The 72,089-nt window shown below is 45.8% G+C and overlaps 6 non-coding genes and 2 pseudogenes across 6 annotated transcripts; 4 read left to right on the top strand and 4 right to left on the bottom strand.

Annotated features, from left to right (window-relative positions):
• The first annotated feature begins 19,165 nt into the window (after nucleotides 1-19,165).
• Nucleotides 19,166-19,373, top strand: LOC125982840 (U2 spliceosomal RNA; annotated as a pseudogene).
• Nucleotides 19,374-25,762: 6,389 nt separating this feature from the next.
• On the bottom strand, nucleotides 25,763-25,847 carry LOC125982848 (U5 spliceosomal RNA; annotated as a pseudogene).
• A 1,289-nt stretch (nucleotides 25,848-27,136) lies between these two features.
• On the bottom strand, nucleotides 27,137-27,302 carry LOC125982838 (U1 spliceosomal RNA). Its single transcript, XR_007486503.1, has one exon. It is a non-coding gene; the product is annotated as a U1 spliceosomal RNA (small nuclear RNA).
• Nucleotides 27,303-30,936: 3,634 nt separating this feature from the next.
• Nucleotides 30,937-31,009, bottom strand: trnat-agu (transfer RNA threonine (anticodon AGU)). The gene has a single exon. It is a non-coding gene; the product is annotated as a tRNA-Thr (tRNA).
• Nucleotides 31,010-31,760: 751 nt separating this feature from the next.
• Nucleotides 31,761-31,833, top strand: trnak-cuu (transfer RNA lysine (anticodon CUU)). The gene has a single exon. It is a non-coding gene; the product is annotated as a tRNA-Lys (tRNA).
• A 7,284-nt stretch (nucleotides 31,834-39,117) lies between these two features.
• Nucleotides 39,118-39,229, top strand: LOC125982856 (U5 spliceosomal RNA). Its single transcript, XR_007486511.1, has one exon. It is a non-coding gene; the product is annotated as a U5 spliceosomal RNA (small nuclear RNA).
• Nucleotides 39,230-43,437: 4,208 nt separating this feature from the next.
• trnas-gcu (transfer RNA serine (anticodon GCU)) lies at nucleotides 43,438-43,519 on the bottom strand. Its single transcript has one exon. It is a non-coding gene; the product is annotated as a tRNA-Ser (tRNA).
• A 2,764-nt stretch (nucleotides 43,520-46,283) lies between these two features.
• LOC125982850 (U5 spliceosomal RNA) lies at nucleotides 46,284-46,395 on the top strand. Its single transcript, XR_007486506.1, has one exon. It is a non-coding gene; the product is annotated as a U5 spliceosomal RNA (small nuclear RNA).
• The last annotated feature ends 25,694 nt before the right edge of the window (nucleotides 46,396-72,089 follow it).

Raw genomic sequence — 72,089 nt, 5'->3', positions numbered from 1 at the left:
TAGCAACCGCTGTTTTGTTTTCAAAGTCAAAGTCAAAGTCAGCTTTATTGTCAATTTCTCCACATGCCAAAGACACATAAAGAAACCGAAATTTCGTTCCCCCCTATCCCACGGTGACAAGACATGGCTCACAACAGACAAACAAGTAAACAAGTATAACAAAAGCGTGCTGAATAAATAATGAATAAATAACACAACAATAAATAAATAAGTAAGAGGAGCAGAAAAAAAAGGAGCAAGTGCGCGTACAGCAGACATCCCATTTAGTAGATTTACAGTTGTTATGCATTGGCATAATGGTGTGCACTCAAAATAGATTTAAATAAATTAAATATTTCTTCTGCCCATTCCCTTTTAAACAAGTTAACTCTGCCCACGGATTCTAATTTCGGAGGAAGGTCCGTCCATTGATGTCTTGTCTGCGTCACTTGACCACGACGTAGCGACGTCATATAGTAACCGCTGTTTTGATCAGTAGACTTAGTTATTATGCGTTGACATAATGGCGCACTAGTTAGCATGTCCACCTCTTAAGCATGATGTTGCGGGTTCGACGCCTGATCAATGTTAGCCATGGAGTGAGCTGAAGTGCATGGCGCTGAAGATTTGACGTGTGTTCCGCCCACGCTGGATTTATTTGCACCTTTGAAAAGACACCGTATTGCCGCAGATGTGGCAAAGAGTACTTTTGGGCATCTGAGACGGAAGGATGTCCAAAGCATCACGTCACCTGCTCTGGTCGGCATTGTGGTGGGACGTTGAGGTCAACCGCTTTGGGGTTGGCTGAATCTTTGGTCGCAGGATGCCACACACTTGAAGACAGAAGCAGAAAAGCAGAGCTAAATGCAAAATGTACTCACCGGTGACTCCAATTTTTTCCCCCCCTGAAGAAATGGATGGACGGGTGGCCCCGGCTGGCCGGTGGGACTCTTTTTATTCTGACCCTTTTTAGTGCGCGTTTGGGGCAACAACCGTTTTTTGTGGCGCTCCCTTCTGGTTCAAGAGTGCCCTGCATGTGAATTTGCCTTTCCTGCCTTCTGATTGGATGAGTGCCGGTGTGACGCGGTGCCTCTGTCACTGTGGCGGGGGGTATACGTCGGCATCGGAGCGTCTGCCAACGTCTGAGACCGGCTGGCAGTGTATCGGAAGTGTCGAGTGTGGTGCCGCTGGAGCTCACTCACCAGCTGGTGTTAGGGCCACAGAATGAAGGCCAAGGAGAAGAATAGAAAGAGAAACAGAAACTTCCCCTCCAATTGTTTGATTTGTCTCTTCTGAGCTTCGATGAATTCTTTCAGCTCTTTGTTCCTCTAGGACGGAGAAATGGAAAGTGGCCTTCAAAAGCCAGTAAGCGTGCAAGTAAGTGCCGGGCTGGCTTTGGGCCCTTACCTGTTGCGCGCTGTGCAGCAGATCCATTCTCTCTTGGAGGATGCAAGCGTCGCGGTCCCTCAACTCGCACATCAGGGCTCGCTTCCATTGGTCCACGGCGCTCCTAAGCTCTTCTCTCTGATCCGCCGTCAGCACGTCATTCACGCCAGCGTGGCTGGCTTTTTCGCCGTCCGTGGCGGGCCAGTCCCGCTGCGGTAGCGCCTCGTACAATATGGCCTCCAGCTCCAGGATCCTCTGGGCCGCAATCCTCGTCCATCAGTGGTCCGGCGGGAGATTTGAGGGCAGCTTACCTTATGAGCCTGGTCCATGGAACGCTTCCTGAAGTCCAACTCTTCATCCAGGTAGCCCTTCTGCTTACAGAACATATCCTAGCACAGCTCAAGGTCAGAATTGTTGGGGCACATTGCCGGAGTTCCCCTTGGCTGATGTCGCGTGTCTGTCTACCTTCTCACTTTCAATGTCCAACATCTACTGTTGAAGTGCTGACTTGGTCACTTTGATGTATTCTAACCACTGAGGAAAGGCTGCTGTCACATAAGCAGAATGCGAGAGCGTGCGTGGACGTGCCCGTTCCCTTCTCGGCTAGGGTGAGAAGGGTCCTGGCGTGAATCACGACCACCTGCTCCTCGTTGGTGAGATTCTGCAAGAGCCCAAAGGCACAGCGTCAACAAGCTTCTTTCAGCGCAAAGCCTTCCAAAAGTCACATTTGAGCCGCCGAGTCTCGTGGAGTGCGAACATAAGGAGTTCGACATACACTTACGGCGTTATCGCCCAGGATGTCCAGCTTCTTCATCAGATCACTGATGACGATGTCCGGGGTAAAGGCGCAAGGAGCAATGTAAGGTGTTCTGGGACCTCGGGTTAAGGTTAGGGTTGCGAGGGACGCCTTACGTACGCTCACGCCCTCGGCCTCGCAGTAGATCTGCAAAGGGCTGAGGCCGTCTGGGAAACGGACTTGCAGAAACTTCAAGACGGGGGAGCGCCATTCCCTCTCCTGAAAGGCAGAGGCATGCATCCGTCCGTCCGTCCGTCCGTTTGTCACATCTCTGGCCTCAACACGCTTGTGCGAGTCTTCCCACCTCCAGCTCCAGGATGCGGAAATCAAGCAGTTCGTTTTGGTCTCGGATATCCTGGATGTGCTCTTTCAGACGCGCTTCTTCCACCTCCATCCGCCTGACCTGAAAAGACAGTCAGACCTCATCTGCGGGGCTTCCCGACGGGTGTGACGCCAAGCGACTCCGCCCAGCGCCTTTCTTTCCGTCACCTTTTCGGCCAACTGCTGATTGCCCTGACGCAGCAGCTGCTTCTCCTCCACCCACTTGACATTCTAGAAGAGACAAACGCGTGGACAGCTTTGGAATGTTGTGTCATTTTCATCCACAAATTCTTTGGTTGACTGGAAAATGACATTTGCTTTTCTCTGCATTTTCCCAGCCACGTTCAGGGGGGGGGGGTTGGTCCAGTAATGCCAGACGAATGAGTGACTGAAGAATGTAGCTATTTTGTCTGAGAAAAAGGTGTGCTCATTGATGAGCTTACCTGTCCTTGTTGCTTCAGCGCTGACTCCAGATCTGCTACTCTGCTTTGATAGTGACCCATTTCTACCATCAGCTTTTCTCTGGTCTGAAAGGAGGAGGAGGGAGGCTACACACAAAGTTTTAAAACACCCCTTGCTATGTTTTGACTAGAGGTCAAGGGCTTTCTCTATTCAATCCACGCTTACACCCACCCTGTTTCTCTTAATAAAAATGCTCGTGCAGGAGCCGAGAGTCAGACTTCATTCGTACAACGGATGGACTCTCCACCTGCAGGTGTCCAAAAGAACTTACTTGTCTCCCGTGTGGTTCTTCCAAAATAAGTTGGAGCGAGCGCAACTCTAACAGGGTACATTTTGCCACTAGCTGCCTACGGACAATGACGTCGCGCTCGCGGCTAATGGTTGACGGGCTGAGCAGCCGGGCGAGTCCGTCGTTTTCAGCGCACAGCGAGTGGCAAAGGCGCTGACAAAACGGGAGCTTTGAGCTGCTGAAAACGGCAAAACAAGTCTAAAGCGTGTTCAAACGCGTGCGCACAATGCTCCTGCTTGAAAGTTCGGAATTTAAGGGGCCAATTTTTTGGATGGCGGCCGCCGGCCAAGCTTTGGACGGAAAAGGTTTCCTGGCGACAGCGAGCGAGCGCAGCGCTGCCGTACGTGCACCGAGTCGCCTGCCTGAAGACCTTGGACAAGTCGTCGATGATGTGCCGCTGCTCCACAACTTGAAGGAACTCCATTTCACCGTCCTGCTGGCCGCAACCGCGGTCCAGGTCATTGAGCGAACTAGGCCTTCTCTGTGGAACACAAATGCAGTGGACTCTGTTGGCACGCCGCCGTTGTCCACGTCGACTTACCAAGCTTGCCATCTCCTCGTTCTCCTGGGTGACAAAGCGCACTTTGTTTTCAAGGCGACACAGCACCAGCGAGAGTTCTTCATTCTTCCTGCTCAGGCGTTTGTTTTTGTACAGGAGTGGCAGAAACTGGCTTTTTGTTTCTCTCAGTCGCTTTAGCTGCAAGCATGAAGTGCGGGATGTGAAAGACGCACAACACGCGGGCCAGAACGTATCCATTCCTTTTGCATCGGTTTGAACGGAATTGTGGCATTGGCTCCCAATAAAAGACATCTACCAGGCAACCGACTCGCCGCGCCGCTCAACTAATAAGCAAGCGCAATGGGTGCCTCGCTGGATGGCGCGCAAACCTTCAAGCGTGCCGTCAATAAATTACCAGTTCATGCGCTCTTCAGAAAGCAGGGCGTTTCGATCCTCCAGTTTCCTGATGACTGCGCTGAGCTCAGCGATTTTCAGATGAAACCGTCGCGTGTCCCGATCCTCCTGAGACTGAAAACGCCCCGCAACACACACACACAACCACTCGTTCAAAGTTCAAAATTGTTTTTGTGCTACCTTCCTCCAGCAACGAACTAAGTCATGCGTACTGCAAGTGTGTGATGAGGTGGCTTACGCTATGAAGAGGATTGCTAGTAGCGGCGTTGACCCCACTTCCAGGGTAGTTTAGGCCCGCCCTTTGGGAATCCCTCAGGGCAGCGATCTGCTGCTCGGCAGCCTGAGTCTGCAGCTGAAGGCGGTGGACGTGGCCGGCCCCAGGGCTTTATCCAAAACACTAACCGCTCTGTCTTTCAGCTTGATCTCATCCATCTGGATGTACAAACGGGGAGCGCTCAGGCAGGCGGGCAAACTCATTTGCCAGAATTGTGACAAAAACAAAGAGAGCAACCGGCCAATTTTTTTTCTTGAATCGACTAGAACACCTTTGCTGTGACAAAAGCGAAGCGAGCAACTGGACATTTTCTTCTTGTGAAATAGAATAGAATGCCTTAGGTGTCATTGCACTGCAGGTATACGACGAAATTGGGAACATAGCCACACACCGCGCATCTGATCAGTCCTACCAGTCAGCGGATCTCCCTCTCGCAGTCTCTCTTGGTTCGGCTCAGCTCCTCCCGATGCTGGTGATGAGCCGATCGGAGCTCGTCCGCTCGGGACTGCCAGGCCTGCTGGGCCGCTGCCAGGGCTTCTTCCGCGCTCCTGGTGGAGGCGACACCGCTCGGTCTCCCAACACCGCCGCGTCTCCTCCACCTCCGCCAGCAAAGCGCCCCCGCTCCTCACCTGAGCAGACATTGCGCCACACCGGGCCGTTGAGACCGCAACGGAGCGCCGCGACGCTTACTGGGGACAAGCTACACAATATGGTAGCGGCCGCATCGGAGCCCGACGTGGCGTGCGGATAGTCAGACACGGATTGAGCGGATCACCTTGTCCATGGAGTCGTCCCTCAGGCTGAGGACCAAGGCATTCAGTCGCTGGATCTCTCCATCTTTGATTTTGATCACTCTCATCAGCTCCATTTCATACTGCCGCAGTAATGTCTCGCTGGTAACGGCTAACTCTTTCTGCTTCTCCTCATGGAGTTTGCTTTTGAGTTCCGTCATGGCGGCGGTGGCACGGTGGTGCTCCGCCCGCAGGTCCTGACTTCTCTCTCTCTCCAGACAGCTGACCTGACATGACTTAGACTTAGACAAACTTTATTGTCATCTTGTCTGCACATGGTGCATACAAAACGAAATTTCGTTGCATACGTCTTACAACAAAGTAGTGATATTGCAGTTGAATAGAAGTAACATATCCTATGAAAAAAATATATACACATATACTATATATATATATATATATTAAAAATAAGTATAAAGTGCAGCAGTGATAATTATGCAATAGTGCAAGTAGGCAAAACAGTATTCAAGAGTGTGCAGAGGAATGCTAAACCATGTATTAAACTTCTATTTAAAGGGTTTATACAAGTTCAGTAAAGTTGGTAGTGCGAGATAGTGCAAGATAGAGGTCCGTAGTGTCATAAAGTACAGTTCTGTGAATGTGTGATGCAGAGTTCAGTTCAGAGCTCAACAGCTCTAGTGTTCAAGTCAAGTCAACTCAAGTTTATCTGTATAGCCCTAAATCACAAACAGTCTCAAAGGGCTTCACATAGCCAAAATTGACAATTATTCTCAAAGCATCCCCTGATCATAAGCTCCCAAAAGGGCAAGGAAAAACTCAAAAAACCCCTACCAGGGGAAAATGAGAAACCTTGAGAAGGGACCACAGATGGAAGGATCCCCCTTTCAGGATCACCAGGTTATAATGGATGCAGAGAGTACACAAGTAATACATAATATGAAAATCAATGAGAAAAATGGATGTCGGAGGTGTCCTCGATTGTCCTGGCAGTGTCCTCAAGGGGGCCGAGCCGCAGTTCCCCCATCCCGAACTGGTCCCCGAGAATCCAGCCAGCCGCTATCCGCTTTCGAGCCACCTAACCCCCTCCCCAGCCGGGGAGGAGGTGGGCAGAGAGAACAGAACAAACTCCGGCCAAATCGGCCATCACAAGTTAGTTAAAGGCCATCTCATAGAAATGTGTCTTTAAACGTGTCTTAAATGTTTCTACTGAGGTAGTAGTTCTAATATCCATTGGTAGGGCATTCCAAAGCTCTGGAGCCCGAATAGAGAATGCTCTAGACCCTGCAGACATTTTCTTGGCCCTCGGTATAACTAAAAGACTAGCGTTTTGCGAACGAAGGTTACGAGACGGAACATAAGGAACGACTAGGTCGACGAGATATGAAGGCGCTAAGCCATGTAGTGCTTTATAGGTTAGTAGAAGAACCTTGAAGTTACATCTTAAATGGACCGGGAGCCAATGTAATTCGGCTAATATTGGGGTAATGTGATCAAATTTTCTTGACCGTGAGAGCAGCCTCGCAGCGGCATTTTGGACTAACTGTAGACTTTTAATACTGGATTTAGGAAGACCAGAGAACAATACATTACAGTAGTCCAGGCGCGACGTGACGAACGCATGTATAATAGTTTCCGCATCCCCAGTCGAGAGGATAGGATGAATCTTAGCAATATTACGAAGGTGAAAAAAAGCAATCCTGGTTATATTCTTAATGTGTTTTTGAAAGGAGAGCGTTTGGTCAAATATTACCCCGAGATTAGTTACCGTATCACTCTGAGTGATAGTACGGTTATCTATAGTTATAGTGGTTTGCTTAAATAAATGTTGATAACGAGTAGGACCAATTATCAACATCTCAGTTTTATCCGGGTTAAGACGAAGGAAATTGAGAGACATCCATTGCTTAATCTCCGCAAGGCACGCCTCGAGATTACAGCAGTCCTGTGGATCTGTCATCGATAACGGCATATATAATTGGGTGTCATCCGCGTAGCATTGAAAACTAATATTATATTTACGTATTATGCCCCCAAGCGGAATCATATAAATATTAAATAAAATCGGTCCGAGTACCGATCCCTGTGGGACACCACAAGTAACATTATAAAGCTCAGAGGACGTATTACCATGGACCACTCGGTGCGTCCTGCCTGATAGATAGGAATTGAACCAGCTTAGTGCTGACCCTGAGATACCAACACAACTTTTAAGACGCCCTAATAAAATATTGAAGTCTACAGTGTCAAAGGCAGCACTAAGATCAAGTAGTAACAATACAGACGACGTATTTGAATCCATAGCTATGAGGAGATCATTAGTCACTTTAGCAAGTGCTGTCTCTGTAGAATGATTGGCTCTAAAACCAGACTGAAAAGAGTCATATCGATTATTATCGACCATGTAATCAATAAGCTGCTGTGCTACTAGTTTTTCGAGAAGTTTTGCTATGAATGGGAGGTTTGAAACTGGCCTATAATTACTGAGACAGTCCGGGTCAAGATTTGCTCGCTTAAGTAGTGGTTTAATAATAGCGGTTTTAAAGGCCATTGGCACTATCCCAGAGGAAACAGACAGATTGATTATATTTAAGATGGACGGTCCTAAAATTGGAAATAATTCTTTAAGTAGTTTGGCTGGAAGCGGGTCGAGTAAACATGTTGTTTGTTTAGCCGTACTAACCAATTTTGTAAGCATTTCAAGGGACACGCTTTTAAAATTTGAGAGGGTTATTGCATGATCCCCAGCGCTAGTAACCGGCGGAGCGATTGGCATGGTATTCTTGATCTCGTCCCTAATGGACTCAATCTTTTGAGCAAAACATTTCATAAACTCGTCAGCTGAGTGGAAGGAGCTATCGGGGGTCGGCTGGCGCAGAGTTAGCTTTGCCACTGTATCAAATAAGTATTTAGGATTATTTTTATTAAGATTAATGACTTGCGAAAAATAACGAGTTTTTGCTAAAATAAGCGCATCTTTATATTTCAGGAGGCTGTCCTTCCATGCCTGATGGAAAACCTCAAGTTTGGTTAAACGCCATCTGCGCTCATGCTTTCTACATAATTGTTTAAACGTACGTGTTTCATCTGTGAACCACGGAGTTGGCCATCTACGGCGAGTTTTCAGACGTAGCGGTGCCACAGAGTCGATGGCTTTTAATAATGTCGCATTGAATTCATTTGTAAGATTATCGATAGAGCCACTGTACGCGGGAAACATGGCGGTTGCCGGCGACAGTAACTCAGATAGCGCAGTTGCAGTCATGGAGTTAAAATTACGGCTGCTATAATTCTGATTGCTCTCTTGTCTTTGACAAGGAACTAAAATTTCAAATTTTATTAAAAAATGATCAGACAGAACAGTAGTGTATGGCAGTACTGTTATATTTGAGGTTGCTAGTCCTCGGGATAATACCAGATCTAAGGTATTTCCATTCTTATGCGTTGCTGCCTGTACAGATTGCGTAAAACCAAACGTATCGATTAAAGTTTGAAATGCCGAAGTCAGTGGTTCCGACGGTGAATTCATGTGGATGTTGAAATCACCCATGATAACTATATTATCTGCATTTGTCACTAGATCAGCCACAACTTCTGAAAATTCATCCAGGAAGCCAGAGTAAGCCCCGGGCGGGCGGTAAATAACAACAAGATAGAATGACGGTAACGCAGTGGATCGCACAATGAGAACTTCAAATGTTTTAAATACGTGAATTGAGCGAGGCCTAAATCTAAGCTCAGAATTTGAGATGAGGGCGACACCCCCACCCTTTTTTCGAGGACGAGCCACATGCGAGCTCACAAAATTTGGAGGCGAGGCCTCGTTAAGTGGCAGCAGTTCATTAGGTTTTAACCAGGTCTCGCAAAGACCAAAAACGTTTAGATTATGTTCCGTGATAAGGTCATTAACGAGAACTGCTTTCGTATGAAGTGATCTAATATTCATAAAACCGAATTTAAGTGTAATTGGTTGATCAGGGTGCGTATCTATCGAAGGATTTTTAAACGGGATGCGAGTAAAATTGTGTTCTCTAGGCCTAATATCACCTCTCAAAAGTTTATTAGGGCGGTGGGATGAAACGACCGTCAACAGTCTGATGACAGCAGGGAAAAAGCTGTTGCAGAACCTGGTGGACCTGGAGCGGATGCTGTGAAACCTCTTCCCAGAGGGCAGCAGGGAGGACAGTCCATGGTGGGGGTGTGATGGGTCATTGATGATGTTACGGGCACGGGACATGCAGCGCTGAGATGAAATGTCCTGAATGGAGGGAAGAGGAACCCCTATGATCCTCTCTGCTGTCCTCACCACTCTCCTCACGTTCTTCCAATCGGAGGCGGTGCAGCCTCCACACCACACAGAGAGACAGATTGTCAGAATGCTCTCTATGGTGCTCCTGTAGAACGTCCTCATGATGGGTGGGGGCAGGTGGGCTCTCCTCATCCTCCACAGGAAGTACAAGCGCTTCTGTGCCCTCTTGACCAGTGCCGTAGTGTTCATAGTTCAGGTGAGGTCTTCTGTGATGTGGACCCACAGGAATTTGGTGCTGCTGACCACCTCCACAGCTGAGCTGTTGATGATCAGTGGAGCGTGGTGAGGCTGTTTTTTCCTGAAGTCGACGATCTCCTTCATCTTCTCCACATTCAGGATCAGGCTGTTGTCTCTGCACCAGCCCACCAGCTGCTCCACCTCCTCTCTGTAGTCCAGGTCGTTGTTGTCTCTGATGAGCCCCACCACCGTTGTGTCGTCTGCGAACTTCACGATGTGATTGGTGGTGAACCTGGGGACGCAGTCCTGTGTCATCAGGGTGAACAGCAGGGGGCTCAGGACGCAGCCCTGAGGGGAGCCTGTGCTGAGGGTGATGACATCAGAGGTGTTCTGTCCGACCCGGACTGACTGAGGTCTGTTGGTGAGGAAGTCTAGCAGCCAGTTGCGAAGGGGGGTGTTGAAGCCCAGGTGTTCCAATTTTCCTACCAGATGCTGTGGGATGATGGTGTTAAACGCTGAGCTGAAGTCCAGGAACAGCATCCGCACATGGGTGTTCTTCTCCTCCAGGTGAGCCAGGCTCAGGTGAAGAACGGAGGAGATGGCGTCATGAGCGGAGCGGTTTTGCCGGTCGGCAAACTGGAACGGGTCAAATAATGGGGGGAGTCTGGAAACGATGTGACCTTTAAGCAGTACTGTTAGACATGAAATAGGAAGTGTTTCACATAAATGGACGACGAAAGGGGTACTCACCATTGTAGCTCCTGCTGGTCAATGATACGAGCCTCTTCTTGCAGTGGAAAACATACAGCCAACAAACACCATGGAACCTAAAGGAATGAATATTCACACGTACAACGCAACGCGGCTACACTTCTGCTAGGGTTAGCGCCTCAGCTACACGTTGCTATTAGCGTGAACGCTAGCTACATCAACAACTTTAGTCAAACTACACAAATGTAAATCTCCTTAAACACAATGAGTGTTACTTACCGTGTACGCTCTAGACGTTCCAGTTGCAAGCAGAAAATAAAGATATTTCTGTTGATAATCGTCGTTGCTCAGTGGCTCACGGCCATCGCGCCAACAGATTTGAATTTTGGCGGAAGTTCCGCCAATTACGTCATATCCGCGGCACATGACTGCGACGTAATACCCGCTTATCTGAAACGGCAGTTAAAAGTAGAGTTACATCAAGTTTTCTTGGAACCTAAACGAATGAAAGAAAACTATCATTTGGCCACAACCAACATTCACAGATACAACACAATGTGACGTGCGGGGTTGAGGTTAAAGGTTGAGTGAAGGGCCCTCGTTTTAAACTACTTTTTTGAAAAGGAGTGGGAACAAGTAAGACGTATTTAATTTATTTAATGGGAAGTAGTAAGACTTTAAATTAAATTTATTTAATCTACTTTTCTTCCCAGGCAAAATTTGATGTGCTGCAATTCCAAATTTCCAAAGTGAATGAAGGAATGAAGTCCTTTAAATTATGATTTTGTATAAATACTAGGCATAAACACCTACGGCACAAAATGGGCAGACTTTACTTGTTTAAAAAGGACTGGTTACAAGACATACTTTTTTTAGTTTATTTAATGGGAAGAAGACTTATTTAGTTTAATTGATCTATTTTTGTTCCCTGGCAAAATTCGATTTGCTGCAATTCCAAATTTCCAAAGTGAATGAAGGAAAGAAGTCGTTTAAATTATGATTTTGTATAAATACTAGGCATAGACACAAAATCTACGGCACAAAATGGGCAGACTTTACTTGTTTGAAGAGGACTGGTTACAAGACAGACTTTTCTGATTTATTTAATCGGAAGAAGACTTATTTAGTTTATTTAATCTATTTTTGTTCCCTGGCAAAATTGGATTTGCTGAAATTGTATTTTGCCAAATCTTGACTTGAGACCTGATAGGAAGTATTAAACGCTTAGTTAAAACGAAACAAGTTGGTAATAAGAGCGAGTAATGTTGGTTGGACCGATGAATGAAGGTTGAAAGCAATTTAAATTATGACTTTGTATAAATACTAGATATTAACAGAACATCTACTGCGCAAAATGGGCAGAGTTTACTTGTTTGAGAAGGAGTGGCTTATTCAAAACTAAGATTTATTTAATCTGTTTGTTCCCAGGCAAAATTGGATGTGATGCAATTCCAAATTTCACCACATGATGGTGCCCAATTTTGACTTCATAGGACATGTTAGGGTTTTCCAGGTTATCTTGATCCTATGATTATGTTGGAATGTAACCTGTAATAATTAAACTCGCCTGTCCTGTCTTAACAAAAGTAGTAGAACAAAGTGCTAAGATCTTTTGAACTGATTGACTAGCTGCAGAGGAAGCAATCAAAGTTGTTTTGTTCACACAACATCGTGAAGGACCCCCTGCTGTGCTTTGATCAGCCAGGGGCTTCGGCCATTTGTCTACTCTGACCCCCACTCTCAACCCCCACTCTGTTTCTCTCAATAAAAATGCTCCTGCACGAGGCCTGAGTCAGACCTCCATTTCGATCATCGCTGCACGCACAGCGACGAATGGACTCTCCACCTGCAGGTGTCCAAAAGGACTTACTTGTCTCCCGTGTGGTTCTTGCAAAATAAGTTGGAGTGAGCAAATCTCTAACAGGACATATTAAACACTTAGCTTATTATTATGTTCAAGGTAATCAGATTTGTTTATTATTCTAATGGCCTTTTCAAAACTATTCTGGATTACTACTTTGGATCTATTCTACATTACTTGGCAACAACATACTCTGTAACAGATTAGGCAGTATAATCACATATGTTAACTTGAGAGTGCCCACACTCAATCTACTTATCGTGATGTGTTAAATCAAATAAATAAATATTCATTTGTCAAGATATTTTATATTTTCGGTGTCGACCCCTTGCATTTTAATTCATGTCGGGGTAGCGGCTTTTGTTTGCTATTTGATTTTCCCATGGTTTATTTCTCTAAATTTCGGAGTTGGCAATTCGAATGGCACCTACAGTGTCCTAAAGCCAATCTAATTCACAGGACAGTGGTAAAATATTCAGTGGTAAGTCTCCTTTCCTCTGCTTCCACACAAAGCCACTGTCTACAATCCTGTTTTATATAAAGGAGAGCTCACATGAGATCACTCTCAGTCAAACCATACACACACACACACAATGCACACTCTTATCATCTCACAGGCAAGCAGGGGAGCCCGCCCTCCCGTGGATTTTAACAAACTCTTTAACCTTCCTATTGTGTAATAAAAAACTTATTTTTGCCTTATTCTTAAAGTAGATATAAAACCTATCTGTCATGGATAAAGAAGCCAAACCAGCTAAACAAGAGTTAAGAAAAACAGCACAGATGGCAGCAGAAAGCTAACACATTAGGAAGGCTAAGTTAGGAGGCCCCACGACACCTCAGCGGAATTTAACTGCTCAAAATTACCTGTACTTCTTTAGAAAACAGATGGGTCCGCTCTCCCATGGAATTTAACTGACTTATCAGTCAGGGGACTCCATCATCCCAGCGGAATTTACTGTTTCTAATTGCACTTGATAGGGTCTAGAATTGTCAAGGTTTTAAGTGACCTCTTGTCACTGCACTTTCATTACTTTCAACAGAATCAATATTCGTACTCACAGTCTGCTGGGCCTTCTCCTCGGATGATCTCGTCAACCACTCCGGCGTCCAGCTAACTGATCGAGTCAGCCCCGTGAAAAGGGTTTCCTCTATATGCCTTGGCCAAGGACTTGTCCTGGGTCGAAAAGTCAGCTGGAATCCCGAAATAGGTCTATTGAGACCCCGGAACGAGCCCCCAAAAATCAGTTAGGTTCAAAATAAGCAAAAGGATCAGCAGACAAAACCAGTGAGGCAGAATATTGAGTCTTTTCTCGCGAGGAGTGCATTCAGACTTACAGCAATCCGACTACACTAAAAATCTGTTTTACACTCCTCGCTCTTTTTATTTGGAATGCCCTACCCACAGTGTGAGACGATTAGCCCTTAAGGGGGGGGGGGAGAGATTGTGGCTTCGTCTCGTAAGAAAATAAACAAAAAGTAACGCACAAAGTGTTGCGTGCAGATATGGCTATATCAGCAAAACAGTTTAAGCGATATTCCGAGAGATAAAAGGAGAAAGTGACGTTCTTTAAGGAAGATCAGAGGGTTCATGACGCATTGTTTGACATGTTGTTTTCACGATCTGTTCTGGTGGACGCTGAGCTGTCAGCAGCATCTTGTTTGACACAACCGTCATCTCGCCCCTGACCCAGCCGTAATCCTTCTGTTCTGTTGTACAAGATAAGAATAAGCAAGGCAAAGCAGCAAGCATACTGAACAGTAATATTGTGAATAAGTACTCATTAGAGAACGCATGATAACATATATATACAATTTTTCTAACAATTACTGTTAGACATTATTTGTCTGATAATCTACCAAATCTTTGAATTGAAGAATTTGTGATTTAATTAATAGCTTGCTATTATGTTCAGGGTAATCAGACTTGTATATAATTCTAATGGCCTTCTTTTGAAAACTATTCTGAATTACAACTTTGGATCTTATATTACTTTGCAACAATATACTCGGTGACAGATTAGGCAGTATAATCACATATGTTAACTTCAGTGCCCACACTGTATTTATTTATGGTTATTTGTTAAATCAAGTACTGTTAGACATGAAATAGGAAGTGTTTAACATAAATGTTATGGCTACTCACCATTGTAGCTCGCTCCTGGTCAATGATACTTGTAGCTCGCTCCTGGTCAATGATACGAGCCTCTTCTTGCAGTGGAAAACTTACAGCCAACAAACACCGTGGAACCTAAAGGAAGGAAATTAAACATTAACATTTAGCCTCAACCAACATTCACAGATGTAACGCAATGCAAACTACACAAACGTAAATCTTTTTAAACACAATGAGTTGTACTTACCGTGTACGCTCTAGACGGTCCACTTGCAAGCAGAAAAAAAAGATATTTCTGTTGATAGTCGTCGTGTTTTTATCCGTTGTCTCGCTCAAGGCCATTGCGCCCACAGATTTGAATTTTGGCGACAGTTCAGCCTATTGACGTAATTTCCGCGGTGTAATACACGCATATCTGAAACGGCAAAGTTAAGATTAGAGTTAAATAAAGTTTTTAATCAACGCAATCATTTACAACCGTTGACCAGTCGAAATAATCGTCGAAATTCGACGTTCCCCCCAAACGCCACACTCACTCGCTTTTCAGGGCAACAAAAGTACTTCTTTGTAAAAACGATGAGTTGTACTTACCGTGTACGCTCTGGACGGTCCAGTTGCAAGCAGAAAATAAAAATATTTCTCTCGTTAGTCGTATGTTACCATCCGCTGTGTCTTTGTCAACATCGCCATTTTGCTACTTCCTGTTGCGAGCCACGCCCACGGATTTAAATTTTGGCGGAAGTCCCGCCCATTGGCGTCGTTTTCGCGTATAGCAAATCCGATTGGTTGGGAAGGGGGCATGGTTATGCAGCCGAGGGGTCCTGTGATCGGTGGGATGCAAAGTAGGCGACGACGTCACGTGACCACGACGTGGCAGACGTCATATAGCAACCGCTGTTTTGTTTAGGAGACTTACAGTTGTTATGCATTGACATAATGGCGCACACTCCAAATAGATTTAAATAAATTAAATAATTCTTCTGCCCACTCCCTTTTAAACAAGTTAACTCTCCCCGCGGATTTGAATTCCGGCGGAAGTTTCGCCCATCGACGTCACGTCTGTCACGTGACCACAACGTGGCAGATGTCATATAGCAACCGCTGTTTTGTTTAGTAGATTTACAGTTGTTATGCATTGGCATGATGGTGTGCACTCAAAATAGTTTTAAATAAATTAAATATTTCTTCTGCCCACTCCCTTTTAAAAAAGTTAACTCTGCCCACGGATTCTAATTTCGGAGGACGGTCCGTCCATTGATGTCTTGTCTGCGTCACTTGACCACGACGTAGCGACGTCATATAGTAACCGCTGTTTTGATCAGTAGACTTACAGTTATTATGCGTTGACATAATGGCGCACTGGTTAGCATGTCCACCTCTTAAGCATGATGTTGCGGGTTCGACGCCTGATCAATGTTAGCCATGGAGTGAGCTGAAGTGCATGGCGCTGAAGATATGAATCTTTGAAATGCGCTGAGGTCTGACATATAAGGCAGAATGGTTTGCCATCACGGTCAACAAAAAATAGAAACTTTCCCACTCTGATAAAAACGTCCTGTGTTCATCTACATATTTCCGTTTTGCTGTGCATCTATTCCCTGCCATTTCGAGAGCCCAATTGACACTAATAGTTTACTGGATTGTGTTTGCCCATCCTACTTTGTGGAATTTCACCACATGCGCTTTTGACCAAAATACCAAATTGAACTCAAGTGAAGCCAACACGCACAACCCCCCCCCACACACACACACACACACACACAAATGTAGATATGAACATAAAAGAGCCGCATGCGGTTCGGGAATTGCGGCTTGGCCAAACGTGTACTATACAACTTTATTTGTATAAAATTTTCACAACAGCTGTCACACAAACAAAGCGGGAAAAACCGAAGACGTGCGTGTTCCGCCCACGCTGGATTTATTTGCACCTTTGAAAAGACACCGTATTGCCGCAGATGTTGCAAAGAGTAGTTTTGGGCATCTGAGACGGAAGGATGTCCAAAGCATCACGTCACCAGCTGGTGTTAGGGCCACAGAATGAAGGCCAAGGAGAAGGATAGAAAGAGAAACAGAAACTTCTCCTCCAATTGTTTGATTTGTCTCTTCTGAGCTTCGATGAATTCTTTCAGCTCTTTGTTCCTCTAGGACGGACAAATGGAAAGTGGCCTTCAAAAGCCAGTAAGCGTGCAAGTAAGTGCCGGGCTGGCTTTGGGCCCTTACCTGTTGCGCGCTGTGCAGCAGATCCATTCTCTCTTGGAGGATGCAAGTGTCGCGCTCCCTCAACTCACACATCAGGGCTCGCTTCCATTGGTCCACGGCGCTCCTAAGCTCTTCTCTCTGATCCGCCGTCAGCACGTCATTCACGCCAGCGTGGCTGGCTTTTTCGCCGTCCGTGGCGGGGCAGTCCCGCTGCGGTAGCGCCTCGTACAACATGGCCTCCAGCTCCAGGATCCTCTGGGCCGCAATCCTCGTCCATCAGTGGTCCGGCGGGAGATTTGAGGGCGGCTTACCTTATGAGCCTGGTTCATGGAACGCTTCCTGAAGTCCAACTCTTCATCCAGGTAGCCCTTCTGCTTACAGAACATATCCTAGCACAGCTCAAGGTCAGAATTGTTGGGGCACATTGCCGGAGTTCCCCTTGGCTGATGTCGCGTGTCTGTCTACCTTCTCACTTTCAATGTCCAACATCTTCTGTTGAAGTGCTGACTTGGTCACTTTGATGTATTCTAACCACTGAGGAAAGGCTGCTGTCACATAAGCAGAATGCGAGAGCGTGCGTGGACGTGCGCGTTACCTTCTCGGCTAGGGTGAGAAGGGTCCTGGCGTGAATCACGACCACCTGCTCCTCGTTGGTGAGATTCTGCAAGAGCCCAAAGGCACAGCGTCAACAAGCTTCTTTCAGCGCAAAGCCTTCCAAAAGTCACATTTGAGCCGCCGAGTCTCGTGGAGTGCGAACATAAGGAGTTCGACATACACTTACGGCGTTATCGCCCAGGATGTCCAGCTTCTTCATCAGATCACTGATGACGATGTCCGGGGGAAAGGCGCAAGGAGCAATGTAAGGTGTTCTGGGACCTCGGGTTAAGGTTAGGGTTGCGAGGGACGCCTTACGTACGCTCACGCCCTCGGCCTCGCAGTAGATCTGCAAAGGGCTGAGGCCGTCTGGGAAACGGACTTGCAGAAACTTCAAGACGGGGGAGCGCCACTCCCTCTCCTGAAAGGCAGAGGCATGCATCCGTCCGTCCGTCCGTCTGTCACATCTCTGGCCTCAACACGCTTGTGCGAGTCTTCCCACCTCCAGCTCCAGGATGCGGAACTCAAGCAGTTAGTTTTGGTCTGGATGTGCTCTTTCAGACGCGCTTCTTCCGCCTCCATCCGCCTGACCTGAAAAGACAGTCAGACCTCATCTGCGGGGCTTCCCGACGGGTGTGACGCCAAGCGACTCCGCCCAGCGCCTTTCTTTCCGTCACCTTTTCGGCCAACTGCTGATTGCTCTGACGCAGCAGCTGCTTCTCCTCCACCCACTTGACTTTCTAGAAGAGACAAACGCGTGGACAGCTTTGGAATGTTGTGTCATTTTCATCCACAAATTCTTTGGTTGACTGGAAAATGACATTTGCTTTTCTCCGCATTTTCCCAGCCACGTTCAGGGGGGGGTTGGTCCAGTAATGCCAGACGAATGAGTGACTGAAGAATGTAGCTATTTTGTCTGAGAAAAAGGTGTGCTCATTGATGAGCTTACCTGTCCTTGTTGCTTCAGCGCTGACTCCAGATCTGCTACTCTGCTTTGATAGTGACCCATTTCTACCATCAGCTTTTCTCTGGTCTGAAAGGAGGAGGAGGGAGGCTCCTCCTCCTCCTTTCAGACCAGAGAACACCCGAGGCTGGGTGAGAACGGGGAGGCTGCGACCCGGCCGGGGGTTGCGGGAAGGGGCGCCACCTTGATCTCCTTCTCGGCGTCGTAGTCCCCTCCGCTGGTCTGGGCGAGAAGCGCGTAGGCTCGTTGCAGCGCTTGATATTCTTGCATCAGCTGGCGGTAGCGAAGCTCCGCCTCCTCATGCACACACCAATGCAACACAGCACTAGTACCAGAATCAGTCAGACCGGCGACAAAGCACCCGCGACGCAAAGACGAGTCCGATTCCAGGCTGAAGAGGAATGTTTGGCGCCAATACGCTGGCAGAAATGGCGGGCTACCTCACTGTGTATTTGGATAGAGACTGGTCAAAGGGGACACATATATGCCTCGTGAACTACTACATGCATTACTGCGGATGAAGAAGAGTGAACAAATAAGTCATCAGACAAGTTTGCCGATTTTTTAGTGCCCATTAGAGCAGCACTCTGTTCCGTACTGTAACCTGTTAGGTTTGTTCCCAGTTCTTTATCTTTAATGCTCGATATGCTAACAGTAATTACCAAGAGAAAGCCTTCACAGTTTAACTATTTAATGTATGCCAAAATGATTGCTGCACAGCTGTGGAGCCCTTTCTGCGAGATGCAGAAGAAGGTTCCTCTCCCAGCGCCAAGGTTCCTGCTCTTATACTACTCTGGCCGCCTTCCTGCAAGGAGGCGACTGCCTAGCCTGTGTGATAATGTGTGACCTTGTCATCTTAACCGAGAGCGACTTCTACATATGTGCAAAGGGTTTCATAGAGTAGAGAAAGCTAATAAAGCAAGAGAAGTGTTACAGCGATATAATGGCATAGCTCAAGCTCCCTAGCTAATCACATGTGCCAAAGAGGCCTATTCTAACAAACCGTTGGTGAGAATGGGTAGACGGGGAAGCCTGTAAGCGAGTCCCTCACTCGCATACTCCATCGCTTCTCTGCCTTTTGGCTAAGATCAAGTGTAGTATCTGTTCTTGGGTTTGGGGGATTAAGAGAGCTGACCGTAGAAGAGAGAATTTTAACCATAAAAGTGGTGATTTTACCCTTGCTTTTACTAATCAGTTCTGTTTTCATCCCAGCAAGTAAGTTGCTTTTAGAATTGGACCGAGCCATTTTTTACTTCACCTGGAAATCCAAGTCAGAGGGACTGAAGAGGGACACCATGAAGAAAAAGAAAAAAAAAACAGAGGAGAAGGAGTCCCGAACTTAAAACTCTTCCTCGGAAGCAGATATGTTGCCCTGCACCTGCGAAGCGCGCTCGTTACACCAAATGCATCGAAAAGCCAAGCAATGACACGATTCTGGATGGGCTCATACTGTCACGGTCGGGTGGTGGAGCATGGAGCAGGACGACCAAGTGCAGCTTGGACCAGGGTTTATTGAAGCAACTCAAAATCCAGACTCGGTAAACTGACATGACTTAAACAATAACTTGACTGACTGACCGGGACGTGGAACAAGAAGACAGCAGGACATGACGGCACCAAGACAGGACGACACACCGAACGACAGGAACCAAAACCAATGACCAAAACCAATGACCAAAACCAATGATCCGACAGGGAGAGAGGGGCAGACAGGACTTTTATACACGACAGGTAACGAGAGGCAGGTGGGAACAATCACACTGATCATGGGCACACAGGAGGGGAGGGGCGAGCACACAGACAGAAACCAAGACAGACACATAGTGGAGCAGGGCGAGACGTGACAGAACCCCCCCCCACAAGGGACGTCTCCCGACGTCCCAAAAAAAAAAAAAAAAAAACTAGGGGAGCCAAACCTCACCGCACTCGGGCGGCGACTTGGGGAACCGCACCGCACTCGGGCGGCGACTTGGGGAACCGAACCGCACCGCACTCGGGCGGTGACTTGGGGAACCGAACCGCACTCGGGCGGCGACTTGGGGAACCGAACCGCACCGCACTCGGGCGGCGACTTGGGGAACCGAACCGCACCGCACTCGGGCGGCGACTTGGGGAACCGAACCGCACTCGGGCGGCGACTTGGGGAACCGAACCGCACTCGGGCGGCGACTTGGGGAACCGAACCGCACTCGGGCGGCGACTTGGGGAACCGAACCGCACCGCACTCGGGCGGCGACTTGGGGAACCGAACCGCACCGCACTCGGGCGGCGACTTGGGGAACCGAACCGCACTCGGGCGGCGACTTGGGGAACCGAACCGCACTCGGGCGGCGACTTGGGGAACCGAACCGCACTCGGGCGGCGACCTGGGGGACAGAACCGCACTCGGGCGGCGACTGCGGGGACAGATCCGCACTCGGGCGGCGACTGCGGGGACAGATCCGCACTCTGGCGGCGACTTCGGGGACAGATCCGCACTCTGGCGGTGACCTAGGGGACAGAACCGCACTCCGGCGGCGCCCTAGGGGACAGAGCCGCACTCTGGCGGTGACTTAGGGGACAGAGCCGCACTCTGGCGGTGACTTAGGGGACAGAACCGCACTCCGGCGGCGCCCTAGGGGACAGAGCCGCACTCTGGCGGTGACCTAGGGGACAGAGCCGCACTCTGGCGGTGACTTGGGGAACAGAACCGCACTCGGGCGGCGACTTCGGGGAACAGAACCGCGCTCAGGCAGCGACTTGGGGAACACAACCGCACACGGGCGGCGACTTGGGGAAACAGAACCGCACTCCGCGGAAACTCGGGGAAACACAACCGCACTAGGGCGGCGACTTGGGAAGTCTGTGCCGCGATCGGCGGCAACTCAGGAAGTCCGTACGGCAATTGGCGGCGACTCCGGAAGTCTGTACCGCGATCGGCGGCCACTCACAAAGTCCGTACCGTGATCGGCGGCATTCGGAAGGCGGGGCTGTGCGCGGCGGCAAGAGCCATCACGCGCCGCAGCAGTGGGAGTGGGGCCAGGGACGATCGCGGGTCCGGCGCAGCTGGCCCGAAATCTGGCGACGCCCGCAGGTTCTGCAACGCTGGGATGGAGCCCGGTGGTGCCCGCGAGTCCGATGGCGCCGGGGGGCACTCCGATAGCGGCCGCGGGTCCGGCGTCGCGGCAGCGAAGTCCGATGACGGTCGCAGAGGCGATGGTGCCAGGAGGAACTTCGATGGCGGCCGCGGGTCCGGCGTCGCGGGAGCCAAGTCCGATGACGCTCGCAGAGGCGATGGTGCTGGGAGGAATTCCGATGGCGGCCGCGGGTCCGGCGTCGCGGGAGCGAAGTCCGATGGCAGCTGCAAGCCCATGGCACTGGAACAAGCTCGGACGACGATCGGGCATCGCAGCGGGAGTTGGTGGTGGAGGGGGATCCAAGCGCTGGTCGTTGTGATGGTCGGATCATTCTGTCACGGTCGGGTGGTGGAGCATGGAGCAGGACGACCAAGTGCAGCTTGGACCAGGGTTTATTGAAGCAACTCAAAATACAGACTCGGTAAACTGACAATGACTTAAACAATAACTTGACTGACTGACCGGGACGTGGAACAAGAAGACAGCAGGACATGACGGCACCAAGACAGGACGACACACCGAACGACAGGAACCAAAACCAATGACCAAAACCAATGACCAAAACCAATGATCCAACAGGGAGAGAGGGGCAGACAGGACTTTTATACACGACAGGTAACGAGAGGCAGGTGGGAACAATCACACTGATCATGGGCACACAGGAGGGGAGGGACGAGCACACAGACAGAAACCAAGACAGACACATAGTGGAGCAGGGCGAGACGTGACACATACCTCCGGAAACTAAAGCTAATACCCATCGACCAATGAATTCCTGTGTCTTTTAACGCGCCACTTTCTTATTTCTTCACCAAAAAGTTTTTGAAGAACTTTAAATTAGAGCAAGAAAATTTTAACAAGTCACAGATCTATGATCTCTGTCGTACAGCGGGAAGTGGTTTGTCCAGTGCTCGGACCCGCATTCGGCGAGCCCACAACAGTTTGGCACAACGTCAACCACCCCGCCCTCTCGAAACAAACTTGTTGGGACCTGTCGTGGATGGTGGCCCATGATGGCCTCCCAGTCAGGTCCGTTATGCACTCCCGGGGCATATCAGCGCTCTCAACGTGCCACCGACCTGGCTGTGGCGCCCAGGAGTCAGTGTGGCACCTGCTCAGGTAGTTCATGGCTGCCGTATACCTGTGGGCGACCTGCAGTTCCCGGCAAGGGAAGTGTTGAATGCAGACATCAACATCTCAACAGACCCTTCGCACCCAGGTTGCAGCCTGTTTGAACTACTCCCCTCCGTACGCCGTTATAGAGCTCTGTACACTAAAACCAGCAGACACAGAGACAGCTTCTTCCCCCAGGCTGTCGCTCTGATGAACTCACACCACTCTTAGAGTCTCAGAGTCATTACTGTGCAATAACATCCCGCTTTCCACACCTTTTTTGTTTACACTGTTTGTACTATGTGTCCTCTCTGCATCCATTGCAGCCTGGTCATCCTAGAAGAGGGACCCTCCCATCTGTGGTCTCTTCTCAAGGTTTCTCATTTCCCCTAGCTGGAGTTATGAGTTTTTCCTTGCCCTCTTGGGAGTTTAAGATCAGTTTAAGATCAGGGGATGTTTGAGAATATCTTTCATTTTTCACATGTTGTTGTTAGTCACCTAAATGTTGAACAGAGGCTGTGATTTACCGAAGTCAAATTCCTTGTTTGGCACGCTCAAACATGGCGAATAAAAAACTCTTGAATCTTGAATCTTGAACCTTGTACTCTATGGGGTGAGCCCGTTGAAAATCAAGCAAGAAGACTTTACAAAGCAGTGGCTCACTTTTGCTGCCATCAAAGACGCCATGTGGACTTCCAGAAATTTGCTGGTAAGGAGGCACAGACAGACAAGGAAATGATGGAATTGGGCTAAAATGGTGCACGAAAACAGTGTGTATTCACCTTTATATTTTGCTTCATGTAGCCTTATCAAAATGAATAAAACTTCTCTCTGTATGTGCATTCACGTGTAACATTGAAGGAGGTAGATATTTTGTTTCAATATTTAAATAAATACCATCATTGTCTATTAAGACACTAAAAGTTGATGGAACATTTTTTGTAGGGCTGCTGTGTTTTAACAAGGAAAGACTCATGTGCTTATGGATGAAGACGACTTGTACTTGTGATTGTGCTTGTGAACAGTAAAGAGGAGTGCTTGTGCAATTGACAGGGTTGGTTATTGGTTTTTATTTAAAAACAATATTTTTTGCCAAATTACAATAGACTGGCATGTGCCAATTCAAATGGGCCCCACCAGAAGTTAAACTGCATTGATAAACGAAGCCCCTTCGTTAGTCATCACTTTACCGTGGAGGAGGGGTTTGCACGCCCCAATGATCCTAGCAGCCATCTTGTCTGGGGCTTCATGCCCCTGGTAGGGTCATCCATGGCAAACGGATCCTAGGTGAAGGGCCAGACAAAGCACGGCTCTCACAAGCCCCTTATGAAGAAAAACATAAATGGATTTTGTTTTCCCTCGCCCGGACGCGGGTCACCGGGCCCCACATCTGGAGCCAGGCGTGGAGGTGGGGCTCGAAGGCGAGCGTCTGGTGGCCAGGCCTTCGCCCACGGGGCCCGGCTGGGCACAGCCCGAAAAGGAAACACGGGTCCCCCTTCCCATGGGCTCACCACCTGCCGGAGGGGCCAAAGGGGTCGGGTGCAGTGCAAAATGGGCGGCGGAAAAAGGCAGGGACCTTGGCGGACCGATCCCTGGCTGCAGAAGCTGACTGTACTTGAAGACCTCCTCAATTCCACCGACACGCCTTCCATTGTGGAAACAGGGCCTGGAGACTCTGAGGTGGACTCTCCAATCTCTGGGGTCGAACTCACTGAGGTAATCAAAAAAGTCCTCTGGGGCATGGCCCCGGGGGTGGATGAGATCCGCCCAGAGTTTTTAAAGGCTCTGGATGTTGTGGGACTATCATGGCTGACACGCCTCTACAGCATTGCGTGGACATCGGGGACGGTGCCTCTGGATTGGCAGACTGGGGTGGTGGTTCCCCTCTTTAAGACGGGAGACCGGAGGTTGTGTTCCAACTATAGGGGAATCACACTCCTCAGCCTCCCTGGTAAGGTCTATTCAGGGGTGCTGGAGATGATGGTCTGTCGGGAGGTCGAACCTCGGATTAAGGAGGAGCAGTGTGGCTTTTGTCCTGGCCATGGAACAGTGGACCAGCTCTACACCCTGGGCAGGATCCTCGAGGGGGCATGGGAGTTCGCCCAACCTGTCCACATGTGTTTTGTGGACTTGGAGAAGGGGTTCAATCGTGTCCTTCGGGAAGTTTTGTGGAGGGTGCTTCGGGAGTACGGGGTGCTGAGCCAACTGATAAGGGCGGTTTGGTCCCTGTATCACCAATACCAGAGTTTGGTCCGCATTTCTGGCAGTAAGTCAGATTATTTCCCAGTGAGGGCTGGACTCTGCCAAGGCTGCCCTTTGTCACCGATTCTGTTCATAATGGTTATGGACAGAATTTCTACACGCAGCCAAGGCGTTGAGGGGGTCCAGTTCTGGGACCTCAGCATTGCGTCTCTGCTTTTTGCAGATGACGTGGTGCTGTTGGCTTCTTCAAGCCGTGATCTCCAGCTCTCACTGGGGTGGTTCGCAGCCGAGTGTGAAGTGGTCGGGATGAGGGTCAGCACCTCCAAATCCGAGGCCATGGTCCTCGGTCGGAAAAGGGTGGGATGCCCTCTCCGGATCGGGGATGAGATCCTGCCCCAAGTGGAGGAGTTCAAGTATCTTTGGGTCTTGTTCACGAGTGAGAGCAGGATGGAGCGCGAGATCGACAGGCGGTTTGGTGCAGCGTCGGCAGTAATGCGAACTCTGTACTAATCCGTCGTGGTGAAGAGAGAGCTGAGACAAAAGGCAAAGCTCTCAATTTACCGGTCGATCTACGCTCCTACCCTCAACTATGGTCACGAGCTTTGGGTCGTGACCGAAAGAACGAGATCCAGAATACAAGCGGCCGAAATGAGTTTCCTCTGCAGGGTGTCCGGGCTCTCCCTTGAGAAGCTTGGTCATCCGGGAGGGACTCGGAGTAGAGCCGCTGCTCTTCTACGGTGAGAGGAGCCAGATGAGGTGGCTCAGGCATCTCATCAGGATGCCTCCTGGACGCCTCCCTTTGGAAGTGTTCCGGACATGTCCCACCGGTAGGAGACCTCGCGGGCGATCCAGGACGTGCTGGAAAGACTATGTCTCTCGGCTGGCCTGGGAACGCCTTGGGATTCCCCGGGTTGAGTTGGATGAAGTGGCTGGGGAGAGGGAAGCCTGGGAGTCCCTCCTAAAGCTGTCTCCCCCTCGACCCAACCCGGATAAGCGGAATAGGATGGATAAATGGATGGATGATAAACGAGGTTTTAAACGTGATTGTCTGTCTGCACTCGGCATAATTTCTCTGTTTATGTGAACATGTTCACACGTGCCGGTATGAATTATGTGAACGTATGATTGTTGCACGGAGTATGATATAGGCGGCTATCCGTTGCAATATTGATATTCTTTCGCAGAGCATCAACAAATTGAGATATACTCTTATTGTTCCTCTCCACGGAAATGGTATACTCTTTATTGTTCCTCTCCACAGAAATCTTTAGTAAAAAGCGAAAGATTTATTCGATCTGAAGAGAAACGAGTGATCTGAAAATCTGAGTCAAAACGGGCCACCCCACTGCTGGTCTCACTAAATTCACAGGCGGTCTCACACTCAAATTGCAGCAACCATTCCTTCTAATACAAACAATAGAAGTTGATGGATTTACTATACTTACAAGGACTCAAGCAAAATAGAATGTTTAAACGAGTATTTTGTGTTCATTAATGTCTCACTTACTTTAAACATTGTTGGCGCACAGGATTGTAGGTATCTGATCGAACACTGATGGCGCTCGTTCTTTCAATTATATTGGGCGTCTATTTTGATTATTGATGGTAAAAACAGTTGTATGTCTTGGTACGTGTACTTTTGGTCTGAGAGAACGGGAAATGATCCCATCCCTGTGTTTTATTTGAAAATTTGTAATTTCATAACTTTATTCAACACAAATCGGGAAACAAAATACGATCGTAATTTCTCAAATGATTTTTCAAACTTCGGAAATGCTCTATGTCTCCCTTGTGTCGCAAATAATTGAGGCTGGCATGGTTTGGAGTGTAATTCACCTCCACTGCGTTGGTGGCGTTTGATATTTGACATTAGAAAATATTTCTGTCATTTTACTTTAGAAAGTAAAAGTTGTTTTCTAGAAATCCATACTTGTGATGTATGAGGAACAACAATCGGGCGCATTCTTAAAAAGACAGACCTACAGCCGACAAAAAGGTTTTGATACGTTCATATCATATGACGAGTCAGGAACGTGGTAATTACATATTATTTTGCATTTGCTAATTTGGTGAATACAGTTTAGCGAGCAAATGCACAGTGTTAGAGATTCGCTCAGTCCAACTTATTTTGCAAGAACCACACGGGAGACGAGTAAGTCCCTTTAGACACCTGCAGGTGGAGAGTCCATTCGTCGCTGTGCGTACAGCGATGTTCGAATGGAGGTCTGACTCTCGCCTCCTGCAAGAGCATTTTTATTAAGAGAAACAGGGTGGGGGTAAGAGTGGACTGAATAGAGAAAGCCCTTGACCTCTAGTCAAAACATAGCAAGGGGTGTTTTACGACTTTGTATAGGATGGGACACGCTAGGTGATTTATCACAGGTTGCATTCCAACATAAGCATAAAACTAATCTAGCTAGGTTATTTATTACAGGCTGCATTCCAACATAATCATACGATAAGGATAATCTGGAGAACCCTGACACACAGTTCCAGAGTACAGTTAATTACATAATCAAAAGCGTTCAGTGTGTCACAGCATCGCAGACTTAAACTCCATGTGCATACTACTGCGCTTAATTTTTGTTTTCATCAGAAAGACCAGAGGAGAGCGCGAACACAGTCCCCCACTACCAGAAATAATGCAGTCAAGATTCACACAGTAGGGGAATTTGCAGAGGTCAGCACAACCGTAGTGCAATGGCTGAGCCTCACATGGGGTGAACCACCTTCTTGATCATGGGCCGACGTCTTTACCGCACACGCCATTTTCAGTCACGGGCTTAATTGCTAAAAACGTGTGGCACATACACACTCAGTGGATGAAACAGGATTCGTAGAACTGTTTAAGTCAAAGTCAAAGTCAAAGTCAGCTTTATTGTCAATTTGTCCACATGCCGAAGACATACAAAGAAACCGAAATTTCGTTCCCCCCTATCCCATGGTGACAAGACATGGCCCACAACAGACAAACAAGTAAACAAGTATAACAAAAGCGTGCTGAATAAATAATGAATAAATAACACAACAAATAAATAAATAAATAAGAGGAGCAAAAAAAGGAGCAAGTGTGCGTACAGCAGACATTCCAGAAAATAGCGCAACAGTGCCGCACGCTACGCAGAAGGGGGTAGCGAGTTCAGGGCCCTAACAGTTGGAGAAAGAAGCTGTTGGCGAGTCTGGTGGTGCGGGAGCGCAGGCTCCTATACCTCTTCCCAGAGGGCAGAAGGTCAAACAAAGAGTGAGCCGGGTGACTCACATCTCTGGCAATCGAGGTTGCCTTGCGGGCGAGATGGGAGGTGTAAATGTCCTTCAGGGAGGGGAGCGAAGCACCAATAATCTTACCAGCCGTATTCACTATGCGCTGCAGGGCCTTCAAGTTCTGTTCAGTGCAGTTACCACCCCAGACAGCGATGCAACTGGTGAGGACGCTCTCAATGGTGCCACGGTAGAATGTAGACAGGACTGCCTGAGGAGCACATGCACGCCTGAGCTTCCGCAGGAAGTACAGGCGGCGCTGAGCTTTCTTTGCCAGTGACGAGGTGTTTGCGGACCAGGAGAGGTCCTCACTGATGTGCACCCCCAGGAACTTGGTGCAGCTCACCCACTCCACCACAGCACCGTCGATGATCAGCGGCAGGTGTGTTGTGTGACCCTTCCGGAAGTCAACAACGATTTCCTTGGTCTTATTGACGTTCAGCAGGAGGTTGTTGTCCCTGCACCACATGGTCAGAAGGTCAACTTCCGACCTGTACCGAGTCTCGTCGCCCTTCGTGATGAGACCCACCAGAGTCGTGTCGTCAGCAAACTTCACTATGCGGTTGTCGCTGTCGGTCGCAGTGCAGTCATGCGTCAGCAGGGTGAAGAGCAATGGACTAAGCACGCAGCCCTGGGGGACCCCGTGCATGCATTGCCTTTTTTAACCTGAGAACCCTAAAACTGTATGAATTTGTATTTATTGAAAACGTCCAACATTACCACTGAATAATATTTTTTTTCCTGAACAAGTTTTGAAAATGACAAATATATCAAATAACAATAACATAAACAGTTCACCGCCACACAGCCCCAAGCACCGGCATCGACTTCCAGGCGTGTGGCAGCGTGGACTTCCATCCCTGGAGGTGGCACTTCCAGCCACAGAGGTGGAAGAGAGCTCCATAGAATAGGACCGGGTGTGCGTGAAACATATAATAGTTTTTCAAACCTTCTGTGTCACTCCAAATCATTAAATCCTTCAAACTAGTGGTAGAGTGTCCGCCCTGAGACTGGAAGGTTGTGGGTTCAAACCCCGGCCGGGTCATACCTATAAAAATGGGACCCATTGCCTCCCTGCTTGGCACTCAACATTAAGGGGTGGAATTGGGTGTTAGATCACCAAATGATTCCCGAGCGCGGCACCGCTGCTGCTCACTGCTCCCCTCTCCCCCAGGGGATGGATCAAAATCACACGGGGATGGGTTGAATGCAGAGGACAAATCTCACCACACCCAGATGTGTGTGTGATGATCATTGGGAAAAAAAAAACTCTTCGTCCTCTGTGTCACTTACAAGCAAAGCCACTAAAGATGCCGGTAGTACATGGGGCCCTTCGTCATCTTCGTCATCCCGTGATCGAATCCTTTGTCCTTTAAGTAAACAACCGCCGCGCCGCTGATGTCACTTGCAGTTCAAACTACAGTAATCCCTTGCTACATCACGGTTCGTTTATCCATTTTTCGTTTTTTTTTTATTTTGAAAATTTGTGACAAAAAATCACGTATAAGTTGCTCCTCAGTATAAGTCGCCCCCCCACCCAAACTATGAAAAGAAATGTGACTTATAGTCCAGAAAATACGGTAATGACAACACACAATACAACAAAACACAACACAACAATACTTACCTTTCCTTTAAAATCTTTTTCTCTACCTAACACAGACAGATAATGGGAGAATGTGTCACAATGTGAAGGAGATGTATTGGGTAATGCAGAAACAAAATAAAAACTATTATTTAATGTTAGACACATTATCCACTAGGCTACTTTCCTCTTGACATTCATTAAATTGACAACGAAGGGACTTGAACCCCTTAATCTTCTGATCCAGTCAGTTAACTCCACTTTAATCTAGGCTGTAGATTTACTGTATATGCTCAAAAATCATTGCACTGCTATCACTTGTCAGAATTTCCTGTATGGCTATCTGGCCTAATGGATAAGATTTCAAATCTAAACAGGTATTCATGTCTAGTGTATCATCAAATTGAAAGAGGAAAATATAGGTAAACTGTTTGTGTGATGTTTTGATCTTTGTTGTGGTGACCCCAATTGTCAGTGACAAAAGCCAAAAGAAAGAGGCACATTTTTCATCTGATGTACAATTTTTAATTTGTTTCTCTTGACTCCAGTTGAGCAACCTGTGCTTGCTGATATTCACAATCCCTGCTTACTTTGCTGCCCTACCCCTTAAAAGAAGAAAAAGTTATTTTAGTCTGAGCAACCTGCTCCCTACTGGAAATAGGGTTTTCAACTAAGGTTTCCAACTAGGACTAGGGTTTCCAACTAGGGCTAGAGTTAGGGTTAGGGCTAGTTTGGACTAGGTATATAAAAAGTCTGCCCCAGCTGAGGACCGAACTCTTGACCTTTAGATTGTGAGACTAGCATGCTAGCACCTGCATTAATGAGGCTGTGCATTTACAGTTTTACAATTCTTTTTTACTGTAAAATTGATCCAACCACCGGCCATTTCAATCAAACTGAACTTCACAGAAAGATAAAGTGACTTTTAGTCTGAGCATTCTGAAACTAGGGTTTCCAACTCGGGTTAGGGAAGCCAACTAAGGTTTCAAATTGTGGCCAGGGTTTCCAACTGGGGCTTCCAACGAGGATGAGGGTTTCCAACTCGGGCTAGAGTTAGGACTATATAAAAGTGTGCCCTGTGTGAGGGTCGAATTTACGACCTCCAGATTATGAGACTGACACACTACCACTTCCGCGAACGAGGCTATGCATTTGCAATTTGTGCAATTGTTTTTTACTGTAAAATTGATTCAACCACCGCCCATTTTGATCAAACTTAACTAGGCTAGGGCTAGGATTTCCAACTAGGACTAGGGTTTACAGGTAGGGCTAGATTTAGGGTTGGAATATATATAAATCATGCACCGTGTGAGGATCAAACTCTCGACTTTCAGATTACGACACTGACGCGCTACCGCCTGCGCCAACGAGAATTTGTGGCACCTGTCTTAAAATTCTATTTTACTGTAAAATTGATTCAACCACCGGCCATTTCCATCAAACTGAACTTCATCAAAAGAAAAAGGTACTTCTGTCTGACCATTCTCAAAGTTGGGTTTCCAACTGGGGCTAGGGTTTCCAACAAGGGCTCGAGTTAGGGTTAGGACTAAATAAAACATAGCCCCGTGTGAGGGTTGAACTCACGACTTTCAGTTTACTAGACTGACGCGCTACCGCCTGCGCTACCGAGGCCATGAATAGTTGGTTTTACAAAGCTATTTTACTGTAAAATTGATTCAACCACTGGCCATTTCAATTAAACTCAACTTCACAGACAGTAAACCTTATTCTATGTATTATTTAATATTCTTTTCTATACTGTCAGAAAGGTTTTGGTTTCTGATTTCTTTTTTGTTGTGCTGACTCCCCCCCAATCTCCATTTTCAGTGCAACAAAGTGACAAAAACCAAAAGAAAAAATGCTTTCTCTATTGCACACTAGAGCCAGCATTTCCAACTAGGGCTAGGGTTTCCAACTAGGGTTCCAACTCCGGGTAGGGTTTCAAACTAGGAATTCCAACTGGGGCAAGGGTTTCCAATTAGGGTTTCCAACTCGGGCTGGGGTTTCCAACTAGAGACAACATTGGACAGCTGCCACTTGTTGGGAACCTTTAAATGTTTAGTCTTATCAACGAATGTGTTTCAGAGGCCAGATCTAAAACGTGGCTTCTGGTTTTCGTGAACCAAACCCATTAAAAAAAGTGAAAGAATGAAACAGTTCTTAATAGGAGAAGCCTGGTTAGCTCAGGTGGTAGAGCATGCAAGTCTTAATCTCAGGGTTGTGGGTTCTATCCCCATATTGGGCAGCCCACACTTGTCGGGAAACTTTGATTCTTTAGTCTTATCAATAGATGTGTTTCAGAGGCCACACTTAAAACATTTCTCTATTTCCCCTAACCCATTCAAAAAAAAATGAAAAAATGAAACAATTCCAAGGTCGAAAAGCCTGGTTAGCTCAGTGGGGAGAACATGAGACTCTTAAACTCAGGGCCGTGGGTTCGGTTCCCACATTGGGCATCCTTGCTTGTTGGGAACCGTTAAACAGTCTTATCAAGGCCACACTGAAAACATGGAGTATTTCACATGGCGATGTGGCCTAATGGATAAGGCACCTGACTTCGGATCAGACGATCCCTTTCATAGTCAATTTAACGTGTCATGCTTTGAAATCAAAAACTTGACTTCAGTCTGAACCAACTCTTGACTGATTGATTGAACTTTATTCATCCCACAGCAGGGAAATTCACTTGTCACAGCAGCGCATATCAGTGCAATAATAATACGAGTGCAAGAATAAAACAAGTGCCAGAATTACAAAAAAGGGTAAATAACAGACAAGGATAAACACAAGTGCTGCTAGTAGAGACGAAACACATTCATTTTATCAGGCGGCATGCATGTTGTAAAGTCTGACAGCAGAGGGAATGAAGGACCTGAGGAACCGTTCCTTCCTACACCGAGGGTGCAAAAAGTCTGCCGCTAAAGGAGCTGCTCAGGAACCGCACACTCTCATGGAGGTGGTGAGAGGTGTTGTCCATGATGGATTTAAGCTTAATCAACGTCCTCCTCTCACCCACAACCTCAATGGAGTCCAGGGGACAGCCCAGAACAGAGCTCGCTCTTCTGAGCATCTTATTCAGTCCCCCCCTGTCCCGGTCACTACTGCCCCCACCCCAGCAGACCACAGCGTAGATGATGGCCGAGGCCACCATAGAGTCATAGAAGGTCCGGAGGAGAGCCCTGCACACACCGAAGGACCTCAGTCTCCTCAGCAGATGGAGGCGACTCTGGCCCTTTTTGTACAGGATATGGGTGTGATCAGTCCAGTCCAGTCCAGTTTGTTGTTAAGGCGAACACCCAGGAATTTGTAGTTCTCCACTACCTCACTGTCCGATCCCTGGATGTTCATTGGAGTGAAGATGGGTGCTGTCCTCCCGAAGCTCACAATCAACCCCTTCGTCTTGCTGGTGTTGTTCACCTGATGCTGGTTGAGCTCACACCAGCTGACAAAGTCCTTGATGACCAACCTATATTCCAGATCGTTCCCCTCTGCGACATTTCAAACAATGGCCATGTCGTCGGAGAACTTCTGGATGTGGCAGTGTGCGGTGTCGTGGGTAAAGTCTGACGTGAACAGGGTGAAAAGGAAAGGAGCACCCTACCCTGGGGGACACCAGTGCTGCAGTGCACCACGTCGGACTCACTGCGATGTAACCTCACAAACTGCGGCCGGTCGGTGAGGAAGTCCGTTGTCCATGCAGTCAGGCACTGGTCCACACCCGCCTTCTCCATCTTCACCCTAAGCAGTGACGGCTGGATGGTGTTAAAAGCGCTGAAGAAAACAAAGAACATGATCTTCCCAGTGCTCCTGTTGTCCTCCAGGTGAAGCAGTGTTCTGTGCAGTAAATAAATCAATGCATTGTCCACCCCAACACCAGGCAGGTAAGCAAACTGCAGGGGGTCCAGCTGCGCTCCCACTAGTGAACGCAGGTGACCCAGGATGATCCTCTTCATAGTCTTCATCAGGTGGGAAGTCAAGGCAATAGGCCTGAAGTGGTTAGGCTCCTTGGGGCATGGCACCTTTGGTACAGGGACCACGCAGGAGGTCTTCCACAGTACTGGGACCTTGTTCAGGCTCAGGCTTAGGTTGAACAGGTACCTGACCACACCACTCAGCTGGTCCGCACAATCCCTGAGCAGTCTCGGCCAGATGTCGTCTGGGCCCGGGGTCTTCCCTGCTTTGATCTTTCTGAAGTGAACCTGAAGATCTGTAAAGAAGAGGGGGATGTCGGAAGACCGGGGTGATGGAGTGGAGACAGGAGACAGAAGAGTGACTCCGGGGGAGGGGGTTGGTGAGCTGGCGGGGGGGCTGGAGTGTCGAAGGTGGCAGAAAAAGATGCGGAGCGAGGTGAAGGGGTGGGGGGGAGGCGGAATCAAATCTGTTGAAGAACAGATTGAGTTCATGCACCTGTTGGATTTTGTCCACAATTTAGGGAGCGCACTATCTGCGCCTCACGGCAAAAGTCATTGCCAATCACCAGTTATCCAATTTACTCACTGTGTGCTCGTTTGATTTCTTCAGATTTAGGAAAATGCTAAGACACTGAAGCAGAAATTAGACTTACACAGGTTGGTTGAGTTCAATCACAATTCTTGTTCAGAAAGCTCTGTCTTCAGGAAAGTACAATACAGCGCTGGGCCTTTCAAGAGCGCAAAGTCTCCATTCAGAAAAGGCCACGTTCAAGGTTCTTTGGTCAGCTTATATTCAGTCGGCCAGTGTGGGCCGAGTTTGATGGGTGATGAGTCTTTGGGGTGGGGCAAGTTCACAGGAGAGTTTGATTCCATGGGAGTGGGTGCTGGTTCGGTGAGAGCTGGTTCCGTGGGGTTGGGTGCGATTATGGGAGATTCGATTTGTGGGGGCTGTTGTTGTCCTTTCCGTCTTTCAGCCTTGACGATCGTCTTTGGCTTGGCTGTCTCCCTCTGGCACCTGCTGGTTTTATCTCCAAGTGACCTTCCTGTAAACATTCTTGCACATATACTGTTCCACCTCATCCATTCATCATTCTTTCAATTTTGTCATTTTGTACGGAATTATGTGAGCTTTTGGCTGTGACATCATCTACCTATTTATTAATGTTCCCTGACCATGCAAAGTTTGTACTCACCACTTACCATGTTTTTGTTTGTTTGTTCTTTTGATCTCCATGTACTTGCTTACGTCATCATATTCTTAGTTTAATCATGCTTTCAACCATATCTTTTCTTTGTTAGGCAAAATATTTCCCTCTGTCCAGAACGTTCAGTAGTAATCGAAAACTGGTGTCTAGAATTAGTCAAAACATAAGATACAATCAAGTACTGAACATTTTTAGACGACTTTGGCAGTGTCCGTGATTTAGAAAATCATCAGGCATGCATTGAATAGTTCCTTAAGGGTCATTAAGCTATTCAGGCAATATATCAAAAAACATTTGTTATTTCAAAGTGCTCAGAAATATATATATCAGATCATAAAGTTATAAAAACCTTTCTCATTACCACTTATCAAAAATGTTTAGTTATGTCTTCTTTATTGATTTGGTGTGTAGGTATAATTATATGTTTAAAATGTTTTCTTTTATTTATTTAATATGTGAATATACTTGTCTGCTTATGTACTTTATTCAATGAGGTTTGAGCCAGGGCTGTGGACTCGGTCGGATTTTTGCACCGAGTCCGGCCTCTTGACCACCGAGTCCGAGTCCGGGTCCTAGTCCGGCTGTCAATTTTTTCCGTTAATTCATGTGACTGCTTCGTCTTTAGTCAAGGCTAATTTAGATCAAAATCTATCAGAACGAACGCAACTGCTTTCACACTGGCTGGTTCGGCTTATATAGGATCCCTTGCTGAGAGGGCGGACGTAAATGTGAGGCGACGTTCCAATCGGACGTCGGATCGATAACATTTTCCCTGCCCCACCGGAGTTGTGCTAGTTCATAACGTAGATCACTCGAGGCATAGTCATAAATGTACGGTTGACAATTTAACCGATAGAAGTGGATACATTGGAACATAACCTACACTCTAATATATTATTTGACATGGTATTAAATGCGTGGCTTTACAAAAATGGTCATTGAAGCCCACCCTTAGCCCTGAGTGCCATTGGCATGAGGCAAAACGCTTGAAAACACTCTTGCCCAATTAAATAACCATTCTGAAACACGGGACATGTAAGATAATATTTTTAAATCATTAATTACACCATTATAGCTCAGACATTTATCTAAACACAAATAATTAGTGACGACCCCACAACTATCGAAACACATCAATGATATAAGCTGGGTGACATAATCGTCCTTGACATTGGTACATAATGTAAACATTAGCCTAAGTGCAACTCAACGTGGCCGCATTGATCGTAAGCAGGGCTGTGGACAGTATTCCTACTCGCATTCTGAGCAGCATGATGAAAATAAAATTGAACGTGATTTTTTTATTGTCGGACTCGGTGGACTCGGTCAAAATCAGCACCGAGTCTGAGTCCGAGTCCGGCAAAAATGACAGAGTCCGACCGAGTCCGAGTCCCCGAGTCAGAGTCCAAGTCCAGGAATATAGGTACGTTTTGTGTGCCAAATCTTCATTACAGCCAACAGCAGATTTCTGATTAAAGGTACAAAAAGAAAAGCAATGACTATGTGTGTCCGCTGGTTCTTCTCTGCAACACAGGAAGTTTGCATTCACTACAGTTGTGCCCATCGGCAAAAGGCAGCCCCCAACTACCACATGAGTAGCCGACAGGCCTGTTCTAAAACAACTCACTGATGAGGACGTATTATTTTCAAGGAATGTTCTAGAAGTAATCGTTGTTAAAAAAAAAAACACATGATGGTGGTTCTTGGAGATCACTGTTTATATATACACACACAAATATATATATTGAGTCTAGGTAGACAAATACACCGCAAACTGTGGGTAGGTGTCAGGTGATGAGCCACAGAAAAAAAATCACAGTTGCCACAGAAAGATGACAAGCCTCATTTTGAAGCAGAGCTAAACATCAGGGATGAGAACGGCAAATGAAAAAAAACACTGATATATTGATCAAAACCAGAGCACATTTCTTGGCTTGCTTATCCGAGTCGAGAGCATAGACATGGAGACTTTCAAGGCAAGTTACCCCAAGTTGCGCAGCGGTCTGGGTTAGCTACAACAACCATACACCATAAAGGTCAAGCCAGGTGCCGTGCCATATTCAGTAAAAAAACCCAGGAGGATTCCACTACCACTGGTGGGTGAAGTCAAGAGAGAGCTCCAGCGCATGGAAGCTCTGGGCGTCATTAGTCGGGTGAAGGAGCCAACTGATTGGTGTGCCGGCATGGTGGTCGTGCCCCAAAAGGACAAAAGACAGCTGCGATTGTGTGTGGATTTAACCGGTTTGAATGTGTATATGTTTCTCAAAGAAAACAACTGCTGGGTCTGGGACATGGACCAGGCAGCAGCATTTGAAGACCTAAAGAAAGCTCTGTCCTCTCCTCCGGTGCTGGCTATGTATGACCCGGGCAGAGACACCAAAGTATCTGCTGATGCATCATCGTATGGGTTGGGGGGCGTAATTCTTCAGAAATGAGGGGAAGGATGGAAGCCTGTGTCTTACGCATCACGGTCACTCACTCCAACTGAGCAACGATACACACAGGTGGAGAAGGAAGCTCTGGGCCTCACATGGGCCTCACATGGGCCTGTGAACGGTTTCGGGATTTCCTCATTGGAAAGGAGTTTTGCCTGGAGACCGACCATAAACCCCTTCTCATCCTGCTTGGAGCCCAAGCACTGGATCTTTTGCCACAGAGAATCCAGGGTTTCAGGATGAGGGTGATGCGCTACTCATACTCCATCGTGCACGTACCAGGAAAGTCGCTTTGGACAGCAGACACACTTTCACGTGCAACCTGTAAAATGACGCATGTCCACTGATGACCAGGAGCTGATGGAGAGCACAAACATATTTGTGGACTGTGTCACTGAGAGTCTACCTGTCAGCTCATCATATACAGAAAACCTGAAAGAGCAGTTGAAAGCCGACAGTGTCTGCTCGCGTGTCATGACCATGTGCATGGAAGGATGGCCAGCACATGCAAAACAGGAACCAGCGCTGAAAAATTACTGGCCGGAGCGAGCCACATTAACAGTGAAAGATGCTAAAGGACACACGACTGGTAATACCTTCTGCAATGAGGAACGACGTGCTGTTCAAATTACACGAAGGACACTTAGGTGTCCTGGAATGTAAATCACGTGCACGTCAATCTGTGTGGTGGCCGGGACTCAGCCAGCAAGTGAACAAAATGGTACTGAACTGCAGGACATGCATACAAGAGCGACACAACCCAAAAGAGGCACTCGTGCCATCAGGGTGCCCTGAAAGACCTTGGCAAAAGTTAGGAACAGACCTTTCTACACAAGAGGCAGAATAATCCTCTAAGGCAGTGGTTCTTAACCTTTTTGGAGGTACCGAACCCCATCAGGTCCATATGTGCATTCAACAAACCCCTCTTTGGGGGGCGGGTTAAACGAACCCCATCAGTTTCATGTGCACATTCACCGAACCCCTCTATATAGGGGGGGATGACATACCAGCAAATCAGTGTGACTTCTGCTATTGCCTTTGCAAGAACAGTTCAGATATGAGATGTGGTATTATCGTATGTTGAAACTATAATATTATATAGTTTGTTATTGGAGGTCTCAAATAATGTTGACAGTTGGGGGCTCTGTGGTGCGCCAGGGGCATTGTACTGCTATGTATGGCATGAGTGGGGAGAAAATAAAAAGTTGCAGAATAAAGAAGTTGCATTCGCGTTCATCTCTACTCCGTATAAACACAACAGTCGTGGACTGCGTTCGCGCTCTCCCCTGGTCTTTCTGATTAAAACAAAAATCACACGCAGTCGTACGCACATGGAGTTTAGGTCTGCGGTGCTGTGACACACTGAATGCTTTTGAGCATGTTATTAACTGTACTATGGAACTGTGCATTTGCTTGCTAAACTGTATTAACCAAATTAGTCAATGCAAAATAATATGGAATTACCACGTTCCTGACTCGTCATATGATATGAACGTATCAAAACCTTTTTGTCGGCTGTAGGTCTGTCTTTTTAAGAATACGCCCAATTGTTGTTCCTCATACATCTCAGTATGGATTTCTAGAAAACAACATTTACTTTCTAAAGTAAATTGACAGATTTATATTCAAATGTCAAATATCGAACGCCACCATCACAGTGGAAGTAAATTACACTCCAAACCATGCCAGCAACGAGAAAAGCCTCAATTATTTGCGACACGAGAGATATAGAGCACTTCTGAAATTTGAGAAATCATTTGAGAAATTACGATCATATTTTGTTTCCCGATTTGAATAAAGTTATGAAATCACACGTTTTCAAATAAAACACAGAGATGGGATCATTTCCCATTCTCTCATACCAAAAGTACACGTACCAAGACATACAACTGTTTTTACCTTCAATACTCATAATAGACGCCCAATCGATAGGTGACGCTGTTTGAAAGAAGGTTTGATCAGGTACCTACAATCCTGTGCGCCAAAGATGTTTAAAGTAAAAAAGACATTAATGAAAACAAAATACTTGTTTAAACCTTCTATTTAGGTTGAGTCCTTGTAAGTATAGTAAATCTATCAATGTCTATTGTTTGTATTAGAAGGACTGGTTGCTGCAATTTGAGTGTGAGACCGCCTGTGAATTTGGTGAGACCAGCAGTGACGTCGCCCGTTTTGACCCAGATTATCAGATCTCTCTTTCTTTTCAGATGGAATAAATATTTCGCCTTTTACTAAAGATTTCCGTGGGGAGGAACAATAAGAGTCTATCTCTACCCATTCTCACCAACGGCATATATGCTTCCCCTTTCAGCAGTCTCTATCCAAATACACAGTGTAGATACCTATTAAAATGGTAGACCCGATGAACATGAAAGGCAAAGATGGATAATTCGCCAAGAACTTTCCAGGGTCATCATATGTACAACGGCTGCACCGAAAGAGTTGGGCCAGAATAGAGCGGAACTCATGCAGAAGTGCATGAACACCACCTTGCTGAAAGAATAAAACCAACACAATGCATGAATTCACGACAAATGACATACCAGCAAATCGGTGTGACTTCTGCTATTGCCTTTGCGAGACCAGTTCAGATATGCTTTATCACGAATTTATAAATCTGGTGTGTTCGGACCTCCGCAGTGGAGGCTCTGCTGAACCCCTGAGACCGATTCACCGAACCCCTAGAGTTTGACCAAATCCAGGTTAAGAACCACTGGTTTAGAGGCAGTTATTTCTGCAAAAGGAGGATCTACTAAATATTGCTGTCATTTTTCTGTTGGAGTTTCCAAATGTATGCACCTGCCTACTTTTGTTTAAATAATGATTGCACACTGTCTGCAAATCCTATAAACTTCATTTCACTTCTCAAATATCTGTGTTGATCACTGCCATCATCCGCCATGCATGGATTCGGGCCATCTGATTGGTTCCTTTGCCCCCCCATACACACAGGAATTGGTTAGGACTTGATTAGCAAATGCTAGGAATCGTTTTGCCTGTCTGTTCAGAGCAAGAAACAAGCCACTAGCCCCACGGGAAGTTGTCATTTTCTGTAAGCTTGTGTGTATGTAAATTTGTCATGGTCCAACGTAAGACTGTTTAGGGTGAATAAAAAATAACTGCAACAAGTTTATTCTGCTATTAACCAGATTCAAACTGGGGTTGCAGCCGCCTCATTGCTATATTATGGCCAATATGCAGTTGCATGTTTAGGGTCTTTTCTCTAGGAACTTCAGCCACGACACCCAGGCAGACCATGAAAGAATGTCGATGTTAAAATGTTGGTTGAACTATCCAATAACTACGCAGATCCGATGATTCCTAAGACTTAAGATCAGACAAAATTGGAAAGACTATTTTTTGACAGTGTCTGTGAGTTACTTCAACCCAAAAGTTCACATAAATTACACATAGCTAATGTTGACCACAAAATGGTATGTGAGCTGGCCAGGAGTCCTGGAATCTTTTGATTTGTAGACAGATGCGTTATCCATTGCTCCACGAGCCCCACAGGAATATGTGGCTTATAAACTTGTGTGTAACACTTTTGCAAAAATGAAAAACAAAAAAAAAATGGGTGACATTATTTGAATATGCCATGATGCTGCTTTATCCATTGCGCCATTCGCCCTACAAGTTAAGGCTATCGACCGCAAACGTGAGGAAAATCGTCATTGTCCAAAAGATGGCTGTTCAGCAATAGTGAGCAAGGGACAAATTCCACATAGTTATTTGAGTATGCCATGACCCTGATTCGAACCAGGGTTGCTGCAGCCACAACGCCGAGTACTAACCACTATATGATCATGGCCAATATGCGCAACTTATTTAACGCTACTGCATACAGGCCATGATCGTGTAGTGGTTAATGGTTGTGTTCCATTCGAATCCGGGTTATGGTATAATCAAATTACTTTGATGAATTTGTCTGCTGGTCACTGTTGCTATACAGCCTTCCTTTGGACAATGACAGTTTTCCACACACGTTTACAGTCGATACAGTCTTGTAGGGTGAGTGGCGCAATGGATGACACATGACGGCAGATTCAAGTGATGAGAATCGAAACAACAGATTCAAGAGACCCAAGGTAAATGAACACAACCCGTTTCGTTTCAATTGACAGCCCATGTGACATGCACCTCAGATGAAATGGGGCTAGTTGATCAACAGCAATGTTTTAACGAAGGGATCATCTGGGAGTTAAACCCCAGACCTCTCACACCCAAAGCAAGATTCATACCCCTAGACCACTGGTGTCAAACTCGAGGCCCGGGGGCCAGTTATGGCCCACCGTATCATTTTCTGTGGCCCGCAACGACAAATTGTGCATTAAATCTATGTCATACTAACATTGCAAATTGTCGGAACTTTTAAGAATCTTCTTAAAATTATTTTTGAAATATGTGAAAAGTTTCCACGAGTCTGATTTGAAAAAGCAATTATTTGTCAGTTTGTTTTGTAGCTTATACTGTATATAATATGAGGCGTTTATTTATTTGGGTTGACAGTCATAATGGCCCATTGAGGGAAACTTTGACTACAATGTGGCCCGCGACAAAAATGAGTTTGACACCCCTGCCCTAGACCAACGAGCCTCAAAGAAAGCTTGCAGACCATGGTACATTCTGTGTAACATTGGCCTGTCATATGAGAAAGGACTCATATATGAGGTTGCTGTTTGTGGACTTCAGCTCTGCCTTCAACACCATTGTGCCGCAGCGACTCATCTGCAAACTCGACGAGCTGGGCCTCAGTACCTCCCTCTGCAACTGGATACTGGACTTCCTCTGTCAGAGGCCTCAGGTGGTGCGTGTTGGCGACAAAATCTCCGCCAGCATCACGCTGAGCACGGGGGCCCCCCAGGGCTGCGTGCTCAGTCCATTGCTCTTCACCCTGCTGACGCATGACTGCACTGCGACCTACAGCGACAACCACATAGTGAAGTTTGCTGACGACACGACTCTGGTGGGTCTCATCACGAAAGGCGACGAGACTCGGTACAGGTCGGAAGTTGACCTTCTGACCACGTGGTGCAGGGACAACAACCTCCTGCTGAACGTCAATAAGACCAAGGAAATCATTGTTGACTTCCGGAAGGGTCACACAACACACCTGCCGCTGATCATCGACGGTGCTGTGGTGGAGAGGGTGAGCTGCACCAAGTTCCTGGGGGTGCACATCAGTGAGGACCTCTCCTGGTCCGCAAACACCTCGTCACTGGCAAAGAAAGCTCAGCGCCGCCTGTACTTCCTGCGGAAGCTCAGGCGTGCATGTGCTCCTCAGGCAGTCCTGTCTACAATTCTACCATGGCACCATTGAGAGCGTCCTCACCAGTTGCATCGCTGTCTGGGGTGGTAACTGCACTGAACAGAACTTGAAGGCCCTGCAGCGCATAGTGAATACGGCTGGTAAGACTATTGGTGCTTCGCTCCCCTCCCTGAAGGACATTTACACCTCCCATCTCGCCCGCAAGGCAACCTCGATTGCCAGAGATGTGAGTCACCCGGCTCACTCTTTGTTTGACCTTCTGCCCTCTGGGAAGAGGTACAGGAGCCTGCGCTCCCGCACCACCAGACTCGCCAACAGCTTCTTTCTCCAGGCTGTTAGGGCCCTGAACTCGCTACCCCCTTCTGCGTAGCGTGCGGCACTGTTGCGCTATTTTCGGGAATGTCTGCTGTACGCGCACTTGCTCCTTTTTTTTCTGCTCCTCTTATTTATTTATTTATTTATTTATTGTTGTGTTATTTATTAATTATTTATTCAGCACGCTTTTGTTATACTTGTTTACTTGTTTGTCTGTTGTGAGCCATGTCTTGTCACCGTGGGATAGGGGGGAACGAAATTTCGGTTTCTTTGTGTGTCTTTGGCATGTGGAGAAATTGACAATAAAGCTGACTTTGACTTTGACTTTGACTTTGACTTTGACTCCACCCGATAGACAACAGTGTTTCAAAGAAGAGCTCGTCCGGGAGTTTAACCCGGGCAATCAAAGAACCCTAGGCGAGAATCATTCCCCTGCACCAATGAGCCCCATAGTAGACCAGCTGACCCCATTACATTCCAGCAGAATTTCAAAGATTCTCCCAGAAGGTAAACTTAAAAACACATGGAAGAACACACACAGGTGAAAAAAATGTTTCCTGCTCAGCTTGTGGCCAAAGATTCTCAGAGAAAGGAAGCTTGAAAAGACACACAACAACCCACACTGGTAAGAACCCTTTTTCCTGCTCAGTTTGTGGCCAAAGATTCTCTCAGAAGGTAAATTTAGAAACACATGAATTAACACACACAGGTGAAAAGCCTTTTCCCTACTCAGTTTGTGGCCAAAGATTCTCAGAGATGGGAAACTTCAAAAGACACACAAGAACCCACACTGGTGAGAAAAACCTTTTGCCTGCTCAGTTTGTGGTCAAAGATTCTCAGAGAAGCGACAGTTCAAAACACATACACAGGTGAGAACCCTCTTTCCTGTTTAGTTTGTGGCAAATATTCTCTCAAAGGAAGCCTTCGACGAGGATGGGATTTGAACCCATGTGTGCAGAGCACAACGGATTAGCAATCCATCGCCTTAACCTCTCGGCCACCTCGTCTTGTGTTGATAAGTCATGTTACGTATGTTGTGCCAAGATACTTTGGATGTGAATGTGAAACCGACGAGGATGTGATATGAAATGATGAGTGGAGAGCACAATGGAGTAGCAACCCATCGCCTAAATATTTCAGCCATCGCATCTCATGCATGAGTTGAATAGGCGACGTGATATGGTATGTACGGTGTAGTATAAGCCGCAAGGTAAAATGATACGATACTTTAGATGTGTAACGAAGAAAAGGTAAGCCACAAAATAAGTGACACTGTAAACAAAGCAAAACGTTTTTTCAATGTTGTCTCACCCCAAATCTTTGGGATCATCGGATCTGCACAGTTGGATAGTTCCACCGACATTTTAACATCAACATTCTTTCATGGGTGTCTTGGCTGAAGATCCTAAAGAAAAGACCCTAAACTTATTGTATGCGATTGCATATTGGTCATGATCGTATAGTGTTGTGGCCGTAGCATCACCGGAACGAATCTGGGTCATGGCGTCAGTAAATTACCTTGCTGAATTTGTCCGTTGTTCACTGTTGCCAAACAGCCTTCTGTTGAACATTACGTCCACCTATGTTTTAACATCAACTTTATTTCATAAAGTTCTTCCAAATTCATCTTGGCGAAACTCCCTCCCTCAGGTGTTCCCATCTTTTTTTAGGCCTGGCTGCCACGAGGCAGCGGTAGAAACAAAATATGACCCTGAATGGACACGCCCAAACCGGCTATGATATTAATCAGAATTCGTTCATCACTAAAATGCAGTCCTCAGGTCCATGTCATATTCGCTACCAATCGGAATGTAACGGACAGATTTATATTCAAATGTCAAATCTCGAACGCCACCGTCGCAGTGGAGGTGAATTACACTCCAAATTCACCTCCACTGCAACGACAAAAGCCTCAATTATTTGCGACACGAGAGATATAGAGCACTTCTGAAATTTGAGAAATCATTTGAGAAATTACGATCGTATTTTCTTTCCCGATTTGTGTCGTTATGAAATCACATGTTTTCAAATAAAACACAGAGATGGGATCATTTCCCATTCTCTGATATCAAAAGTACACGTACAAAGACATACAACTGTTTTTACCTTCAATACTCAAAATAGACGCCCAATCGCTGTTTGAAAGAATGTGTTCGATCAGGTACCTACAATCCTGTGCGCCAACAATGTTTTAAGTAAAAAAGACATTAATGAACACAAAATACTCGTTCGTTTAAACCTTCTATTTAGGTTGAGGCCTTCTAAGTATAGTAAATCTATGAACGTCTATTGTCAAAGTCAAAGTCAAAGTCAAAGTCAGCTTTATTGTCAATTTCTCCACATGCCAAAGACACACAAAGAAACCGAAATTTCGTTCCCCCCTATCCCACGGTGACAAGACATGGCTCACAACAGACAAACAAGTAAACAAGTATAACAAAAGTGTGCTGAATAAATAATGAATAAATAACACAACAATAAATAAATAAATAAGAGGAGCAGAAAAAAAAAAAAAAAAAAAAAAAGGAGCAAGTGCGCGTACAGCAGACATTCCCGAAAATAGCGCAACAGTGCCGCACGCTACGCAGAAGGGGGTAGCGAGTTCAGGGCCCTAACAGCCTGGAGAAAGAAGCTGTTGGCGAGTCTGGTGGTGCGGGAGCGCAGGCTCCTGTACCTCTTCCCAGAGGGCAGAAGGTCAAACAAAGAGTGAGCCGGGTGACTCACATCTCTGGCAATCGAGGTTGCCTTGCGGGTGAGATGGGAGGTGTAAATGTCTTTCAGGGAGGGGAGCGAAGCACCAATAATCTTACCAGCCGTATTCACTATGTGCTGCAGGGCCTTCAAGTTCTGTTCAGTGCAGTTACCACCCCACACAGCGATGCAACTGGTGAGGACGCTCTCAATGGTCCCACGGTAGAATGTAGACAGGACTGCCTGAGGAGCACATGCACGCCTGAGCTTCCGCAGGAAGTACAGGCGGCGCTGAGCTTTCTTTGCCAGTGACGAGGTGTTTGCGGACCAGGAGAGGTCCTCACTGATGTGCACCCCCAGGAACTTGGTGCAGCTCACCCTCTCCACCACAGCACCGTCAATGATCAGCGGCAGGTGTGTTGTGTGACCCTTCCGGAAGTCAACAATGATTTCCTTGGTCTTCTTGACGTTCAGCAGGAGGTTGTTGTCCCTGCACCACGTGGTCAGAAGGTCAACTTCCGACCTGTACCGAGTCTCGTCGCCATTCGTGATGAGACCCACCAGAGTCGTGTCGTCAGCAAACTTCACTATGCGGTTGTCGCTGTAGGTCGCAGTGCAGTCATGCGTCAGCAGGGTGAAGAGCAATGGACTGAGCACGCAGCCCTGGGGGGCCCCCGTGCTCAGCGTGATGTTGGCGGAGATTTTGTCGCCAACACGCACCACCTTAGGCCTCTGACAGAGAAAGTCCAGTATCCAGTTGCAGAGGGAGGTACTGAGGCCCAGCTCGTCGAGTTTGCGGATGAGTCGCTGCGGCACAATGGTGTTGAAGGCAGCGCTGAAGTCCACAAACAGCAACCTCACATATGAGTCCTTTCTCTCCAGGTGGGTGAGGGCCGAGTGGAGGGCAGAGCAGATGGCATCCTCAGAGGACCGCTTGGCACGGTACGCAAACTGGAAAGGGTCAATATTAATAATATTGTTTGTATTAGAAGGAATGGTTGCTGCAATTTGAGTGTGAGACCGCCTGTGAATTTGGTGAGACCAGCAGTGGGGTGGCCCGTTTTCACCCAGATTATCAGCTCACTCTTTTTTCTCTTCAGATCGAATAAATCGTTCGCCTTTTACTAAAGATTTCCGTGGGGAGGAACAATAAGAGTCTATCTCTAGCCATTCTTACCAACGGTTTGTTAGAATAGGCCTCTTTGGCACATGTGTTTAGCTGGGTAGCTTGAGCTATGCCGTTATATCGCTGCAACCCTTCTCTTGCTTTATTAGCTTTCTCTTCTCTATGACACCCTTTGCACATATGTAGAATTCGCTCTCAGTTAAGACTACAAGGTCACACGTTATCATACAGATTAGGCAGAGTCGCCTCCTTGCAGGAAGGCGGCCCAGAGTAGTATAAGAGCAGGAACCTTGGCGCTGAGAGGGACCTTCTTTCGCATCTGGCAGAAAGGGCTCCACAGCTGTGCATCGATCATTCTGGCATACATTAAAGAGTTAAACTGTGAAGGCTGCCTCTTGGTAATTGCTGTTAGCATATCGAGCATTAAAGATAAAGAACCGGGAACAAACCTAACAGGTTACAGTACGGAACAGAGTGCTGCTCTTCTGGGCACTAATAAATCGGCAAGCTTGTCTGCTGACTTATTTGTTCACTCTTCTTCACCCGCAGTAATGCATGTAGTTCACGAGGCATATATGTGTCCCCTTTCAGCAGTCTCTATCCAAATACACAGTGTAGGTACCTATTAAAAGGGTAGTCCCGATGAACATGAAAGGCAAAGATTGATCATTCGCAAAGAACTTTCCATGGTCATCATATGTACGAAAGAGTTGGGCCAGAAGACTAGAGCGGAACTTATGCAGAAGTGCATGGACACCACCTTGTTGAAAGAATAAAACCAACACAATGCATGAATTCACGACAAATGACATACCAGCAAATCAGTAGTACTTCTGCTGTTGCCTTTGCGAGACCAGTTCAGATATGCGTTATCACGAATTTATAAATCAGGTGTGTTCGGACCTCCGCAGTGGCTCTGCTAAACCCCTGAGACCGACTCACCGAACCCCTAGAGTTTGACCGAATCCAGGTTAAGAACCACTGGTTCAGAGGCTGTTATTTCTGCAAAAGGAGGAACTACTAAATATTGATGTCATTTTTCTGTTGGGGTTTCCAAATGTATGCGCCTGCCTACTTTTGTTTAAATAATGATTGTACACTGTCTGCAAATCCTATAAACTTCATTTCAATTCTCAAATATCACTGTGCCTTCATCGGCCATGCATGGATTCGGGCCATCTGATTGGTTCCTTTGCCCCCCCCCCCCCCCCCCCCCATACACACACAGGAATTGGTTAGGACTTGATTAGTAAGTGTTAGGAATCGTTTTGGCTGTCCGTTCAGAGCAAGGAACGAGCCACTAGCCCCACGGGAAGTTGTCATTTTCTGTAAGCTTGCGTGTATGTAAATTTGTCATGGTCCAACGTAAGACTGTTGAGGGTGAATAAAAAATAACTGCAACAAGTTCATTCGGCTATTAACCAGATTCAAACTGGGGTTGCAGCCGCCTCAATGCTATATTATGGCCAACATGCAGTTGCATGTTTAGGGTCTTTTCTCTAGGATCTTCAGCCACGACACTCAAGCAGACCATGAAAGAATGTTGATGTTAAAATGTTGGTGGAACTATCCAATAACTACGCAGATCCGATGATCCCTAAGTCTCGAGATGAGACAAAATTGGAAAGACTATTGGTTGACAGTGTCTGTGAGTTACTTCAACCCAATAGTTCACAGAAATTACACATAGCTAATGTTGACCACAAAATGGCATGTGAGCTGGCCAGGAGTCCTGGAATCTTCTGATCTGTAGACAGATGCGTTCGTTATCCATTGCTCCACGAGCCCCACGGGAATATGTGGCTTGTAAGCTTTTGCAAAAATGAAAAAAAAAATAAAAAATGGGTGACATTATTTGAATACGCCATGATGCTTTATCCATTGCGCCACTCGCCCTACAATTTAAGGCTATCGACCGCAAACGTGTGGAAAATCGTCATTGTCCAAAAGATGGCTGTTTAGCAATAGTAAGAAAGGGACAAATTCCACACAGTAATTGGAGTGTGCCATGACCCGGATTCAAACCGGGGTTGCTGCAGCCACAACACAGAGTACTAACCACTATACGATCATGGCCAACATGTGCAGCTTATTAACGCTACTGCATACAGGCCATGATCGTGTAGTGGTTAATGTTCGATTCGAATCCGGGTTATGGTATAATCAAATGACCTTGTTGAATTTGTCTGCTGGTCACTGTTGCTAAACAGCCTTCCTTTGGACAATGACAGTTTTCCACACAAGTTTACAGTCGATACAGTCTTGTAGGGTGAGTGGGGCAATGGATGACACATGACGGCAGATTCAAGTGATGAGAATCAAAACAACAGATTCAAGAGACCCAAGGTAAATGAACACAACCCGTTTCGTTTCAATTGACAGCCCATGTGACATGCACCTCAGATGAAATGGGGCTAGTTGATCAACAGCAATGTTTTAACGAAGGGATCATCTGGGAGTTAAACCCCAGACCTCTCACACCCAAAGCAAGATTCATACCCCTAGACCACTGGTGTCAAACTCGAGGCCCGGGGGCCAGTTATGGCCCACCGTATCATTTTCTGTGGCCCGCAACGACAAATTGTGCATTAAATCTATGTCATACTAACATTGCAAATTGTCGGAACTTTTAAGAATCTTCTTAAAATTATTTTTGAAATATGTGAAAAGTTTCCACGAGTCTGATTTGAAAAAGCAATTATTTGTCAGTTTGTTTTGTAGCTTATACTGTATATAATATGAGGCATTTATTTATTTGGGTTGACAGTCATAATGGCCCGTCGAGGGAAACTTTGACTACAATGTGGCCCGCGACAAAAATGAGTTTGACACCCATGCCCTAGACCAACGAGCCTCAAAGAAAGCTTGCAGACCATGTTACATTCTGTGTAACATACGCCTGTCAAACACTCCACACAACGATAGACAACAGTGTTTCAAAGAAGAGCCCGTCCGGGAGTTTTACCCGGGTAATCAAAGAACCCTAGGCAAGAATCATTCCCCTGCACCAATGAGCCCCATACTAGACCAGCTGACCCCGTTATATTCCGATTGGTAGCCCATGTGACATGGACCTGAAGACTGAATGTCAGTGATTTAAGTCAAGTCAACAAGTCCGATGTCAGCGGCGCGTTGCAGTTCAAATTTTGCTACAGGCCCATATAACAATATATAAACTATGTATGAAATAACAAAAATATAAACAACTATTTTATCGAACCATGCATGTCACTCCAAATCAATAAATCCATCAGAATCTTCGTCTTCCGTGTCACTTGAGAAAAAAAAAAAAGAAAAAAAAAATTACGCCGGAAAGAATACGTGTGCCACGGACGTCAGACTAGATATATCAAATAAATGTAATATAATCATCAATTTTAACAAACCATCCGTGTCACTCCAAATCATTAAATCCACCGGAATATTCATCCTATGTGTAAAAAAAACCCCAAAATAAACAGCTGTCGATTCCGGACCTACGTGCGGCGCTGATGTCAGCCTCATTTTCAGTTGGCGGCTCCAATTATTCCACAGATCTACATATATAACTATATCGTAGCGTTACAGAAGTACCAGGCAAGACGTGGGTTTGGTAACAGGCCGGCTCTTTATTTCACAAATCAAGAGCTCAACATGTGAGCCAACACACGCAAGCGCCCGGGATCGCTCTTTCCGCCCCCCCCCCCCCCCCCCCCACACGCCCTGCTGCCTTCACGGCCTCCCTAAAATAATCTGTATAACTCCAAATCACTAAATCTCCCGACTTCGGAAGTCAGTAAATGGAACTCATTGTCAGTGAGGCTCCAATTATTCCACAGCCATAGTGCCCCCTCATGCGGTTAAAAAGTGAAAATAACATGTGAAGTGATCAACTATACTAGTAAATAAGTAAAGTGTTAATGATAAAGTAAAAATTTGTGAAAAAATTCACATATAAGTCGCTCCTGAGTAAAAGTCGCCCCCCCACCCAAAGTATGAAAAAAAAACCTCGACTTATAGTCCGAAACATACGGTGTATAAATGTGTTATTTATTTATATAAAGGCCGGTCCACAAAAATATTTCTGACACGTAACCGGTCCGTGGCACAAAGGAGGTTGGGGACCACTGATTTAGTAGAAGGTGGCTACAGATGAAAGTTTCAGTTCAATTTGAAAAACTTACAGGTCACTCAAGTTCAGACGCACGCACAACCAATGCAGCTATATAATAACGCTGCTGCAAACATAGGTTAACGCACTTGGGTTGAAAAGCGAACCCCGGTCTTTCACGCAACAAGCAGAGATACTATTCACGATACTAACGAGGAACATGCCCTGTGTTGGGGCAAGATGTACTGCTTGGCGGAAGAAAGGAAAGGGAGGGGACAGAAAGGAGAACGCTCACGGAACACATGCGCATATACCTATTATGTGGATTTTAACCATCTGTAAAGGTTTCTAAAACAGTACTGAAATGGGACAATCTGCTGGTCTGGTTCATATATGCCTGCCTTCAAGTTTAGAGGGCACTACCTTTAGGGGGAGCATTGAAGGTTAGGGTTAAATGTGAGGGGGTTACCGTTAGCGAGTTAGCAGGTTAGGGGTTAATTATTAGGGTTTGGTTATTATTAGGGTTTTAGAGTTAGCGTTAGGGCTTGAAGTTAGGGAATTAGGAGCATTAGGCCAACCAGATTCCATTTATTCCATTAATCACTGACATTCAGTCTTCAGGTCCATGTCACATGGGCTACCAATCGGAATGTAACGGGGTCAGCTGGTCGACTATGGGGCTCATTGGTACAGGGGAATGATTCTTGCATGATTCTTGCTTTGGGTGCATGATTGCCTGGATTTAGCTCCCGGACAAGCTCCTCTTGCAAACACTGTTGTCTATCATTATGTGGAGCGTTTGACAGGCCAACGTTACACGGAATGTAACATGGTCCGCAAGCCCTCATTCTTGTTCGTTGGTCTAAGGGTATGATTCTCGCTTTGGGTGTGGGAGGTCCTGGGTTCAACTCCCAGACGAACCCTTCTTTAAAACATTGCTGTTGATCAACTAGCCCAATTTAATCTTGGGGGCTAGCCCGAATCCATACACGGTGGATGGCGACAGTGATATTTGAGAAGTGAAAAGAAGTTTATTGGATTTGCAGACAGTGTGCAATCATTATTTCAACAAAGGTAGGCAGGTACATAAATTTAGTAGATCCTCCTTTTGCAGAAATAACAGCCTCTAGACCAGTGGTTCTTAACCTGGGTTCGGTCAAACCCTGGGGGTTCGGTGAGTCGTTTTCAGGGGTTCGACAGAGCCTCCACTGCAGAGGTCCGAACACACTTGATTTATATATCCACATATCTGAACTGGTCTCGCAAAGGCAAAACCAGAAGTCACACTGATTTGCTGGTATGTCATTTGTTGTGAATTCATGCATTGTGTTTGTTTTATTCTTTGAACAAGGTGATGTTTATGCACGGCTCATTTTGTGCACCAGTAAAAACATCTCTGTCTTGAAAAAAAAAAAAAAATCACTAAAGAGGGGTTTGGTGAATGCGCATATGAAACTGCTGGGGTTTGGTACCGCCAACAAGGTTAAGAACCACTGCTCTAGATACTTCCTAAAGCTTCTATAGCTGCTTCTAATGTGAGTGTGGATTCTGGTTGAAGGTATATTGGACCATTCTTCTTGACAAATCTGTAACTCCCATGAACTTCATTTCACTTTTCAAATATCTTTGTCTCTGTCCGTTATATGATATATTTAACTGATATTGCTGATCTGAACAGCCAATGATTTATAAAGGAAAATCTTGACATTGATTTTGCATACGAATGAAACTTTTGCATATGACCGTATATGACCAAAGGGTTGAGGTCCAACCGAGACTTGAGCTGGGATCACTGGTTTCAGAGTTGAGTGTTCAAGGAACCCTCAGGTGTATAGAAGCATAGGCTTTCATGGGGCAGCACACAAGCAACCATTTCACAATTTCTACCCAGCTATATGACAATATATTTGAGGTCCCACCAAGACTTGAACTCAGAATGCTGGATTCAGTGTCCAGAGTACTTACCATTACACTATGGAACCCTGGCAGTGACAGAAGGAGGGGCATCATTTTTCTAAGCACAATGCACTCTCTAAGGCGCTCATTTTACTAAACTGACAAAATTAGTGGAAGCAGTGATTACACACTCATAGTGCTGTACACAATGTACTGGATTGGAATTTCCAAATTTTTGTTCCAGACAAATGACTACAAATTGTAAGTTCCACCAAGACCTGAGCTTGTATTGCTAGATTCAGAGTGCTCACAATCACACCATGCCAACATTATACGATAATCTAGAAGAGCATTAGCTTTCGAACCATCCAAGATCTAAAGTAAGTTCCACCAGTTGACATTGTAACTCGGAGAACATGTGATTACTTTATCAAATACTATTTGACCAATTATTTGAGGTACCACTGAAACTTAAAACTCGGATCACTGGATTCAGAGTCCAGAGTGCTAACCATTACACCATGGAATAGACACACACACACGTACTCACACTTACACACATGCGCGCACGCGTGCGCGCACGCACGCACGCACGCACGCGCACACACACACACACACACACACACACACACACACACACACACACACACACACACACACACACGCACACACACACACACACACACACAGGACAGTGACTCTCTTATAAACATAGATACCAAATAGTCAGGTGACGCTTTCCCGCCTTTTCCGGACAGTATAATAGCTTCTTGACCTGGAGATGGGGGATGTTGTTACATCTGCTGAAGTGCCGTGTGCATTGACCGCCATTAAACAATTCCAAGATCTTGCCAATAAAGAACAAACCGTTACTCCACATCTTAGTTTTTCTGACCCAGCAACAGACATCATCAACAACATGCAACAGCTGTTGGTGGAATCGAACCCGCACTTTCCTAACTGTGAAGTGGACGTGCTAACCAGTGTACCACCAAGCCGCCAAAGAGCATATAAATATTACTATGTAGAGTCAAATACAAGCCAGATTCCAGATTCAAAACCACCCTTCGACGAGGATGGGAATCCATGCGTGCAGAGCACAGCGGATTGTCAATCCATCACCTTAAACTCTCGGCCGCCTCTTCTTGGACAATTTGTGTTGACACATCACATTATGTACGTTGTGCCAAGATACTTTCGGTGTGAAGATATTGAAAATCCGGCGAGGATGTGATATGAAATGATGAGTGGAGACCACAATCGGGTAGCAACACATCGCCTGAATATCTCAGCCACTGCATCTCATGCATGAGTTGTATGGGCGACATGATATGGTATGTACGGTGTAGTATAACCCGCAAGGTAATATGATACGATACTTTAGATGTGAAATGATGAAGAGGTAAGCCACAAAAGAAGTGACACTGTCAACAAAGAAAAACGTTTTTTCAATGTTGTCTCACCCCAAATCTTTGGGATTATCGGATCTGCGCAGTTGGATAATTCCACCAACATTTTGACATCAACATTCTTTCATGGTCTGCCTAGGTGTCCTGGTTGAAGATCCTAAAGGTTTTGAACTCATTTTATGCTTCCGCATATAAGCCATGATCGTATAGTGATAAGTACTCTGCGTTGCGGCCCCAGCAACTCCGGTTGAATCATGTTTGCAAAAGTATTACACACAAGCTTGGAAGGTACAACCTATTCCTGGGCAATGGACACAATGGATAATGCATCTGACTACGGAACAGAAGATTCTAGTTTCAATTCCTCGCTACCTTATATGGCACATTTTGGTCAACATTAGCTATGTGCACTTGAAACTTATGCATTGAAGTGACTTAAGGACACTGTCAAGTTTTTCCAATGTTGTCTCATCTCAAGTCTTTGGAAGTCTGATAGTTCCACCAACATTTTAACATCAACATTCTTTCATTGTATGCCTGGGTGTCCTGGCTGCAGATCCTAAAAAAAGACCCTAAACTCATTGTATGCTATTGCATGATCGTGTAGCGTTGTGGCCGCAGCATCCCCGGAACAAATCTGGGTCACGGCCTAATTAAATTACCTTGCTGAATTTGTCCATTGTTCATTGTTGCCAAACAGTCTTCTGTTAAACACAAGCTTCCAGACATTACGTCCACCTATGTTTTAATATCCACTTTATTTCATCAAGTTTTTCTTAATTCATCTTGGTGAAACTCCCTCAGGCATTCCTATCTTTTTTTAGGCCTGGCTGCCACGAGGCAGCGGTAGACATACAATTATGACCCTGAAAGAATATGCGCAAACTGGCCATGATCCATCCATCCATTTTCTGAACCGCTTAGTCCCCACGGGGGTCGCGGGCGTGCTGGAGCCTATCCCAGCCGTCATCAGGCAGTAGGCGGGGGACACCCTGAACTGGTTGCCAGCCAATCGCAGGGCACACAGAGACAGACAACCAATCGCACTCACACTCACACCTAGGGACAATTTGGAGTCTTCAATCGGCCTACCAAGCATGTTTTTGGAATGTGGGAGGAAACCGGAGTGCCCGGAGAAAACCCACGCCATGATATTTATCAAAATTCGTTAATCACCGAAATGCAGTCCTCAGGTCAATGTCATATTCGCTACCAATCGGAATGTAACGGCGTCAGCTAATTTGATACAGGGCTCGTTGGTCGAGGGGCATGATTCTCGCTTAGGGTAGGAGAGGTCTCGGATTCAACTATCGAATGAGGCCTACTTTGAAACACAGCTGTCTCCCGTTCTCTGCCATTTTCGACAGGCCAATGTCACATGCGCATCATTTACAGGCTGCATTTGTGTGACACGTGATGTTTCGGGTGGTAGCTACTACACTGAATACAACATGAAGGCCCTGCAGCGCATAGTGAACACGGCTGGTAAGATTAATGGTGCTTCATTCCCCTCCCTGAAGGACATTTACACCTCCCATCTCACCCGCAAGGCAACCACGATTGTGAGTGGTGTGAGTCACCCCGTTCACTCATTGTTTGATCTTCTGCCCTCTGGGAAGAGGTACAGGAGCCTGCGCTCCCGCACCACCAGACTCACCAACAGCTTCATACTTCAGGCCGTTAGGATCCTGAACTCTCTCCCCCCTTCTGCGTAGCGTCCTGTATTTTTGCGCTATATTCTGACTGTCTGCTGTATGCACACTTGCTCCATTTTTGCTCCTCGTATTTATTATATTATTTGTTTATTTATTATTTATTCATCTGTCAGGCGCGGAGCAGGGAGAGGACTCGAATGCAGAGTTTCCAAAGTCCAAAGATGTGTTTATTTTCTCCAATGGCAGTAGTAACAAAAAGCGCCTCAATATGAGGGAAAAAAGGGGGAAACTAAGGCGCCTCGAACCGAGAGAGAAAAAGGGGAAATCAAAGCGCCTCGAACCGAGGGAAATACTATAACGAAGATAACTATGTAACCAAGTTAACATAGGTGATCAAAGTCGTTCAAAGAAGGCTTCTACGTGGAACTCGAGGGTTTCGTGATCGCTAGTGTTCTGAGCAAGGCAAGACGCACTAGCACTGGACACAGGGAAAGGCGCGGGTTATATGGACACAGGAGGGGAACACAAGTGAAGACAGTTGGTCATTGCCGCAGGTGCACACACTTGGAATCAGGGAGTCACGTGATCGGACGCACAGGGGAAGGACACACCGACTGGAACGAGAGGAAAATTACACAATAAAACAGGAAGTGACCAGGACGACACATGACAGCATGACATCATCACTCTTATTTATTCATTGTTTACTTGTATGTATATTGTGTACTATGTCTTGTCACCGTGGGATAGTGGGAACGTAATTTCGATCTCTTTGTGTGTCTTGACATGTGAAGAAATTGACAATAAAGCAGACTTTGACTTTTGACTTTGAATTTAGACACGGCTAAGAACTACCAAATGGAATGTATCAGACTCAGCATGGTTCCATCTGAATTAGTGAAAGAAGTCAATTTTCACCCAGTCTCAAATCAGGTACCACAACATAATTGCAGCGCAAAATCGTTTTAATGTGTCATGGACTTTGCATAGGAACCAACAATGACAAGAAATAGTAGAATAAGCTTTTTCCACCCAGTCTCGAACTGGGGATCCAAAAAAAAAACATACCTGTCTAGAGTGGCAAAAATCTAAAAACTTTTTATAAGGCAATATAGACTGTCAATACATGACCTGTATGCCTACTATTAAAATAATTAAGTAGGCTACAAATACAAAGCAACAAAGCGACGCAAGACGTTGCCTCTGGATACCCAGCAGACTTTGTTGAGCAGCAGGAGATCGGCATATTCGCTCTCAACTTCATCTAGCAATTCACGGAACTGGTGGTGGTTTAATGCTTTTGCGATTGTTTTCTTCACAATTTGGATGACAAGGTTCATTACCTCCATACAATCTGGTGGGAATGTTTACGCACACAGCGCCTCTTGGTGCACTATGCAATGGAATGCAAACAAATTTCGATCCAATGCTTTCTGTCGTAAGGTCACAAACTTTTGCGACCCTCTCAAACTTGGTGTGCTGTCTGTAGGGTCTGAAATCAGATGGCCAGTGTGTATCGCTGTCATTTAAACATTGCAGCACAGCCTCGCAGATGTCCTCCCCCCGTGTTTGGCCTTTTAGTGGTATCAATTTCTTCTTCAAGATTCAAGATTCAAGAGTTTTTTATTCGCCATGTTTGAGCGTGCCAAACAAGGAATTTGACTTCGGTAAATCACAGCCTCTGTTCAACATTTAGGTGACTAACAACAACACTCAGGACATGTGAAAAATGAAAGATATTCTCAAACATCCCCTGATCCTAAACTGATCTTAAACTCCCAAGAGGGCAAGGAAAAACTCAAAACTCCAGCTAGGGGAAATGAGAAACCTTGAGAAGAGACCACAGATGGGAGGGTCCCTCTTCTAGGATGACCAGGCTGCAATGGATGCAGAGAGGACACATAGTACAAACAGTGTAGACAAAAAGGTGTGGAAAGTGGGATGTTATTGCACAGTAATGACTCTGAGACTCTAAGAGTGGTGTGAGTTCATCAGAGCGACAGCCTGGGGGAAGAAGCTGTCTCTGTGTCTGCTGGTTTTAGTGTACAGAGCTCTATAACGGCATCCGGAGGGGAGTAGTTCAAACAGGCTGCAACCTGGGTGCGAAGGGTCTGTTAAGATGTTACTTGCACGTTTCCTGGTCCTGGACAGGTACAAGTCTCGGATAGATGGGAGGTTGATTCCAATTATCTTTTCTGCAGTCCTTATTGTCCGTTGCAGTCTGTGCTTGTCTTGTTTTTAGGCCGATCCAAACCAGACAGTGATGGAGGTGCAGAGGACAGACTGGATGATGGCAGTGTAGAAGGTTTTCAGCAGCTTCCGCGGCAGGTTGAACTTCTTGAGCTGTCTCAGGAAGTACAGCCTCTGCTGGGCCTTCTTCCGGACAGAGTCTATGTGGCCGGTCCATTTCAGGTCCCGAGAGATTGTGGTTCCCAGGAACTTGAAGGTGTCTGATGAGAGAATAGTATTACTGTGGATAGTGAGGGGTGAAAGTGGTGAAGGGCCTCACCTGTAGTCCACTGTCATCTCCACGGTCTTGAGCGGGTTCAGGTCCAGGTGGTTTTGGCTGCACCAGTGGACCAGCCGCTCCAACTCCTGTCTGTACGCAGTCTCATCACCGTTCTGGATCAGTCCGATGAGAGTGGTGTCGTCTGCATACTTCAGGAGCTTCACAGAAGAGTCACTTGCGGAGAAATCGTTGGTGTAGAGGGAGAAGAGCAGTGGGGAGAGGACGCACCCCTGAGGGGCTCCAGTATTGGTGGTCAGGGTGTCAGATGTGATGCTCCCCAGCCTCACACGCTGTCTCCTGTTGGTCAGGAAGCTGGTGATCCACTGACAGGTGGAGGCAGGCACCGCGAGCTGGATGAGCTTCTGTTGGAGGATGTCCAACGTACCTGCATAGCAGAGGTGTCTGTTCGATATCGGTCACGTCACACGACTCATCACAGGCAATTGTGAAAGCTGGAGCTGAATTGATGTCCTTGATTTGCTGATTGGTAATATTGTTTACCATTCAAATTACCATTTTATTCACTGATTTTGCAGAGAGAGGCATGTCTTTAATTTTCGGAATGATGTTGGTTTTGTTTTTAAAGTCCAAAAATAGGCACTCTGATATTTTAACGAATGAATCCTTCATGTACTCGCCATCGGTGAATGGTTTTCCGTGTCAGGCATGGAACAAGGCGGAGGACTCGGATGCAGAGTCTTTCTTTGCACTGATTTATTCCAAAATAAGATGACCAAAAAGACAACTCAAAGCGCCTCTTGTGAGGGAAACACTCGGCAAAAATCCAAACAAAAGGCGTCGCACTCGGGCGAGACAAAAAGAGCTAGGGAGAACAAGGCACTAACAAAAAGCGTCGCTCTGTGGCGAGACAGAAAAGAGGAATCTTACTAGGACTTAGGACGGGAAGGAATCGCTGGTGGTCGGGACGAGGCAAGACACACTGGCACAAGACAAGGGGAAGACACGGACTAAATACACACAAAAGGGCTGGGACACAGGTGCTGACAATTAGCGTCAACCACACAGGTGCACACAATCGGGATCAGGGAATACAAGACAACAGAAACAGAGGAAGGGACCACGAACTGAAACCGAAGGGATGACAAAATAAAACAGGAAGTGAAGTTACGACACCGACAAGACAGAAATCCGGAAAATAAACGTGACCGCATGACATTCCGCGCTTTATTATCTACCGGGCTGCAACAAAACTTGCAGCAGTAGTAGAGTTTGGAGATGCAATCCTCTTCTTGAAACAGTTTTTTCATTCCTCAAATTGCACCTTTCCTCTCAGTTCCAACTGGGTGATCAGAAGCAAATTTAGCATGCTTTAGCTGAAAATGTCACTCCAAATTGCTCTTTTTGTCATATTTGACAACTTCTCATTGCAAATCAAACATTCAGGCAATCCTTCAGCATTGGCAATGAAAGCAAATGGTTGAGTCCATTCTTTCTTAAACCCTCTGTTCTTATCAGCAATCTTTCTCTTTTTGCCTTTAGAATCTATGGCCCGTCACTCAAACACCTGTTTGTTTACAACTCGCCTGTGCTGTGTCGCTTGCTATGACGCAATTTTGCGCCATTCTGATATTCAGTATTTTTAATATATTCACAACTACATACATTTTCTACAGAATAAGAATGTTTGTGTCATGATTACCATCTAAAACCATATTTAAAAAACACAAAAAACAAAAAAAAACCATATTTTTCCATTTTCATGCATTTTTGCAAAAGCTCCAGGTAGCAGCTAGGATTGTGCTAAAGCGCTGCATGAGGCTCTGATAAGATGCACTCACTGAATGTCTTCTTGGTTGGATGAACTGGAGGCAGCTCTGGAGTGGGTCTGCAATCAGCTAGCCAAGCCAAGAAGTAAAGAGTTGGCTTGACAGTTGAAGGAAAAAAAAAATGCAAACACAGATTAGAGGCTGGTTCGTCCGACATGTGGTCAGGTGACCATTGTAGCGGAGTGTCGCACACCTGGCTGTTGCTGACTCAGAGACCTTCTGGCTCCTGTTTGCCGAAGTGTCCCTGGCACACTTTGCAAAGCAGACAGCACTGACAAATATATTTAGAAAATGTTGTTTCCACTCAGTCTCAAAGAGGGGGTGTTTCCAGCTGAGAAGAACACGATGACTACTACGTTATGGAAACTGCTGTGACGTCCAAAGCATTTTGAGAAGCCCGGCAAAAGTTCAACAAAAGTGAGTGAAGAAAAAAGCAGGCACTTGTGAACTTTTTGATTTGCTTTTCAAAAGTGTGCCAGCAAAAACTATTTTTTCATACAAAGAAATAAACTCCGCGTCGGGGAGATGAAGCCCGATTTGCCAAGCCGATATTGAATACCGTAATTTCCGGTGTATAAGCTGCACCGGTGAATAAGCCGCACCAGCTAAAATTCGGGGATAATTTATTTTTTTCTTACATAAGCCGCACGTGCACACGAGTTTTTTTTTACAAAGAAAGACAGTACACAGAAATCCTTTTTGAAGTTTCAATAACATGCTTTAACATGTCTTTCTAAACATTGCCTGTGACGCAGCAGTAGTATCGCAGCAACACGGAAGTGTGCACCTGAGTTATCAACAAAGAAATACTGGACACAGAAAGCTTTTTTAAAGTTTTAATAACATACCTTAACATTTCTTTCCAAACACTGCCTGTGACGCAGCAGTAATACCGCAGCAACACGGAAGTAACACAGCACTAATAGGGTTTGATTAAATAAAACATACCGGTAAAAGTCACTGAGACGCGGCGGTAACACAGCAGCAACACGGTAGTAGAGCACTAACAGGGCTGGTTAAAGTAAAAGTAAAAAAAAGAGCTTCATCGTCTTCATCTTCCTCCTGTGCACTGAAACCGTCGAAGTCTTCCTCCTCAATTTCCGATTGGAATAGCGTTAGATATCCTTCGCCACACACTTTCTCAATATCTCTTTCGTCGTCGTTTTTATCCATTTCTTCTGGCATTTTCCATGATGAGGGTCTGTTCATGCTCATCTTATTCATGCACGAAGCGCTAAATTACATTAAACTTGCGAGCGACACGAGTAGACGGGACCACGAAATAAAGAAAAGGGTGCCGCAACACAATGTCATCAACATCGACTGCCTTTAGCTTAAAAGCGGCATCATATGCATTTCTTTTTTCCCCCATAATGACGGTTTGTGTATAAAAGCTTCCTTTCAGTAATGTCCGTCTTGATCGCGTTCTGCGTGATGCGCGAAATGTTGTGAACACAAACCAGCACATCTTCTTCGGCGCATTATCTCTTCTTCGCCCGTCTCGCTCTTGCTTCCTGCGAGAGCGCCCCCTGGAGGCCGTAAAAATCCATAAGTACGCCGCGCCGCCATTTAAGCCTCAGGGTTCAAAGTAACCTTCTGAATAAAATGCATTAAAAGTTCACATTCATTACAACTTGTTTTTGGTGAGCATAATTGAATTTAAATGCTGATTGATTGGGTTTTAATACAATGCAGATGGTCCAAACAGCGCCACTGCTTTGTGTAATCTCTGAGTCACATGGCAGAGTAAGAGAAAGGGTTTAGAGCACAGGTGTCAAACTCAAGGCCCGGGGGGCAGGTACGGCCCGCCACATCATTCTATGTGGCCCACGAAGACAAATTGTGCATCAAATTCGTGTGTCATTACTAGAATTGCAAATTGTCTTCACTTTTAATAATATCTTTTTTTAAAAATATTTGACCAGTTTTTACTAATCTGATTTGAAAACGAGTCATCTGTCAGTTTGTTTTGTAGCTTTTACTATATATAATAGTGTTAAGAGTAAAAGTGATCAAGTCATCACAAAAATCACGATTTTTTTTTATATAGGCCGCACCTGACTATAAGCCGCAGGGTTCAACATTTTGGAAAAAAGTCGCAGCTTATACACCGGAAATTACGGTAGTTTCGCTAAAGGGTACCTGATTTGAGACTGGGTGAAAACCATTCGCACTTTTGTTGAAATTTTGCCAAGCTCTTCAAAAGGCTATACATGTAGTGTAGTTTCCATGGTGTAGTGGTTGTCATGCGGTCGCGTTTATTTTTCCGGTTTTCTGTCTCGTCGGTATCGTAACTTTACTTCCTGTTTTATTTTGTCATCCCTTCCGTTTCAGTTCGTGTTTCCTTCCTCGGTGTTTGGTTGTCTTGTCTTCCCTGATCCCGATTGTGTGCACCTGAGTAGTTGACACTAATTGTCAGCACCTGTGTCCCCGCCCTTTTGTGTGTATTTAGTCCGTGTCTTCCCCTTGTCTTGTGCCAGTGTGTCTTGCCTCGTCCCGACCACCAGCGATTCTTTGACGTCCGAGCTCTCAGTAAGACTCCTCCTTTTTGTCTCGCCACAGAGCGACGCTTTTTGTTAGTGCCTTGATCCCCATAGCCTTTTTGTCTCGCCACCGAGCGACGCTTTTTGTTAGTGCCGTGATCCCCATAGCCTTTTTGTCTCGCCCCAGTGCGACGCTTTTGTTTGTACTTTTTGCCACGTGTTTTCCCTCGCAAGAGGCGTTTTGAGTTGTACTTTTGATCAGTGTGTGTGCTGGAATAAATCAGAGAAAGAAACGACTCTGCATCCGAGTCCTCCGCCTTGTTCCCAGCCTGACAGTGGTTGTCACATTCGCCTCACACCCTGAAGGTCCCTGGATTGAAACTGGATGGAAACAAGTCTGATGATCCTTTTGATTTGCTCTTCAAAACCGTGCAACAAAAGAAATTTTCAAACACAAAGAAATAGACTCCGCGTCAGGGAATTGAACCTCAGTTTGCCGAGCCGAGCCCGTGAATACTGTTAGAGATTCGCTCACTCCAACTTATTTTGCAAGAACCACACGGGAGACAAGTAAGTCCTTTTAGACACCTGCAGGTGGAGAGTCCATTCGTCGCTGTGCGTGCAGCGATGTTCGAATGGAGGTCTTAACTCTCCACCCTGCAAGGGCATATTTATTAAGAGAAACAGAGTGGGGGTATGAGTAGGCTGAATAGAAAGCCCTTGTCCTCTAGTCAAAACATATCAGGGGATGTTTTACGACCTTGTGGAGGATGGGACGAGATAGGCTATTTATTACCGGTTGCATTCCAACATAATCATACGATAAGGATAATCTGAAAAACCCTAACATCTCCCTCCTGTTTTATCATATGATTATGCCACCCCAAACAACAAAGACAAGTAAAAAAAAACATATATACATGTATAATGAAGAAAGAAGAATAGTAAAAATAAAAAAAATAAAAAACAATGATAGCAACACTTTCCAGTGAAGATTAGGTATTACCTTAATACCCCAGATCAAACTTATTGTGTAAGCGAAAAACCTGCTGGCCAGATGTTATTAGCAGGAAAAATTCTCACACGGTCCCTCTGCCTTAGGCGACCAGAATGCTATCAATAAAAAAAATTAAATAAAAAGACACAGAAACAGTACATCATTGTATCCATTACTTGCAAAGCAATTTTGATGGTCAAATCAACAAGTTTCCGTAAAACATGCTCAACAGAACAGCATCTACGCAATCCACGTCTCGTTATTATTATCACATCTGTCACGTCAAAGAAGTTGTATATGTGCTCGCGTTGTCGTCAGCTGATGATGTTCCAGTCTGTAGGTGTGGTCTGTCACTCACACTGGCGCACACACTCACGTCCAGTTGGCAGGCAGCATCGGACAACTCTGGTGACCACAAAACCACGATCCGTTCTGAACAGGCACGTGCACTCACAGGATGCAGGTGAGGCAGTGCTTCTGAACTTCTGGATGAAGTAGGTCCCGTCCGATGGTGCAGCCATGTTGGTAGTAGAGCCCTTACACCTTGAAAACGTTAAATTTTATGACTCGGTGTATAAGTCGAGGTCGATTTTTTTCGGTCGATTTTGGATCGAAAAAGGTCGACTAATACACCGGCAAATACGGTACATTCTCGTTACTCTGAGGATTGCATCAACTCTAATCATGCCTCCAAAGGAAGCAAGTGGGAGCAGTAAAAACATCCCAAAACACAAAGACGCTCCTAAAGCAATGCGACAGTGAGCGCCCGGTGAGTTGCAGTTGCGCGATCCGACCAAATTAAGCTCCCTGCGCACTGAGGTCCATTTAAATTTTGGAAAGTACATCAGGACTTTCAAACTATATTCTAAATTTTAGTGACAGCTCTGTCACAATAATGCGACCATCAGTTGTGCAGTCGGCGACACGCTGCAGTTACGTGATCGGACAAAAATGTGCGAATGAAAAAATGCTTAAAAAGGGCGTTTTTTTTTTTTTCTTGGAATGGATTTTTGTTTTTTTCATTATTTGTAATGAGAGAACATGATTCGGAATTCGAACGATTCACTTCTCGAACAGCCTTCTGGAACGGATTGTGCTCGAAAACCAAGGCTCCCCTGTATCTGTAATCTGGTTTGTATTTGACTCAATATAGTAATATTTATATTCTTTGGTGGCTCGTTGGTGAATTGGTTAGCATGTCCGCTTCACAGTTAAGAAAGTGCGGGTTCGATTCCACCAACGGCTGTTGCGTGTTGATGATGTCCGTTGTTGGGTCAGGAAAACTAAGATGTGGGGTAACGGTTGGTTCTTTATTGGCAAATCTTGGGTTGTTTAATGGTGGTCAGTACACATGGAACTTCAGCAGATGTAACTCACCCCCATCTCCAGGTCAGAAGGTTTTATACTGTCCGGAAAAGGCGGGAAAGCGTCACCTGATCATTTGGTATCGATGTGTATTGGAGAGTCACTGCTGTGTGTGTGTGTGTGTGTGTGTGTGTGTGTGTGTGTGTGTGTGTGTGTGTGTGTGTGTGTGTGTGTGTGTGTGTGTTTGTGTGTGTATTTGTGTGTGTGTATGCGTGTATGTGTGTGTACGTGTGTGTATGTGTATGCGTATGTGTGTGTCGTTGTAAGGCGGACGTAGTTGAGAGCGTGGGCGTGGATTGTATATATAAAACACGCGCCCTATGATGCGGTGCGCCCTATGTGTGTTAAACCCAGTCATGGCACACATAACTGAGACTGCGCCTTTCATTACGGTGCACGTTTTAATCGTGAAAATGCGGTAACTCGTCAGCGTTGGTTTACTGCAATTTGACGACAAACCGCAAAACTATTGGGCATGGAAAGTATCATTTATTGGCGCAACTAAAGACTTAAATTTATCAGAAACAGAGGAGTTCGACCTACTAACAAGGTGGCTAGGTCCAAGATCTGCAGAGCAGACAAAAAGGGTTCATGCACTACCCACTGGAGGCGTAAAGATGATTTGGGAAAGGTTTGAAGAGTGTCACCGTTTCTCAGAAGCAATTGAGGACACACTGCTAAACAAAATAGAGGAGTTTCCAAGGCTAACAAACAAAGATACGAGCCAGCTAAGAGACCCCGGAGACATCTTGTAGGAGCTATTGTGGGAGCTAAGTCAGATGATTGATTGATTGATTGATTGATTGATTCTTTCGTTCATTGGTTGATTCATTGATTGATTCATTGATTGATTCATTGATTGATTGATTCATTCATTGATTCATTGAAACTTTATAGATCCCGGGGGTGGGGATATTCAGGCCCCAGCAATATTCATACCACAGAGCGGGTATATAAAAGACACAAAGATGACATGAGCGCAACTCAATAGGCTCCTATAAGGCTGCCACACAACGGCGCCACAAAGAAAGCCAGTAAGTGCGAAAGTTAAAAGCCATCAAAGCAAAGCAACAAGACAAAGGAAAAAAATAACAGCAGCTGTTAGGTTCAGATTCAGCAAAAGGATCAGCAGACAAAACCAGTGAGACAGAATGTTGAGTCTTTTCTCGCGAGGAGTGCATCCAGACTTACAGCAATCCAAAATACACTAAAGGTCTTGTTTACACTCCTCTCTTTTTATTTAGGAATGCCCTACCTACAATGTGAGACTAGCCCCTGATAGGTGGGGGGGAAAGCGTGGGCTTTGTCTCATGAGAGAAGAAACGAGATTCTATGTGAAACTAGAAGTCGCAGACAGGATCCCATGAGAAACGAAAAGTGTGCAAGGACAAAATACAATGGGAAACAAAGTAGTCATGTGAAAAGAGTGCATAGACAAAATGACATGTGCAGACATCAACAACTTTCTTGGAGAAGGTCAGGAAGCTCCAGACAGCATCGTTTGACTTGTTGTGGACTGGGTGATGTCTGCAAGAAGAAACAGCAAGCATTCTGCGCAATAACTTTATTAATAAGTACTCATTAGGGAACGCATGATAACATATATATACAATTTATCTAACAATTCCCCCCTGTCTTATCATAAGTTCCCGGAGAACAACCCATCACCCATATGGCCACTTCAAAAAGATTTTCAGCCAAGGGATCACATTTCGCAAGAACTAACTTACACTCAGGAGGAAACTGAGTCATAATCGGCAAAGCTAGGGTCAAGAAACAAACCGGACAGGTTTACCACAATAGAGTCGCCGACCGGGTCGTGACTAGAGAAGGAACCCGCGTCGATCGAAAGGTCATCCCTTTGGAGCAATGGGAAAGTCTCAGCTGGTGGAGAGATAGCAGTTGTAATTAGTCTGTTAATTAGGGATCGGAGACAAGGGATGCAACAACATCCACACAAGGTCAAAATGGCAGAGAAAACGGCTATGGAGATGTCATGTAACATGGGGGTAGAGATGGTGCAAATGGTAGACTATGGATTGTTCACAGGAATAAATTGGCAGAGCTGAAATTCCAAATTTGTCCAAAAGATGGCGCCAGACCAAAACGTGAGACCAAAAGAGGGGCCAGAATAAGCTGAACCGGTTAAAATAGATATAAAAAAGGAACACGGTGTCAGAGTGTGAGTCACGCATGGAAGCACAAATGTGATTTTTATTTTTTTTTATTTCCTTGCTTGGCTAAAAATGTATTCTGTAACCGCTTTAAGCAATATTATTTGTCAATTCGATCAATAGACCCGTCACTATGAGAATAGGGGCGTGACATAAATTGTTTGGAGAAGCACAAATGTGATTTTTATTTTTTTATTTCTTTGCTTGGCTAAAAATGTATTCTGTAACCGCTTTAAGCAATATTATTTGTCAATTCGATCAAGAAACCCGTCACTATGAGAATAGTGGCGTGACATAAATTGTTTAGAAAAGTAGGTCAAGGGTTTGGATTTTTATTTCAGAGTTAATTGAAGCGTAACTTTAAAAAGTTATTTTCATGTAACAGAAAGAGAAGAAAAGGGGAAGTGAAAGGTTTTACCACTAGCTGTGCATTTGGTGGAAAGTACTGCGTGGTCAGGGCGGAAACAGCTGCTGAAGGCCACAGATAACCAAGCGTGTGGAAACTGGCCAGTTCCCTCTATGGGCGTGGGAAAACTGGCCAGTTCCCTCTATAGGCGTGAGAAAGCTGGCCAGTCCCTTCTATAGGCGTGGGAAAACTGGGCAGTCTTACCCTATAGGGAAAGTACAGGAGAAAAGAAAGGGGAGGGGGGGGGGGATGGAGAGGTCTATAAAAGGTCCTGCAGGAGCAGCTTCAGGGCTTTTTCCCCCAAAAGAGCGCTCATACGTGAAGAGGCCCGGAGGAGTTTCAAGATTTTTTTTCCAAAGTCCCAAAGATTTTTGTGTGAGACGCAGGATCGCTGGACTGAAATTAACTTGGATTTACTCCCAAAAATTGGACTGGACAACTTTAAACGAGGAATTAGGTGAGGATGACCGTTTTTATGTATTTTAGCGAGAGCGGGGAATAGTCATCGGGCCGCCAGCTTCCTCGTGGCCAGCCTGTTTCTCTAATTTGGATTTTAGAAGCAAGATCGAACTGATCACTCGACTTTGCTTCCACCAAAAATAGCACACAGCTGGTATTTACCTCTTCCCTTTTTTATGAACTGTGTTTTGCAATCGAATTGTTCTGGGATTGAATGATTTTATTAACACGGGTATCAGTGAGTGAAATTGTTCAGTTTCTGGAGTAATTGAGATTTGTAATTCTATTCCATGTTTCTACAATAAATGTGTTTTGTATATTACTTACTTCGTTGTGCGCGGATTTGTACTGAATATGCAACCGAAGGCTCAGGCCCGCTTCCCCTTTTAGACGGGCCGCGTAAAAAGGAACTCCGAACAAGTTAGAGACTTAAATAACTTCCGTAGTTATCTGAGCCACGAGTGAATTTCGATCCGTTCGAAAGTTGTTTCGTCTGAATAAATTAAAGGAAGTGTTTAAATCAGATTATTGGTTTTGTGTAGAACGGAAAGTTATTTAACTATTTGAAAGGCTCAGGCCCGCTTCCCCTTTTAGACGGGCCGCGTAAAAAGTAACTCCGAGCAAGTTAGAGGATTAAATAACTTTCGGAAGAGTGGATTTCGTTAAAAGTAAATTCGGTTGAAAATTCATTTACATAACGATGACGGTTAAAATAAATCATTGGAGTTGGAGGAGGATAAAAGTATTTCGATTGTCCGTCGGGCGCGGCCCAGTTCCTAAATTTGTCGGACCGCGTCAAAAAGTTAAACGGGACACGATCAAAAAATAGACTTGCCTTCTAAAGTAATTATTGGGCAAATCTAAATAGAGCACGACATTTTTATCCGGTTTAAGAAAGTTGTTATTATTTTTAAAGCAATTAAGAGGGGTGAAGAACTCCGACGGTTAAGTGCTAGATCTACGTGTACGAAGTTAGAATTAATCATATAAAGTGCATTAATTTTCTTCTTAAATGCTATTATTGTCACACTTTTATTAATTCGATTCTCTTTCGAATAAAAAAGTTGGTCGGCTCGCTGCATGAGCGACCAAGTGGAACGGACCCATATCAACATTTACTTCGGCAAAACTAGTGCTTGGGTGCGCTATACAAACGAATCCCTGAGGTCTTAACAAAGACATCTAAAAAATATCCGTAACGAATAAGAACTTCAAACATTAGCGGGGAGCCATCAATACGATGCGGTCACTTCGAAGTCCTGCCTCAAATTGAGTTACTCGGCACGAGCTTCGGGTGACTTGAGAGGGATTGGCGTCGTACAGAAATTAGATTGATTCCGGTGGAGTTAATTTAACTCGGGTGGTTAGATTACGGACGAATCTCCGAACCCGGCTAAAACAAACCCGTTACCGGGAAGCCGGGGGCACCTTAATCCGAGAGGTGCGTTTGACAGAGACCAGGTCAGAGGAAACCAGGGTGCGGTACTTTCCGAACACGTTCAGCCAGTCGGTCCAAACCTCTGTGTTCACCTCACTGTGCTCCTTCATCTTCCCGTTCAAGGTCCGCAGGCCCTCAAGGGCCTGGGACAGGCTTCCGCCGGCTGCAGTATTATTCGGAATAAACGTGCAACATTGCTCACCGAACATGGCGCAGACACCGCCCTCTTTTGAGAGTAGCATGTCAAGGGCCATTCGATTCTGGAAAGCCATGAGGGAAGTAGCGGCCAGTTGGGAGTGGACCGCCTTGAAACCCGCCTCGGACCAGTTTCCAAGTCTCTGCACGTTGTAATGGACGTAGTTAATCCTGTCAACATTTTTGTTAATAGTACACCACCAACACAGGGCGGATTCAAAACCAGCTGCTATCTGATTCACCAGCTTATACTCATCCGGTACTCCTCTAGGAACACCAATGGCGTCTATGTAAATTGGATTAGCCGCGCCCCGCCATTCGGCGTTTCGTTTCGTTCTCGGCCAGAATACGGGAACCACGGACTTAGCAAAAGATGTTAGATCATAAGAGGACATCGGCATCAAATGAACAGGTAGCAATAGGGTTACCAAATCGCAAATTCCGGAGCTGTTGAAAGGCAACCTATCATAAAGTTTGTTACTATTACACCAAAACCAAATATCACTACGAGCAATGGGCAAAAAAGGGGCAGTGACATTGGTCATGGACCCACACCATGGAGTAGGTAGAGCGCCGAGCTTCTCACCGGTACCAGGTAATCTAATGCAAGTAAAATTACCCTTAGCTACATAGAACGAAAAAAAGGGGTTTATACTTCGTCATAGAGGCAACAGGGTAAACCTTATCACATTTAAAACAATCATGAGTGGGTGAAATGGATGAGTTTTACATTAAAGCAACAGCACACTTAGGAACTATATTTGCAGGTATGATTTTCAAAAGAGGTCTTGGACCCATGCATGCAATGCAACTGGTGTTAGCCATCTTCGCGGCCTGCTCAGCCAGAAGAAGCCAGTTGTTGGTTTGACCGCTTATTCCTGTGGAGGCTACAAAATAGCTGTCTACATCAGTGAGGAGCATACTTGTGATTTTTGCTCCTGCTGACAGGGTGTAATCATTTGTAACGGGACGGTCAGCGATCGACATTGTTTCATTAAGGCAAATAGCAATAGGAAAGCGAGGATCGATTCCAGAGGACCAAGCCCACAGCTGAAAACCTCAACAAGAAGTGTTAAACAAGGTGGCATTTGGAGGAAAAATTTGACCATCAGTGAGTGTAAGAGACAAAAGGAGGCTTTTGCCCTGATTTTTCAAAGTCACTCGTTTAGCAAAGAACACAGCCTCTTCACTGGAACCAGAGAGCGGGGTGACCATTCCGAAACCTTTCAAACTCTTCATAGGTAAAATAATAGAAGAAGATGTATTAGGAGCCACAGTAAACATTAATGACTTATTGTAAGTCCAAGACAAAAGCCATGGTACGCAAGTTGGAACGCAGACGGCTCCTGGAACACAAACAACACGATCAAAAGGGGATTTAGTGTCGCGCTTATGTCTAGCAATTTCTCCCCATGAGCCATATCAATTAGAATTAGCGTTAGCAGTCGCCTGAGAGAAGAATGTTCGAGGCTCATGGTACTCTATCCCTCCAAATAAAATAACCCCCGAAAAAACACAATGGTAACACAAACCAGCAAAAGCAACCAAAAACACATGGCAGACTTAGCGCAGGCCACAGCCTGATTAAAGCACTCACCAAATGACTCTCTAATGCTCATGTTTTTGGATCTCCTCAGAGTCAACACCCTGAGCTTCGGGTTGGTGTCTTGGAAATTGGCTTCTGCTAGCTTTCGTGTCAACCCTGGATCTTGGCACCAGGATCAGGCACTATTACCAGACTTTGCTCACCTTCCGTACTTTAGGTTGGGTCTGCAGAGATCACCTTTTTACAATGAGATAAATGAATCCACGTGTTGCGTTCGGCTATTTTCAAAGCATTAGGTGTCGTGAGTAGTACCAAAACAGGACCTTCCCACTTGGGTGAATGCCAATTCTTCCTCTTGATACTCTTGATCAAGACCCAGTCTCCCGGTACCACTTTGGGATCTTCCTGCGGAGAAATGGGTTCATCATCAGTGTTATTGGTTAGATTCTTTTGACGTTCGAACATTTTTCTCATGTAATCAGCTAACGTGGCTTCCTCGGGGATCTCCCATGTGGTCTTGAACTGAGGAAGCCTGTAAGGTCTTCCAAACATAGTTTCATAGGGAGTTAGCCCTGTTGTACTTGTAATATTTATGTACATTTTGACCAGGTCTAAGCACTGAGCCCATGGTCGTTTGATTTCTTCCATACATTTCTTTAATCTGTTTTTTATAGTCGCGTTAGATCTCTCAACAACTGATTGTGAACGATAGGAACAATGGTTCTTTAGATTTATGTGGAACATTCTCCCAATGTTATGCACTATCTGATTTACAAAATGTGGACCATTGTCGCTGTAAATTTTTTCTGGAATACCGTATCTTGGAATGATGTCTTTGCATAAGGCTTTTGCCACTGTGAGTGCATCAGCATGTTTGGTAGGAAATGTTTCTACCCATTTAGAAAATGCGTCTATTATGACCAAACAATATTCTTTCCCTTCACATTTATGTAATTGGATATAATCCATATGTATTGTCTGAAATGGATACAATGGAGTCGGGAATTTCCCTCTCTGAGGTCTTAAATTGCCTTGTGGGTTATGTTTAGCACAGATCAAACACGCTCTGCAAAATTGTTTTGAAAAAGCTGCAAAGCCGTATGTTGTATAAATAGCTTCAACTTGTTTCACCATACCCCCCGTCGAGACATGGGTGACCCCATGACCCGAAATAGCAGCCCATTTGAACAAGTTACGAGGCAAGACAGGTTTGCCCAAAGGTCACACAAAAAGACAACAGTGTCAAGCAACACATCAGGGGAGATGTGTGACATCGAATCATGAGCTGTGAGAGACGAGAGGACACGGAGCAGGCCTTCTGCAGCGGCCTTCGCGGATTTGTCAGCAAAAG

The sequence above is a fragment of the Syngnathus scovelli genome, chromosome 15, assembly GCF_024217435.2.
Source record: "Syngnathus scovelli strain Florida chromosome 15, RoL_Ssco_1.2, whole genome shotgun sequence".
Lineage (NCBI taxonomy): Eukaryota > Metazoa > Chordata > Actinopteri > Syngnathiformes > Syngnathidae > Syngnathus > Syngnathus scovelli.
The sequence above is the reverse complement of the archived record's forward strand: the minus strand, read 5'-3'. Positions and strand labels throughout refer to the sequence as shown.